The 66180-nt window shown below is 46.7% G+C and overlaps 1 protein-coding gene across 3 annotated transcripts; it reads left to right on the forward strand.

Moving 5' to 3' along the window:
• Positions 1-36535: 36535 nt before the first annotated feature.
• On the forward strand, positions 36536-58977 carry LOC115178305 (centrosomal protein of 170 kDa). 3 transcript variants are annotated; one of them, XM_029739422.1, is made up of 20 exons: positions 37579-37622; positions 38542-38571; positions 38720-38874; positions 39232-39321; positions 39415-39493; positions 39844-39902; positions 40589-40784; positions 43798-43935; positions 44143-44607; positions 44901-45331; positions 45504-45632; positions 46018-46153; positions 46381-47910; positions 48169-48421; positions 48583-48700; positions 51117-51275; positions 52182-52270; positions 52727-52820; positions 54724-54775; positions 55221-58977. In XM_029739422.1, the coding sequence occupies exons 3-20, from the start codon at positions 38770-38772 to the stop codon at positions 55523-55525; spliced, it is 4428 nt and encodes a 1475-aa protein (XP_029595282.1). In that variant the 5' UTR covers positions 37579-37622; positions 38542-38571; positions 38720-38769; the 3' UTR covers positions 55526-58977. The 3 variants fall into 3 exon arrangements, with proteins under 3 accessions (XP_029595281.1, XP_029595283.1, XP_029595282.1); XM_029739421.1 differs by lacking the exons at positions 37579-37622; positions 38542-38571 and adding an exon at positions 36536-36733; XM_029739423.1 differs by lacking the exons at positions 37579-37622; positions 38542-38571 and adding an exon at positions 36537-36733 and having other exon boundaries at positions 44901-45322.
• The last annotated feature ends 7203 nt before the right edge of the window (positions 58978-66180 follow it).

Consider the following 66180-nt stretch of genomic DNA (forward strand, 5'->3'; position numbering starts at 1 on the left):
GTGTGTGTGTGTGTGTGGTGTGTGTGTGTGCCAGGCTCCCCGCCTTCTAAAAAGATTGCGTTTAAAAAAGAATTTCCCATATATCAAAACTCATCTTTAATTCTGCTATTGGAAGCTGTGGATGCTGGATCCATGGGGGAAAGCTTAGCCCCTTTTCTACAAATGCTTAAATTGACCAGCAGGCAGAGAGGGAAATGAGGCTGAGCACACACACACACACACACACACACACACACACACACACACACGCACACACACACAGGCACACACACACACACCAACACACACACCAACACACACGTTCAGACACAAACGTTCAGACACAAAAAGAGACACACACATACACACATAAGGGAATACAACTACACACACACACACAAGGCCGGCGTCGGCTGGGATGGCAGCGTGCCACGCAGGACTCATGCCTAATTTGTGTTTCTTAATGGCTGGCGTGTGCTAATTACTGTCACCGTGTGCCAGGGGGCCTCGCTGGCCAATCACCAAGCAGCGTTACCCTCTGACCGGCCAATCGCCAGCAGTCTAGCCCTCTGAACCAAAGGGGCTTCTGGGAGTGAGGGAATTTTAACAGCAGTTCAACTTGGCTTTGGAACACTCACACACACACACACACACACACACACACTCTGGCTGGCCAAAGAACGACAGAGCGAAAGAACGACAGAGTGGAAAAGAAAACAGGGTCTGTAGAAGGGGGCCAATTAAGTCAACCATACTCTGTGAGCTCAAAGACTGCTGTAATCCAGCGTTGACATGATAATAACCATAGGCTTAGTGTCAATTAGACAGGAACAACATGCTCACTCTACTGAAGGGAAGTGGAGAGGGCCTTTCAAGCACAGCTGACTCAAAAAAGATACAGTGATGATATTATGAGGTCATTTCAATTCAAACATTCAGACTACTGGAAATTAATATTAGGTAAGTGTCTAAGAAAACGCACGTTTTTAGAAAATAATTCACAAGTAAACCTAAATTGCTCTCTCTATATATATATGCAAGGTAATCAAACTACTAACAGACTACTGCAGGGTTTCCCAAACTGGGTCCTGGGGCCTCCCCTGGGTACATGTTTAGTTTATTCCCCCTAGCACTACACAGCTAATTCAAATTACCAACAAATCATCAAGCTTTGATTATTTGAATCAGCTGTGTAGTGCTAGGGCGAAAAACTAAAAGTGCCCGGGGGGGGCAGTTGGTTTTGTGAATTAAGAATTTGTCTTATATATTTATTACAACAAGATTTCTCAAGTAATCCCACGCCTTCCAGTCTGAGTTTTGGATAAACTTTGTGATCATTACCAAAGCTAAGATGATGAGTTTTCATTAGTGTAGTTAGGGGGGGGGGATTGCTAGGACTGAGTTTGGGAAACCCTAGTCCACTGCACTTGTCACGGTTGTCGTCGGTGAAGGAGGACCAAAACGCAGCAGGTACGTGTATGCTCATCTTGATTTTTAATTATTTTCAAAATGAATAACAAAACACGAAAATGAACGAACGAACAACAAACAGTCTGGTAAATCATAAGGCTGAACACAGAACAATCACCCACCAATCACAAACACAAACACACCCCAATATATGGGACTCTCAATCAAAGGCAGATAGACAACACCTGCCTTCAACTGAGAGTCCCAACCCCAATCAACACAACATAGAAACACACTCACCAGACTACACATAGAAATACATAAACAGACTATAAACCACAACCCCGGAAATACTACATCAAACACCCTTTAAACAAACACACCACCCTGAACCACATAAAACAAATACCCTCTGTCACGTCCTGACCAAACTACAATACTAATTAACCCTTATACTGGCCAGGACGTGACAGCACTCTGTTAATAGGCCCACAGCTAAAATCAGAACACGATGCTGCCTGATGACAATGTCTCACTGTTACTTCCTCGGTTGGTGGCCTTGTTACATTTCAGTCTGTCAAGAATGGCCGTGACAATTCCTACGCATACTCACACACTGCACACACATACAGACTTGCACTGTACACACACACACACGTACATTTACACACACACATTACACACCCACACACAATTCCTAACCACGCCGGACCAGGGGAGCCATCATTCACGTATCTGAAAGGCGAGAGATACAAAGGGTAAAAACATCTTTGACATTCTTGGAATAGAACCCTGAAGCCTGAAGAGCTGTGCAGAAATGGCTAGGGATGAATGGTCACCCTGGTGTGTGTGTGTGTGTGTGTGTGTGCGTGTGCGTGTGTGTGTGTGTGTGTGTGTGTGCGTGTGTGCGTGAGTGCGTGAGCGAGTGCATTTGTGTGTGTGCGCGTGCGTGCATTTGTGTGTGTGCACTGTACCAGCCATGTCTTAAGGGCGGTGGGGGAGGTGTGTGTGGACATGTGATTGGGTACATGTTATGTTATGCCATCATAAAAGATAGCAGAGTCCATTTACAGGAATCACACTGCCCCGAAGGTGCACTCAGAATGCACACACACACACACACACACACACACACACACACACACACACACACACACACACACACACACACACACACACACACACACACACACACACACACACACACAGAGAGAGAATAAGCCATTGAAAACGCCCTGTTTTCTATCTAAAACCATGACCGTAGCCAACCCATAAACAGATGTGCACATACTGTACCGTTCCATAAAGAGAGAACACACAGAGACAGAAAATACATATCTTATTTAAATGAATGAACATTATATTCCCTCTTCCATCCATCCCTCCATTCACCCATCTCATTTCTCCTATTTTCCTTCTCTCCTCTCCATGTACCCTCAGTAGCATGCTGTGTCTTTTGAGGGTGCGTTCCAAATGGCACCCTATTCCCAATATAGTGCACTTCTTTTGAACAGAACCCTATCAGAGTAGTGCACTACATAAGGAATAGGGTGCCATTTGAGACGGTGAGTTTCAGAGTCAAGGTATTGTTTGCTTAAATTGGAGGGTCAGCAGGGGGGAGATAGTTAATGCTGGAGAACCACCTCAAAACCACTTTTCATCTTCCCCCTTCCCCCTTCCCCTTTTTCTTTTTATCAGCCTCTCCATCATTTTCTTTCTGCATGCTGCTGGTCCCTGAGAAGGCTCTGTCTTTCATCTAGTGCAGGGGGGATGGAGAGATGAAGGAATGGAGGGAAACAGAGAGATGGCGGGTCGAAGTGATTATGTGTGAGCAGGTCTTAACGACTCGCTTCCCTCCCTCTCCCTCTCTCTCTCCCTTTCTCTCTCTCTCTTCCCCTCTCTCTCTCACTCAGTCTATTATCTGTCTAAAACACACTGTCCTTCTGAAGCAGGACTGAGAATTTAACACGCCAAACAGGTCCTTTTGTGATGTATGGTTCAGAACTGTCAGGATAATTGGAAGCCTTATGAGTGAGTATGAGTGCGTATGATTTGCAAGTGTGGTGGTAAACGGAATATTTGCAGGTACTGTATGTTTGTAATGTATAAGGATACGGTATGCCCTTTTCTCTTTCCGATACGCTCTCAAAATATGACCAGGAAATGATATGTATGTTCTTGCTTTAGAGGACACATGTCAGAACTTTCAGAGTGCTCATAATCTTACTACTGTCATCCTCCAGCTTCAGTGTGTGTAGGGCTTATATTAGACTGTGGCCCTGGAGGGCCACAACACTGCTGGTTTTCATCCTTCTCCTCTAATCAGGGTCTGATTCAGACCTGGGCCACCAGGTGGGTGGAGTGTCTGATTAATCAATGACATTTATCGATAAATGAACTACTGTTTAGAATAGAAAAGTAAACCAGTGTCCAGAATTGAATAATATTGTATTGATGGTGAAAACCTGATGAAAACCTAAAAGACCCCAAAGTGACCATACATAAGTGGTCAGTGTCAATAGACTAAGCCTCTTCTGAAGTTCTAAAAATGAGGTCACTTTTATCTCTCTCCCTTTTCTTCACACTAAAACTCCATGGGCCAAAGTTCAACGCGTGTTCATTCTCTCTCTGGTTCTAGAACTCCTGAAGGCTTTTAAGGAGGTCAACATGGCTGTCTTATTAATAATAGATTGTAATTGATTTAACCTGGGCCAGAAGTGGGCTAAAACGCTGACCCTGTCACTTCCAGGGAGGAGAGGTGCACACAGTGCACACACACACCAACTGGCTCTCACAGTCCCACGTCAGAAATAGACTTTCATCCACGTTTCTTAAGGATCAAATTTCGAAGTTGTTGTCAACGTCAAATTTAGAAGTGTTTAAGGTTCAGTTTAGGCATGAACTCTGAATGTTCCAGGTTAGGGTTAAGTTTAGGCATTAACTCAAAATGGTTAAGGTAAGGGTTAAAACAAAAATCTCAAAAACAACTCTCTATCGCTCAATTTGAACTTGCTTACATCCACCCACCATCCCCGTCCACAACGCCCTAGCAAAACTGAACCCTACAGCGCTCACTGTTGCCCCCTAGTGGTCGCTTTCCACATCATCTCCTGAGTCCCCAGACATGGATGGGCCACGAATACTGTATCACGGGTGACCTGGCTGCACACACACACACACACACACACACACACACACACACACACACACACACACACACACACACACACACACACACACACACACACACACACACACACACACACACACACAGAGAGCATGGTCCAGCACACATCTTTAAGAGCTACTGATGTGGTGTGTGAATAAAATATTTACACCACTGCTATAAATGACCTCTAGCTGGAAACCCTACTTTATGATCTTCAATTGATTTCTGACAAAGAAATGAACTGGGGCGAGACAAAATGCACACTCCAGTTAGACTATGTCCTGCTAGCCTACGCTGACAAGATGCACTCAAAGCTGCTGTCCAGTTAGACTATGTCCTGCTAGCCTACGCTGACAAGATGCACTCAAAGCTGCTGTCCAGTTAGACTATGTCCTGCTAGCCTACGCTGACAAGATGCACTCAAAGCTGCTGTCCAGTTAGACTATGTCCTGCTAGCCTACGCTGACAAGATGCACTCAAAGCTGCTGTCCAGTTAGACTATGTCCTGCTAGCCTACGCTGACAAGATGCACTCAAAGCTGCTGTCCAGTTAGACTATGTCCTGCTAGCCTACGCTGACAAGATGCACTCAAAGCTGCTGTCCAGGCTAGGGTGTGTCTCAAATGGCAAGCTATTCCCAAGATAGTGCACTACTTTTGACCAGAGCCCAGGTTAAAAGTAGTTCTCTATCTAGGGGAATGGTGTGCTATTTTGGATTCACTCATGTCCAGCCTTCATTACTGGCTCAAACGGCTTGAATACTGACCCTTGAAAGCTCTTCACTTTCATTGAAATGTGGTCAGCAACCTTACCTAAATTAATTTCTATCAAAATTAATCATAGATGGACTCTTTGTAAGTTCAAACTCTTGTAGGTCGCATACCGACGATGAGAGCTAATTTTGGATGATATTGGATAAACATGGGTGCGTGGCGTAGAGCGAGGCGGTGGGTATGATAGTATGATCAACTCATCTTTTTAAATAAGATAATAGAGCTTCCTTACTGTAGAAATCTGAATACAGGGTGAAGCTAGAGTTTTCTAATGGAGTCTACTCACTATCATGATAATGTCATTCAAGAGGTCATTTCAACGCTGCATGAAAATCCTGCCGCTTTTTCTATTAGCAGTAGTACTATTATGCGAAGAAGGATGTTCTGGCTAGAGTGCAATTTCGCTTTAATCTACTTTTAGAGGATGCATTAGATTTAAAACATAAAGATTAAAATCATTTTTGTTGGATATACAGTACTGTAGGCATGATACTGCTGTTTTCATGTAATCTCAACGTAACTTCTGGCATATTTGTAAATCAATAAATATGATGTTTTGGTACTCCTAAACTTAGTGTCTAACACCATTCCAATAGGCATAATTTTAATAAGTAATTATGTAGATTTATGCATAACATTAGCATGATGAATTGGGTGGTAAATGAAGTGGCTACCCTCAAATTATTAAGCTGATGAATAATTACGAGGAATGTTTGCTCTTGATGAGACTTGTATCCCTGATAAACAAACGCTCTAATTACCGGAAAACATCTGGGGGTTTTAGTAACCTTCATTAATCTAATGGAATCATACGATTTATCTCTCTCCTGAGGGTTTTCTGGCATTATGGACGATGAACCCAATGACAGTGCATATATGGTTGAGACAACACACTTTTGGCTTCATCTCGTTTCTATAGGGATATGTCTTCAACAAATGCTTTCAGTCTGTATCTTATCTAGCTACTCCTTCACTTCCAGAGTGTTAATTACAGTTTCATAAATCCAGATTACAAGTGAATTAACATGTAATAAATATAGGAATAAAATAGCTGTCACATTCCATAACACTATACAGTCTACGAAATATTGCACCAAATCCCTGTGTAACCAATCAACATTCTGAGAGCATTCAGCCATACAGCGCTCCATATTCCTTTCAGACACAATAACACAGACTCGTATATTTTCCCCCTTTTATCCTCCTGCTCATCCACTATGGGATTCTCATGCAGACTTAGATCCAGCTCTATCAATCCATCTTCCCTAGTGCTGTCTGTGTGTGTGTGTGTGTGTGTGTGTGTGTGTGTGTGTGTGTGTGTGTGTGTGTGTGTGTGTGTGTGTGTGTGTGTGTGTGTGTGTGTGTGTGTGTGTGTGTGTGTGGAACCCGGGACTAGCGGTCTGTGGTTAACCTCTGAGGCTGAGGAGACAGACAGCAGGCTGATGAAAACCTCCAGAGCAGACAGACAGACCAGAGAGAGGGATGACTGTGGATTCAACTGAGAGATAGGGAGTGTGACTGATGGGACGGGAGGACCAGGTGTGCGTGAGGGGTGGGGATGGGTGCAGGAAGGGTGGTGGAGGTGATGTGTCTGTCTGTGTGTTTGCTTTGACAGAGCATTTGTGTGTGTGTGTGTGTGTGTGTGTGTGTGTGTGTGTGTGTGTGTGTGTGTGTGTGTGTGTGTGTGTGTGTGTGTGTGTGTGTGTGTGTGTGTGTGTGTGTGCGTGTGTGTGTGTGTGTGCATCCTATCCCTACACACTGATGTGTGTGTGTCCTGCTCTGTGTCTGACCTGGTGCCTGAGAGAGGGGAAACTCCTGCTGATTAATGTGCCTGTCGACTCTCCCACGGTGGCACACCTCCAAACTAAATTTGGCCACCGAGCGCTCCCAGGGTCAGGTGCAGGCAATGGAGACATTATGGAGGGCCTGAGCACCACTAGATAGGTTAGAGAGGGTCTGAGCACCACTGGCTAGGTTAGAGAGGGCCTGGGCAACGCTAGCCAGGTTAGAGAGGGTCTGAACACCACTACCCAGGTTAGAGAGGGTCTGAGCACCACTAGATAGGTTAGAGAGGGTCTGAGCACCACTAGATAGGTTAGAGAGGGCCTGACCACAACAAGGTTAGAGAGGGTCTAAGCACCTAGCTAGGTTAGAGAGGGTCTGAGCACCACCAGATAGGTTAGAGAGGGTCTGAGCACCACTAGATGGGTTAGAGAGGGTCTGAGCACCACTAACTAGGTTAGAGAGTGTCTGAGCACCACTAGCCAGGTTAGAGAGGGTCTGAGCACCACTACCCAGGTTAGAGAGGGTCTGAGCACCTTTAGATAGGTTAGAGAGGGTCTGAGCACAACTAGATAGGTTGGAGAGGGTCTGAGCACAACTAGATAGGTTAGAGAGGGTCTGAGCACCACTAGATGGGTTAGAGAGGGTCTGAGCACCGCTAGCCAGGTTATTGAGGGTCTGAGCACCGCTAGCCAGGTTAGAGAGGGGCTGAGCACTAGCCAGTTTAGAGAGGGCATGAGCACCGCTACATAGGTAAGAGAGAGTGTCTGAGCACCATTAGATAGGTTAGAGAGGGTCTGAGCACCACTAGGTAGGTTAGAGAGGGTCTGAGCACCACTAGATAGGTTGGAGAGTGTCTGAACACCACTAGATAGGTTAGAGAGGGTCTGAGCACCACTAGATAGGTTAGAGAGCCTCTGAGCACCGCTAACCAGGTTAGAGAGGGTCTGAGCACTAGCCAGGTTAGAGAGGGCCTGAGCACCGCTAGATAGGTTAGAGAGGGCCTGGGCACCGCTAGCCAGGTTAGAGAGGGTCTGAGCACCGCTAGCCAGGTTAGAGAGGGTCTAAGCACCATTAGATAGGTTAGAGAGGGTCTGAGCACCACTACATAGGTTGGAGAGGGTCTGAGCACCACTAGATAGGTTAAAGAGGGTCTGAGCACCACTAGATAGGTTAGAGAGGGTCTGAGCACTGCTAGCCAGGTTAGAGAGGGCCTGATCACCACAAGCCAGGTTAGAGAGGGTCTGAGCACCACGAGGTAGGTTAGAGAGGGTCTGAGCACCACGAGGTAGGTTAGAGAGGGTCTGAGCACCACTAGATAGGTTAGAGAGGGCCTGAGCACCACTAGCTAGGTTAGAGAGGGTCTGAGCACCACTAGATAGGTTAGAGAGGGTCTAAGCACCAATAGCTAGGTTAGGGAGGGCCTGAGCACCACTAGATACTTTAGAGAGGGTCTGAGCACCACTAGATAGGTTAGAGAGGGTCTGAGCACCGCTAGCCAGGTTAGAGAGGGCCTGAGCACTAGCCAGGTTAGAGAGGGCCTGAGCACCGCTAGATAGGTTAGAGAGGGTCTGAGCACCGCTTGCTAGGTTAGAGAGGGTCTGAGCAATAGCCAGGTTAGAGAGGGCCTGAGCACCGCTAGATAGGTTAGAGAGGGCCTGGGCACCACTAGAGAGGTTAGAGAGGGTCTGAGCACCGCTAGCCAGGTTAGAGAGGGTCTGAGCACTGCTACCTACGTTAGAGAGGGTCTGAGCACCATTAGATAGGTTAGAGAGGGTCTGAGCACCACTAGATAGTTTAGAGAGGGTCTAAGCACCTAGCTAGGTTAGAGAGGGCCTGAGCACCACTAGATAGGTTAGAGAGGGTCTGAGCACCGCTAGATAGGTTAGAGAGGGTCTAAGCACCGCTAACTAGGTTAGAGAGGGTCTGAGCACCTAGCTAGGTTGGAGAGTGTCTGAACACCCCTAGGTAGGTTAGAGAGGGTCTGAGCACCACTAGATAGGTTGGAGAGTGTCTGAACACCACTAGATAGGTTAGAGAGGGTCTGAGCACCACTAGATAGGTTAGAGAGCCTCTGAGCACCGCTAACCAGGTTAGAGAGGGTCTGAGCACTAGCCAGGTTAGAGAGGGCCTGAGCACCGCTAGATAGGTTAGAGAGGGCCTGGGCACCGCTAGCCAGGTTAGAGAGGGTCTGAGCGCCGCTAGCCAGGTTAGAGAGGGTCTAAGCACCATTAGATAGGTTAGAGAGGGTCTGAGCACCACTACATAGGTTGGAGAGGGTCTGAGCACCACTAGATAGGTTAAAGAGGGTCTGAGCACCACTAGATAGGTTAGAGAGGGTCTGAGCACTGCTAGCCAGGTTAGAGAGGGCCTGATCACCACAAGCCAGGTTAGAGAGGGTCTGAGCACCACGAGGTAGGTTAGAGAGGGTCTGAGCAACACGAGGTAGGTTAGAGAGGGTCTGAGCACCACTAGATAGGTTAGAGAGGGCCTGAGCACCACTAGCTAGGTTAGAGAGGGTCTGAGCACCACTAGATAGGTTAGAGAGGGTCTGAGCACCACTAGCCAGGTTAGAGAGGGTCTAAGCACCAATAGCTAGGTTAGGGAGGGCCTGAGCACCACTAGATACGTTAGAGAGGGTCTGAGCACCACTAGATAGGTTAGAGAGGGTCTGAGCACCGCTAGCCAGGTTAGAGAGGGCCTGAGCACTAGCCAGGTTAGAGAGGGCCTGAGCACAGCTAGATAGGTTAGAGAGGGCCTGGGCACCACTAGATAGGTTAGAGAGGGTCTGAGCACCGCTAGCCAGGTTAGAGAGGGTCTGAGCAGCGCTACCTACGTTAGAGAGGGTCTGAGCACCATTAGATAGGTTAGAGAGGGTCTGAGCACCACTAGATAGTTTAGAGAGGGTCTGAGCACCACTAGATAGGTTAGAGAGGGTCTAAGCACCGCTAGCTAGGTTAGAGAGGGCCTGAGCACCACTAGATAGGTTAGAGAGGGTCTAAGCACCGCTAACTAGGTTAGAGAGGGTCTGAGCACCTAGCTAGGTTAGAGACAGTTTGAGCACCGCTAGATCGGTTAGAGAGGGTCTAAGCACCACTGGATAGGTTAGAGAGGGTCTGAGCACCGCTAGATAGGTTAGAGAGGGTCTGAGCACCACTAGATAGGTTAGAGAGCGTCTGAGCACCGCTTGCCAGGTTAGAGAGGGTCTGAGCACCGCTAGCTAGGTTAGAGAGGGTCTAGGCACCATTAGATAGGTTAGAGAGGGTCTGAGCACCACTAGATAGGTTAGAGAGGGTCTGAGCACCGCTAGCCAGGTTAGAGAGGGCCTGAGCACTAGCCAGGTTAGAGAGGGCCTGAGCACCGCTAGATAGGTTAGAGAGGGTCTGAGCACCGCTTGCCAGGTTAGAGAGGGTCTGAGCAATAGCCAGGTTAGAGAGGGCCTGAGCACAGCTAGATAGGTTAGAGAGGGTCTGAGCACCGCTAGCCAGGTTAGAGAGGGTCTGAGCACCGCTACCTACGTTAGAGAGGGTCTGAGCACCATTAGATAGGTTAGAGAGGGTCTGAGCACCACTAGATAGTTTAGAGAGGGTCTGAGCACCACTAGATAGGTTAGAGAGGGTCTAAGCACCTAGCTAGGTTAGAGAGGGCCTGAGCACCACTAGATAGGTTAGAGAGGGTCTGAGCACGCTAGATAGGTTAGAGAGGGTCTATGCACCGCTAACTAGGTTAGAGAGGGTCTGAGCACCTAGCTAGGTTAGAGACAGTTTGAGCACCGCTAGATCGGTTAGAGAGGGTCTAAGCACCACTAGATAGGTTAGAGAGGGTCTGAGCACCGCTAGATAGGTTAGAGAGGGTCTGAGCACCACTAGATAGGTTAGAGAGCGTCTGAGCACCGCTTGCCAGGTTAGAGAGGGTCTGAGCACCGCTAGCTAGGTTAGAGAGAGTCGAGGCACCATTAGATAAGTTAGAGAGGGTCTGAGCACCACTAGTCAGTTTAGAGAGGGTCTGAGCACCACTAGATAAGTTAGAGAGGGTCTAGGCACCTAGCTAGGTTAGAGAGGGCCTGAGCACCACTAGATAGGTTAGAGAGGGTTTGAGCACCGCTAGATAGGTTAGAGAGGGTCTAAGCACCGCTAGCTAGGTTAGAGAGGGTCTGAGCACCTAGCTAGGTTAGAGAGGGTTTTTAGCACCGCTAGATCGGTTGGAGAGGGTCTAAGCACCACTAGGTAGGTTAGAGAGGGTCTGAGCACCACTAGATAGGTCAGAGAGGGCCTAAGCACCTAGCTGGTTAGAGCGGGTCTAAGCACCTAGCTACGTTAGAGAAAGTTTGAGCACCGCTAGATCGGTTAGAGAGGGTCTAAGCACCACTAGATAGGTTAGAGAGGGTCTGAGCACCACTAGGTAGGTTAGAGAAGGCCTGATCACCACGAGCCAGGTTAGAGAGGGTCTGAGCACCACGAGGTAGGTTAGAGAGGGTCTGAGCACCACGAGGTAGATTAGAGTGGGTCTGAGCACCACTAGATAGGTTAGAGAGGGTCTGAGCACCACTAGCCAGGTTAGAGAGGGTCTAACTACTACTAGATAGGTTAGAGAGGGTCTGAGCACCACTAGATAGGTTGGAGAGGGTCTGAACACAACTAGATAGGTTAGAGAGGGTCTGAGCACCACTAGATAGGTTAGAGAGGGTCTGAGCACTGCTAGCCAGGTTAGAGAGGGTCTGAGCACAGCTAGCCAGGTTAGAGAGGGTCTGAGCACTAGCCAGGTTAGAGAGGGCCTGAGCACCGCTAGATAGGTGAGAGAGGGTCTGAGCACCACTAGCTAGGTTAGAGAGGGTCTGAGCACCACTAGATAGGTTAGAGAGGGTCTGAGCACCACTAGCCAGGTTAGAGAGGGTCTAAGCACCATTAGCTAGGTTAGAGAGGGCTTGAGCACCACTAGATAGGTTAGAGAGTGTCTGAGTACCACTAGCCAGGATAGAGAGGGTCTAAGCACTACTAGCTAGGTTAGAGAGGGTCTGAGCACCACTAGCCAGCTTAGAGAGGGTCTGAGCACCACTAGATAGGTTAGAGAGGGTCTGAGCACCGCTAGATAGCTTAGAGAAGGTCTGAGCACCACTAGATAGCTTAGAGAGGGTCTGAACACCACTAGATAGGTTAGAGAGCGTCTGAGCACCACTAGATAGGTTAGAGAGGGTCTGAGCACCGCTAGCCAGGTTAGAGAGGGTCTGAGCACCGCTAGCCAGGTTAGAGAGGGTCTGAGCACTAGCCAGGGTAGAGAGGGCCTGAGCACCGCTAGATAGGTTATAGAGGGCCTGGGCACCGCTAGCCATGTTAGAGAGGGTCTGAGCACCGCTAGCCAGGTTAGAGAGGGTCTAGGCACTAGCTAGGTTAGAGAGGGCCTGAGCACCACTAGATAGGTTAGAGAGGGTTTGAGCACCGCTAGATAGGTTAGCGAGGGTCTGAGCACCTAGCTAGGTTAGAGAGGGTTTCAGCACCGCTAGATCGGTTGGAGAGGATCTAAGCACCACTAGGTAGGTTAGAGAGGGCCTAAGCACCTAGCTAGGTTAGAGAGGGTCTAAGCACCTAGCTAGGTTAGAGAGGGTTTGAGCACCGCTAGATCGGTTGGAGAGGGTCTGAGCACCACTAGATAGGTCAGAGAGGGCCTAAGCACCTAGCTAGGTTAGAGAGGGTCTAAGCACCTAGCTACGTTAGAGAGGGTTTGAGCACCACTAGATAGCTTAGAGACGGTCTGAGCACCACTAGGTAGGTTAGAGAAGGCCTGAGCACCACGAGGTAGGTTAGAGAGGGTCTGAGCACCACGAGGTAGGTTAGAGAGGGTCTGAGCACCACTAGCCAGGTTAGAGAGGGTCTGAGCACCGCTAGCCAGGTTAGAGAGGGTCTGAGCACTAGCCAGGTTAGAGAGGGCTTGAGCACCACTAGATAGGTTGGAGAGGGTCTGAACACAACTAGATAGGTTAGAGAGGGTCTGAGCACCACTAGATAGGTTAGAGAGGGTCTGAGCACCGCTAGCCAGGTTAGAGAGGGTCTGAGCACCGCTAGCCAGGTTAGAGAGGGTCTGAGCACTAGCCAGGTTAGAGAGGGCCTGAGCACCACTAGATAGGTTAGAGAGGGTCTGAGCACCACTAGCCAGGTTAGAGAGGGTCTAAGCACCATTAGCTAGGTTAGAGAGGGCTTGAGCACCACTAGATAGGTTAGAGAGTGTCTGAGCACCACTAGCCAGGTTAGAGAGGGTCTAAGCACTACTAGCTAGGTTAGAGAGGGTCTGAGCACCGCTAGCCAGCTTAGAGAGGGTCTGAGCAACACTAGATAGGTTAGAGAGGGTCTGAACACCACTAGATAGGTTAGAGAGGGTCTGAGCACCACTAGATAGGTTAGAGAGGGTCTGAGCACCGCTAGCCAGGTTAGAGAGGGTCTGAGCACCGCTAGCCAGGTTAGAGAGGGTCTGAGCACTAGCCAGGTTAGAGAGGGCCTGAGCACCGCTAGATAGGTTATAGAGGGCCTGGGCACCGCTAGCCATGTTAGAGAGGGTCTGAGCACCGCTAGCCAGGTTAGAGAGGGTCTAGGCACTAGCTAGGTTAGAGAGGGCCTGAGCACCACTAGATAGGTTAGAGAGGGTTTGAGCACCGCTAGATAGGTTAGAGAGGGTCTAAGCACCGTTTGCTAGGTTAGCGAGGGTCTGAGCACCTAGCTAGGTTAGAGAGGGTTTGAGCACCTCTAGATCGGTTGGAGAGGATCTAAGCACCACTAGGTAGGTTAGAGAGGGCCTAAGCACCTAGCTAGGTTAGAGAGGGTCTAAGCACCTAGCTAGGTTAGAGAGGGTTTGAGCACCGCTAGATCGGTTGGAGAGGGTCTGAGCACCACTAGATAGGTCAGAGAGGGCCTAAGCACCTAGCTAGGTTAGAGATGGTCTAAGCACCTAGCTACGTTAGAGAGGGTTTGAGCACCACTAGATAGGTTAGAGAGGGTCTGAGCACCACTAGGTAGGTTAGAGAAGGCCTGATCACCACAAGCCAAGTTAGAGAGGGTCTGAGCACCACGAGGTAGGTTAGAGAGGGTCTGAGCACCACGAGGTAGGTTAGAGAGGGTCTGAGCACCACTAGATAGGTTAGAGAGGGTCTGAGCACCACTAGCCAGGTTAGAGAGGGTCTAAGCACCATTAGCTAGGTTAGAGAGGGCTTGAGAACCACTAGATCGGTTGGAGAGGGTCTGAGCACCACTAGATAGGTCAGAGAGGGCCTAAGCACCTAGCTAGGTTAGAGAGGGTCTAAGCACCTAGCTACGTTAGAGAGGGTTTGAGCACCACTAGATAGCTTAGAGAGGGTCTGAGCACCACTAGGTAGGTTAGAGAAGGCCTGAGCACCACGAGGTAGGTTAGAGAGGGTCTGAGCACCACGAGGTAGGTTAGAGAGGGTCTGAGCACCACTAGCCAGGTTAGAGAGGTTCTAAGCACCATTAGCTAGGTTAGAGAGGGCTTGAGCACCACTAGATAGGTTGGAGAGGGTCTGAACACAACTAGATAGGTTAGAGAGGGTCTGAGCACCACTAGATAGGTTAGAGAGGGTCTGAGCACCGCTAGATAGCTTAGAGAAGGTCTGAGCACCACTAGATAGCTTAGAGAGGGTCTGAACACCACTAGATAGGTTAGAGAGCGTCTGAGCACCACTAGATAGGTTAGAGAGGGTCTGAGCACCGCTAGCCAGGTTAGAGAGGGTCTGAGCACCGCTAGCCAGGTTAGAGAGGGTCTGAGCACTAGCCAGGGTAGAGAGGGCCTGAGCACCGCTAGATAGGTTATAGAGGGCCTGGGCACCGCTAGCCATGTTAGAGAGGGTCTGAGCACCGCTAGCCAGGTTAGAGAGGGTCTAGGCACTAGCTAGGTTAGAGAGGGCCTGAGCACCACTAGATAGGTTAGAGAGGGTTTGAGCACCGCTAGATAGGTTAGCGAGGGTCTGAGCACCTAGCTAGGTTAGAGAGGGTTTCAGCACCGCTAGATCGGTTGGAGAGGATCTAAGCACCACTAGGTAGGTTAGAGAGGGCCTAAGCACCTAGCTAGGTTAGAGAGGGTCTAAGCACCTAGCTAGGTTAGAGAGGGTTTGAGCACCGCTAGATCGGTTGGAGAGGGTCTGAGCACCACTAGATAGGTCAGAGAGGGCCTAAGCACCTAGCTAGGTTAGAGAGGGTCTAAGCACCTAGCTACGTTAGAGAGGGTTTGAGCACCACTAGATAGCTTAGAGACGGTCTGAGCACCACTAGGTAGGTTAGAGAAGGCCTGAGCACCACGAGGTAGGTTAGAGAGGGTCTGAGCACCACGAGGTAGGTTAGAGAGGGTCTGAGCACCACTAGCCAGGTTAGAGAGGGTCTGAGCACCGCTAGCCAGGTTAGAGAGGGTCTGAGCACTAGCCAGGTTAGAGAGGGCTTGAGCACCACTAGATAGGTTGGAGAGGGTCTGAACACAACTAGATAGGTTAGAGAGGGTCTGAGCACCACTAGATAGGTTAGAGAGGGTCTGAGCACCGCTAGCCAGGTTAGAGAGGGTCTGAGCACCGCTAGCCAGGTTAGAGAGGGTCTGAGCACTAGCCAGGTTAGAGAGGGCCTGAGCACCACTAGATAGGTTAGAGAGGGTCTGAGCACCACTAGCCAGGTTAGAGAGGGTCTAAGCACCATTAGCTAGGTTAGAGAGGGCTTGAGCACCACTAGATAGGTTAGAGAGTGTCTGAGCACCACTAGCCAGGTTAGAGAGGGTCTAAGCACTACTAGCTAGGTTAGAGAGGGTCTGAGCACCGCTAGCCAGCTTAGAGAGGGTCTGAGCAACACTAGATAGGTTAGAGAGGGTCTGAACACCACTAGATAGGTTAGAGAGGGTCTGAGCACCACTAGATAGGTTAGAGAGGGTCTGAGCACCGCTAGCCAGGTTAGAGAGGGTCTGAGCACCGCTAGCCAGGTTAGAGAGGGTCTGAGCACTAGCCAGGTTAGAGAGGGCCTGAGCACCGCTAGATAGGTTATAGAGGGCCTGGGCACCGCTAGCCATGTTAGAGAGGGTCTGAGCACCGCTAGCCAGGTTAGAGAGGGTCTAGGCACTAGCTAGGTTAGAGAGGGCCTGAGCACCACTAGATAGGTTAGAGAGGGTTTGAGCACCGCTAGATAGGTTAGAGAGGGTCTAAGCACCGTTTGCTAGGTTAGCGAGGGTCTGAGCACCTAGCTAGGTTAGAGAGGGTTTGAGCACCTCTAGATCGGTTGGAGAGGATCTAAGCACCACTAGGTAGGTTAGAGAGGGCCTAAGCACCTAGCTAGGTTAGAGAGGGTCTAAGCACCTAGCTAGGTTAGAGAGGGTTTGAGCACCGCTAGATCGGTTGGAGAGGGTCTGAGCACCACTAGATAGGTCAGAGAGGGCCTAAGCACCTAGCTAGGTTAGAGATGGTCTAAGCACCTAGCTACGTTAGAGAGGGTTTGAGCACCACTAGATAGGTTAGAGAGGGTCTGAGCACCACTAGGTAGGTTAGAGAAGGCCTGATCACCACAAGCCAAGTTAGAGAGGGTCTGAGCACCACGAGGTAGGTTAGAGAGGGTCTGAGCACCACGAGGTAGGTTAGAGAGGGTCTGAGCACCACTAGATAGGTTAGAGAGGGTCTGAGCACCACTAGCCAGGTTAGAGAGGGTCTAAGCACCATTAGCTAGGTTAGAGAGGGCTTGAGAACCACTAGATCGGTTGGAGAGGGTCTGAGCACCACTAGATAGGTCAGAGAGGGCCTAAGCACCTAGCTAGGTTAGAGAGGGTCTAAGCACCTAGCTACGTTAGAGAGGGTTTGAGCACCACTAGATAGCTTAGAGAGGGTCTGAGCACCACTAGGTAGGTTAGAGAAGGCCTGAGCACCACGAGGTAGGTTAGAGAGGGTCTGAGCACCACGAGGTAGGTTAGAGAGGGTCTGAGCACCACTAGCCAGGTTAGAGAGGTTCTAAGCACCATTAGCTAGGTTAGAGAGGGCTTGAGCACCACTAGATAGGTTGGAGAGGGTCTGAACACAACTAGATAGGTTAGAGAGGGTCTGAGCACCACTAGATAGGTTAGAGAGGGTCTGAGCACCGCTAGCCAGGTTAGAGAGGGTCTGAGCACCGCTAGCCAGGTTAGAGAGGGTCTGAGCACTAGCCAGGTTAGAGAGGGCCTGAGCACCACTAGATAGGTTAGAGAGGGTCTGAGCACCACTAGCCAGGTTAGAGAGGGTCTAAGCACCATTAGCTAGGTTAGAGAGGGCTTGAGCACCACTAGATAGGTTAGAGAGTGTCTGAGCACCACTAGCCAGGTTAGAGAGGGTCTAAGCACTACTAGCTAGGTTAGAGAGGGTCTGAGCACCGCTAGCCAGCTTAGAGAGGGTCTGAGCAACACTAGATAGGTTAGAGAGGGTCTGAACACCACTAGATAGGTTAGAGAGGGTCTGAGCACCACTAGATAGCTTAGAGAGGGTCTGAGCACCGCTAGCCAGGTTAGAGAGGGTCTGAGCACTAGCCAGGTTAGAGAGGGCCTGAGCACCACTAGATAGGTTAGAGAGGGTCTGAGCACCACTAGCCAGGTTAGAGAGGGTCTAAGCACCATTAGCTAGGTTAGAGAGGGCTTGAGCACCACTAGATAGGTTAGAGAGGGTCTGAGCACTAGCCAGGTTAGAGAGGGCCTGAGCACCGCTAGATAGGTTATAGAGGGCCTGGGCACCGCTAGCCATGTTAGAGAGGGTCTGAGCACCGCTAGCCAGGTTAGAGAGGGTCTAGGCACTAGCTAGGTTAGAGAGGGCCTGAGCACCACTAGATAGGTTAGAGAGGGTTTGAGCACCGCTAGATAGGTTAGAGAGGGTCTAAGCACCGTTTGCTAGGTTAGCGAGGGTCTGAGCACCTAGCTAGGTTAGAGAGGGTTTGAGCACCGCTAGATCGGTTGGAGAGGATCTAAGCACCACTAGGTAGGTTAGAGAGGGCCTAAGCACCTAGCTAGGTTAGAGAGGGTCTAAGCACCTAGCTAGGTTAGAGAGGGTTTGAGCACCGCTAGATCGGTTGGAGAGGGTCTGAGCACCACTAGATAGGTCAGAGAGGGCCTAAGCACCTAGCTAGGTTAGAGATGGTCTAAGCACCTAGCTACGTTAGAGAGGGTTTAAGCACCACTAGATAGGTTAGAGAGGGTCTGAGCACCACTAGGTAGGTTAGAGAAGGCCTGATCACCACAAGCCAAGTTAGAGAGGGTCTGAGCACCACGAGGTAGGTTAGAGAGGGTCTGAGCACCACGAGGTAGGTTAGAGAGGGTCTGAGCACCACTAGATAGGTTAGAGAGGGTCTGAGCACCACTAGCCAGGTTAGAGAGGGTCTAAGCACCATTAGCTAGGTTAGAGAGGGCTTGAGAACCACTAGAAAGGTTGGAGAGGGTCTGAACACAACTAGATAGGTTAGAGAGGGTCTGAGCACCACTAGATAGGTTAGAGAGGGTTTGAGCACCGCTAGCCAGGTTAGAGAGGGTCTGAGCACCGCTAGCCAGGTTAGAGAGGGTCTGAGCACTAGCCAGGTTAGAGAGGGCCTGAGCACCGCTAGATAGGTTAGAGAGGGCCTGAGCACCACTAGCTAGGTTAGAGAGGGTCTGAGCACCACTAGATAGGTTAGAGAGGGTCTGAGCACCACTAGCCAGGTTAGAGAGGGTCTAAGCACCATTAGCTAGGTTAGAGAGGGCATGAGCACCACTAGATAGGTTAGAAAGGGTCTGAGCACCACTAGCCAGGTTAGAGAGGGTCTAAGCACTACTAGCTAGGTTAGAGAGGGTCTGAGCACCGCTAGCCAGCTTAGAGAGGGTCTGAGCACCACTAGATAGGTTAGAGAGGGTCTGAGCACCGCTAGATAGCTTAGAGAGGGTCTGAGCACCACTAGATAGCATAGAGAGGGTCTGAGCACCACTAGATAGGTTGGAGAGGGTCTGAACACAACTAGATAGGTTAGAGAGGGTCTGAGCACCACTAGATAGGTTAGAGAGGGTCTGAGCACCGCTAGCCAGGTTAGAGAGGGTCTGAGCACCGCTAGCCAGGTTAGAGAGGGTCTGAGCACTAGCCAGGTTAGAGAGGGTCTGAGCACCGCTAGCCAGGTTAGAGAGGGTCTGAGCACTAGCCAGGTTAGAGAGGGCCTGAGCACCACTAGATAGGTTAGAGAGGGCCTGAGCACCACTAGCTAGGTTAGAGAGGGTCTGAGCACCACTAGATAGGTTAGAGAGGGTCTGAGCACCACTAGGTAGGTTAGAGAAGGCCTGATCACCACTAGCCAGGTTAGAGAGGGTCTAAGCACCATTAGCTAGGTTAGAGAGGGCTTGAGCACCACTAGATATGTTAGAGAGGGTCTGAGCACCACTAGCCAGGTTAGAGAGGGTCTAAGCCAGTGGTTCTTAACCTTGTTGGAGGTACTGACCCCCACCAGTTTCATATGCGCATTCACTGAACCCTTCTTAATTGGAAAAATGGCTCTCTTAACCTTGAATTCAGCGAGCGTTGTGTTCTTGTATTGTCCATCTCCATGCAGCTTAAGGAAGTGTTCTCTTAGTTTTGCCGGTGCTAGACTAGAATTGCTCAACTTGGCATTGCAAATCATGCAGTTAGGACGCTGACTCTCATCACGTTCCGTTATACATGTGAATCCATATTGTACATATTCGTCCGACCACTTTCTTTTTTTGCTCGACATAGTTAGTATGAAGGGATTAAAATATTAAGAAAGAAATCACACGACGTACCATCACGACAGTCACAATTCGACTACTGAGCGCGCCAAATTCCCTGCAGCACAGATAGGCCAAGCGATGTTGCGTGATCACCTGCAGCCAATGATGGCCAAGCGGGGCGTGTCATCACGAATCATATGAGTCGGGTGTGTGTCTTGACCTCCGCCGAACCCCTGAGACTGACTCACCGAACCCCTGGGGTTCGATCGAACCCAGGTTAAGAACCACTGGTCTAAGCACTACTAGCTAGGTTAGAGAGGGTCTGAGCACCGCTAGCCAGCTTAGAAAGGGTCTGAGCACCACTAGATAGGTTAGAGAGGGTCTGAGCACCGCTAGATAGCTTAGAGAGGGTCTGAGCACCACTAGATAGCATAGAGAGGGTCTGAGCACCACTAGATAGCATAGAGAGGGTCTGAGCACCACTAGATAGGTTAGAGAGGGTCTGAGCACCGCTAGCCAGGTTAGAGAGGGTCTGAGCACCGCTAGCCAGGTTAGAGAGGGTCTGAGCACTAGCCAGGTTAGAGAGGGCCTGAGCACCGCTAGATAGGTTAGAGATGGTCTGAGCACCACTAGATAGGTTAGAGAGGGCCTGAGCATAGGTTAGAGAGGGTCTGAGCACTAGCTAGATAGGTTAGAGAGGGTCTGAGCACTAGCTAGATAGGTTAGAGAGGGTCTGAGTACTAGCTAGATAGGTTAGAGAGGGTCTGAGCACTAGCTAGATAGGTTAGAGAGGGTCTGAGCACTAGCTAGATAGGTTAGAATGGGCCTGAACACCACAAGATATGTTAGAGAGGGCCTGAGTACCTTGATGTTGACTCCCTGTGAACCCTTTTCTGGAGATTTTAGTCTTTAGGAAACAAAAGTCCTTAAAGGAAAAGAAACCACAGTAGGAACACAACATGTCAGGATAGATGATGATGATTATTGCACGGATAGGTATGGCTGATATTTTGTTTGTAATGTTTTTATTTGTCTTATCACTGATCGTGTTACATATTACTTTGGTTATAGTCCCCTGCAACAATGAACGCTGCCTCCGGTAATACGGTCTCCAGTTTGTTCAGGGTCCAATGAAGATATTTTTTGTGTTGGCTTGGGGTGAGATGTACACAGCCATGGCAATTATCCCTGAGAACTATCTCGGAAGGTAAAAAGGGTGGCATTTGAGCAAAAAATTGTTCCCAAGAGCCCTCACAGAGCACCATTGAGAGACTACTACAGCTACTCCACCGGTAAGGACAGCATGGCGCTACAGAGGGTGATACACGCAGCCAAACGCACCATTGGGTGCACACAGTCTGCCCTCCAGGACACATACAACACCAGGTGTCGCAGGAAGGCCAAGAAGATCATCAGGGACCCCAGCCTCCCTAACCAAGACTTTTTCTCCCCGCTTCAATCACTCAGACTCAGGCAGTACAGGAGCATCATGGCGAAAACTGGAAGACTGGCCAATAGTTTCTACCCCCAGACCTTCAGGCTGCTACCTACTACCCCCTCCCTCCTGCTACTCCCCCTATGGACCCCCCCCCCCCACACACCCCCTCACCTGACTTTTACTCTGCCCCCATCCCAATGACATTCATCACTGTTGCAGTTGTTAATATGTATATTTTTATTATTATTTCTGTTGTTTTATTTCACTTGGTCCCCACATCCCCTCAGCAGTCTTTATTCAGCTTGCTGCTCCCCCTATGTTCACCCTCCACCCCCTCAACAGTCTTTATTCAGCCTGCTGCTCCCCCTATGTTCATCCTCCACCCCCTCAACAGTCTTTATTCAGCCTGCTGCTCCCCTATGTTCATCCTCCACCCCCTCAACAGTCTTTATTCAGCCTGCTGCTCCCCCTATGTTCACCCTCCACCCCCTCAACAGTCTTTATTCAGCCTGCTGCTCCCCTATGTTCATCCTCCACCCCCTCAACAGTCTTTATTCAGCCTGCTGCTCCCCCTATGTTCATCCTCCACCCCCTCAACAGTCTTTATTCAGCCTGCTGCTCCCCTATGTTCAGCCTCCACCCCCTCAACAGTCTTTATTCAGCCTGCTGCTCCCCCTATGTTCACCCTCCACCCCTCAACAGTCTTTAGTCAGCCTGCTGCTCCCCCTATGTTCACCCTCCACCCCTCAAAAGTCTTTATTCAGCCTGCTGCTCCCCCTATGTTCATCCTCCACCCCCTCAACAGTCTTTAGTCAGCCTGCTGCTCCCCCTATGTTCATCCTCCACCCCCTCAACAGTCTTTTTTCAGCCTGCTGCTCCCTCTATGTTCATCCTCCACCCCTCAACAGTCTGTCAGCCTGCTGCTCCCCCTATGTTCCCCCTCCACCCCCTCAACAGTCTTTATTCAGCCTGCTGCTCCTCCTATGTTCACCCTCCACCCCCTCAACAGTCTTTATTCAGCCTGCTGCTCCCCTATGTTCACCCTCCACCCCCTCAACAGTCTTTATTCAGCTAGCTGCTCCCCCTATGTTCATCCTCGATCCCCTCAACAGTCTTTATTCAGCCTGCTGCTCCCCCTACGTTCATCCTCCACCCCCTCAAAAGTCTTTATTCAGCCTGCTGCTCCCCCTATGTCCACCCTCAACAGTCTTTATTCAGCCTGCTGCTCCCCTATGTTCACCCTCCACCCCCTCAACAGTCTTTATTCAGCCTGCTGCTCCCCCTATGTTCACCCTCCACCCCCTCAACAGTCTTTATTCAGCTTGCTGCTCCCCCTATGTTCATCCTCCACCCCCTCAACAGTCTTTAGTCAGCCTGCTGCTCCCCCTATGTTCAGCCTCCACCCCCTCAACAGTCTTTATTCAGCCTGCTGCTCCCCCTATGTTCATCCTCCACCCCATCAACAGTCTTTATTCAGCTTGCTGCTCCCCCTATGTTCATCCTCCACCCCCTCAACAGTCTTTATTCAGCTTGCTGCTCCCCCTATGTTCACCCTCCACCCCCTCAACAGTCTTTATTCAGCCTGCTGCTCCCCCTATGGTCACCCTCCACCCCCTCAACAGTCTTTATTCAGCCTGCTGCTCCCCCTATGTTCAGCCTCCACCCCTCAACAGTCTTTATTCAGCCTGCTGCTCCCCTATGTTCACCCTCCACCCCCTCAACAGTCTTTATTCAGCCTGCTGCTCCCCCTATGTTCATCCTCCACCCCCTCAACAGTCTTTATTCAGCCTGCTGCTCCCCCTATGTTCATCTTCCACCCCCTCAACAGTCTTTATTCAGCCTGCTGCTCCCCCTATGTTCATCCTCCACCCCCTCAACAGTCTTTATTCAGCCTGCTGCTCCCCCTATGTTCACCCTCCACCCCCTCAACAGTCTTTATTCAGCCTGCTGCTCCCCTATGTTCACCCTCCACCCCCTCAACAGTCTTTATTCAGCCTGCTGCTCCCCCTATGTTCACCCTCCACCCCCTCAACAGTCTTTATTCAGCCTGCTGCTCCCCCTATGTTCATCCTCCACCCCCTCAACAGTCTTTATTCAGCCTGCTGCTCCCCCTATGTTCACCCTCCACCCCCTCAACAGTCTTTAGTCAGCCTGCTGCTCCCCCTATGTTCATCCTATATAGTGGTATGTCTATTTCTATTGCTGTTGTTTTTTGTTACCATTTCCAAAGTGTTATTTCACTTAGTCATGTTGGAGCTCGGAGCCTAAGGTTTTTACTGTACCCTGCAATCACACTTGCAACCCTGTACATGTGATCATTAAACACTTTGAATATCAATATCAATATCAATACACACACATCACAACACCCTGCTACGATGCCAAGCCAAACCTGACCAATAGCAAGCACTCATTTCTATTGTTTTAGAGTCAGCATACAGCATTCAGTCACCATGCTCTCTACCTCACAACCCAACCACCCTAACGACAGCCTGGTTGGGCAGAGTACATAATTACAGCTGAGGAACATTTGGCCCTTTCGCAAATTGTATGAAATGCATAGTGGCTAATTGGGCAGCGGTGGCATTTATGGAGGTTCGCCAGGTCATCTTTTATGCTGCGGCCATTATCACTAAAGCGATAAGAATGAGAGTGGCCCACTCCATGCACTCTGCTTCCCCCAACGAGGGCCTGTGATTGGGTCAAATGGGGTTGACATCTCACGGCATGCACGGATCAGGAACTAGGTCTTTTGTTGGCGAGAGGCTTTTTGTTGGAGGATGTTAAATTCGCCATGTACAGAGTATTTTTGATCTCTCCAGTATCTTTTGTTACAATTATGTGATTTAATGAGATGGACTCTACAGATTACAAATGATGAATAGGGTCCTGAGTTTTTTTTCCATGTCAGGTTACAACTTGGTCATGGAAAACTCAGGGCCCTATTCAAAATGGCTATCTTTCATCTTTAGATTCAAGTAACTAGGGTACAGAGTTTTTCCTAGTCAAGTCATATGGTATTGGAGAAACTCAGTGCCCTAATTATGAGCTGGGTATTCTAGGGATCACGGTAGGAAACATTCGTACAACTGTAACTTATCACCATTTTATATGAATCATATTATTTACAATCCTAATAGTTCTAAATCTCCCCCCTCTCCAACTGTAAGGTTCTGCCAGTCCACAGACACCTCCTAGTTCACCATGGGGAAGGAATGTACTAAATCCTCCCAGAGCAGGGGAGTCAGCAGACATCGCTCCCCGTGCTCCCATCACATAGACAGATAAATCTATTCTGAGGACCAGCACCCCTCTGCATACACACACACACACACACACACACTCTCTCTCCTCCATCTAGTAAAGGTAGCTCCATCTGGTTCCTATTAATTCACAAGCAGACGACTTATCACCCTGATCCTCGATGACCCATGTGTGTCTCCTCTCTCTCTCTCGCTCTCTCGCTCTCTCTCTCTCTCTCTCTCTCTCTCTCTCTCGCTATGTGTGTGCATACGTGGGATCATCAGGGATCGCCACTCCCTCAGTACTGGACCCAATGTATCACTTCATCTCTCTATTGTTTCGATAAAAAAGAGAGGCCTTTGGTGAGGCAGAGTGAAGAGCATGTTGACGTCTCATTTTGCTCTGTGAATGATAAACAATACATACACAATGACATATACAGTTGAAATCGGAGGTTTACGTACACATTAGCAAAATACATTTAAACTCAGTTTTTCACAATTCCTGACATTTAATCAGAGTAAAAATTCCCTGTCTTAGGTCAGTTAGGATCACCACTTTATTTTAAGAATGTGAAATGTCAGAATAATAGTAGAGAGAATTATTTATTTCAGCTTTTATTTATTTCATCACATTCCCAGTGGGTCAGAAGTTACATACACTCAATTAGTATTTGGTAGCATTGCCTTTAAATTGTTTAACTTGGGTCAAACTTTTCGGGTAGCCTTCCACAAGCTTCCCACAATAAGTTGAATTGTGGCCCATTCCTCCTAACAGAACTGGTGTAACTGAGTCAGGTTTGTAGGCCTCCTTGCTCGCACACGCTTTTTCAGTTTTCTATAGGATTGAGGTCAGGGCTTTGTGATGGCCACTCCAATACCTTGACTTTGTTGTCCTTAAGCCATTTTGCCACAACTTTGGAAGCATGCTTGGGGTCATTGTCCATTTGGAAGACCCATTTTCCACCAAGCTTTAACTTCCTAACTGATGTCTTGAGATGTTGCTTCAATATATCCCCATAATTTTCCTACCTCATGATGCCATCTATTTTGTGAAGTGCACCAGTCCCTACTGCAGCAAAGCACCCCCCCATGATGCTGCCACCCTCGTGATTCACAGTTGGGATGGTGTTCTTTGGCTTGCAAGCCTCCCCCTTTTTCCTCTAAACATAACAATGGTCATTATGGCCAAACAGTTCTATTTTTGTTTGATCAGAACAGAGGACATTTCTCCAAAAAAGTACAATCATTGGCCCCATGTGCAGTTGCAAACCGTAGTCTGTCTTTTTTATGGCGGTTTTGGAGCAGTGGCTTCTTCCTTGCTGAGTGGCCTTTCAGGTTATGTCGATATAGGACTTGTTTTACAAAACTATAGTTTTGGCAAGTCGGTTAGGACATCTACTTTGTGCATGACACAAGTCATTTTTCCAACAATTGTTTACAGACAGATTATTTCACTTATAATTCACTGTATCACTATTCCAGTGGGTCAGAAGTTTACATACACTAAGTTGACTGTTCCTTTAAACAGCTTGGAAAAGTCCAGAAAATTATGTCATGGCTTTAGAAGCTTCTGATAGGCTAATTGGCATCATTTGAGTCAACCTGCACCTGTGCCTGTGGATATATTTCAAGGCCTACCTTCAACCTCAGTGCCTCTTTGCTTGACATCATGGGAAAATCAAAAGAAATCAGCCAAGACCTCAGAAAAAAGATTGTAGACCTCCACAAGCCTGGTTGATCCTTGGGAGCAATTTCCAAACTCCTGAAGGTACCATGTTCATCTGTACAAACAATAGTACGCAAGTATAAACACACGCAGCCGTCATACTGCTCAGGAAGGAGACGCATTCTGTCTCCTAGAGATGAATGTACTTTGGTGTGAAAAGTACAAATCAATTCCAGAACAACAGCAAAGGACCTTGTGAAGATGCTGGAGGAAACAGGTACAGTGTCACGACAGTGACGGATGGTGGCGCCCCTCCTCGGCCGGGCGGAGCTCGGCGGTCGTTGTCGCCGGCCTACTAGCTACCATCGATCCCTTTTTGTTTCACTTTCGTTTGGTTAGGTCTAGGTAGGCACGCACCTGTTTTGGGTTAGTCATTAGTAAGGGGGGGTTATTTAGGTTAGCGTAGGATGTATGTGGTTGTACGTGATTGTGTTGCTTGTCCGGGTTTTTTGTGCGAAAAGAACGTGTACTGAGTTTTCCTTCTGCCAGTGGTTTATTTTCTTTGTGTACACCATCGCAGAATATTTAAGGGCTGCGCCCCTATACTTTGGCGACCACATCCAGTTGCTTCAAATAAAGAAGTGTGGTCACGAACTCTCTGTCTCCTGCGCCTGACTCTACCTCTCCTGTTGTTCTTCGAGCCAGCCCGTGACATACAGAAGTATCTATATCCATAGTAAAACGAGTCCTGTATCGACATAACCAGCAAGGAAGAAGCTACTGGTCCAAAACCGCCATAAAAAAAGCCAGACTACGGTTTGCAACTACACATGGGGACAAAGATCATACTTTTTGGAGAAATGTCCTCTGTTCTGATGAAACAAAAATAGAAGTGTTTGGTCATAATGACCATCATTATGTTTAGAGGAAAAAGCGTGAGGCTTGCAAGCCGAAAAACACCATCCCAACCGTGAAATAGATGGCATCATGAGGTAGGAAAATTATGGGGCTATATTGAAGCAACATCTCAAGACATCAGTCAGGAAGTTAAAGCTTGGTCGCAAATGGCTCTTCCAAATGGACAATGACCCCAAGCATACTTCCAAAGTTGTGGCAGAATGGCTTAAGGACAACAATGTCAAGGTATTGGAGTGGCCATCACAAAGCCCTGACCTCCATCCTATAGAAAATTTGTGGACAGAACTGAAAAAGCATGTGCGAGCAAGGAGGAATGGGCCAAAATTCACCCAACTTATTGTGGGAAGCTTGTGGAAGGCTACCCAAAACGTTTGACCCAAGTTAAATAATTTAAAGGAAATAATACCAAACACTAATTGAGTGTATCTAAACTTCTGACCCACTTGGAATGTGATGAAAGAAATTAAGGCTGAAATAAATCATCCTTTCTACTATTATTTTGACATTTCACATTCTTAAAATAAAGTGGCGATCCTAACTGACCTAAGAGAGAGAATTTTTACCTGATTAAATGTCAGGAAATGTGAAAAAAAACGTAATCCTATTAAAAATTCCCTGAAAGCCAGGGTACGACGAGCACCAGGATGACAGGTAAGCCTGGAGTAGTGAGCCCATTTCAGGACCTGAGGCCGGGCTGAATCAGGAACGAACATCCGGTTAGCCGGACCCCCCCCTCCCCCCTCCCTCCGGGTCCGGCTGGGAACGTTGTGCCTTGCGGACCAGAGCCTCAATACCGCAAACAACCGAAGCCACCAAACATGAGGCAGGGAGGATGGTCTCGGATTCTTAGGGAGTGGCAGTGGAACTGTACAGACGGGACAGAGCGTCCGGCTTCACGTTTTTGGACCATGGGCGGTAGGAGATGGTGAAATTGAACCTGGTAAATAACAAGGCCTAACAAGCTTTCCTTGGGTTGAGGCGCTTGGCAGTGTGGAGGTATTCTAAATTCGTATGGTCCGTCCATACCAAAAATGGATGTTCCGCCCCTTCCAGCCAGTGCCTCCACTCCTCCAGAGCCATCTTAACCGCTAGGAGTTCCCGGTTCCCAATGTCATAGTTCCTTTCCACAGGGTTGAGACGATGGGACATGAAGGCACAGGGATGACGTTTTTGGTCCTGGACAGATCGCTGGGAAAGGATGGCCCCTACTCCCACGTCGGAAGCGTCAACCTCAACCACAAACTGACAAGTCGGGTCCTGATGGATGAGGATGGGGGCAATAGTGAATCGCTGCTTTAGATCCCCAAAAGCCTTGTCCACTGCTGGCGACCATGTGGACGGTACCTAGGGAGAGGTGAGTTAGAGAGGGGAGCTGACAGGTTGCTGTAGCCCTGAACAAAACAGCGGTAGAAAATAGCAAACCCCAGAAACCATTGTAGCTGCACCCTGGACGTGGGCTGGGGCCAATCCACCACCGCTCTCAACTTTTCCGGATCCATCTGAACATTCCATTCAGCGATGATGTATCCCAGAAAGGAGATAGTGGAGCAGTGGAATTCACACTTCTCAACTTTTACAAACAACTGATTTTCAAGGAGGCACTGAAGGACCTGTCGAACATGGAGAATGTGTTCCTGGGCAGAAGGAGAGAAAACCAGGATGACATCGAGGTAGACAAATGCCATTCAACATGTCCCGGAGCACATCATTGACCAGGACCTGGAAGACAACGGGCATGTTGATAAGTCCAAACAGCATGACCAGGTACTCATACTCAGTGTCCACTGGCAGTTTTGAAAGCCGTCTTCCACGCATCTCCTTCACGTATCCGCACCAGGTGGTAGGCATTCCGATGGTCCAGTTTAGAAAAGATGGTAGCCTCCTGGAGAGGTCCGAAATCCGAGTAGAGGAGTGGTAGAGGGTAACAATTTTTGATCGTAATGTCATTGAGGCCCCGGTAATCAATACATGGACGCAGGGTCTTGTCCTTCTTCCCCACAAAGAAGAATTCTGCGCCAGCAGGAGAGGCAGAAGGACAAATGCTCCCAACGTCCAGAGAGTCCTCGATGTACTCCTCCATGGCCTTGGTCTCGGGACCAGACAGCGAATATAGCCGTCCTCGAGGCGGTGTGGTGCCCGGGAGGAGGTCAATAGCACAATTGTAAGGATGATGTGGAAGAAGGGAGGTAGCATGAGCCTTGCTGAAAACCTCCAGGAAGTCATGGTACTCTACGGGAACGGCCGTACTCAACCCTGGAGGCAGACGTTCCGAGGAAGAGGCAATGTGAATGGCAGAACGGGCACCAACCCAGGATTGAGCCCATGGTCCAGTCAATATTGGGGTTGTGCTTCTGGAGCCAAGAAAATCCCAAAACAATAGGGATGTGGGGAGACTCAATGAGGTAAAGCTGTATTGACTCACTGTGGTTTCCAGATACCCGCTTATTAATGGAAACTGTGATGTGCGTGACTCTTCCAATGGAGCGGCCGTCCAGTGCCCTGGCATCCATGGGAACGGAGAAGAGTTGAGTAGGGATACTTAGTTCCGATACCAGGGTAGCGTCCATGAAACTCTCATCTGCCCCAGAGTCAATGAGCACCTGGAGAGACTTAGACTGGTCTCCACACAGAAAGATCACATAAAAAGGAGTTTGGGTAATGGGAATTAGAGAGTTCCCAGTCAGGCACACCAGTGTTCTTGTACCTACTAAGGATTCAGGTCTCTTCACTGGGCAGGTGACTATGTAATGCCCTACAGCACCACAATACAGGAAACTATTGGAGCTTAGCCTGCGTGAACGTTCCCTAGGCGATAATCTAGCTCTTCCCAGTTGCATGGGGAGCTCGGGTGGCCTCGGATCCTCTCGGAAAAACAGCCTTCGGGGACTTCCGGATTCCTTCGGAGGTGAGCGAGCCGCAGCGGATTGACGAGTGTGACCTAGTCCAGACCTCTTCTCACTCCTGCATTCCCGTAGACGTCCATCAATCCTAATGGTGAGGGCAATCAGGGAATCGAGGTCCACCTGTAACTCCCGAGCAGCAAGCTCATCTTTTATCACCTCTGTGCATCCGTGAAGGAAAGTATCAAATAGGGACTCCGGATTCCAGGCACTTTCGGCAGCCAACATGCAAAAGTCTACAGTCCACACTACGTGAGTCTTGACGTAGTTCAAGTAATTTCCGGGCCGCCTCTCTCCCAGATACCGGAGAATCTAAAACCTTCCTCACCTCTGCCGTGAAGTCTTCCAGAGCACGACAAATAGCGGATTCTTGCTCCCAAACTTCCGTAGCCCAGGAGAGCGCCCTTCCCGACATTAGCGTAATAATATACGCTATCTTCGACCGATCCGAAGGGAACGAAGATGGCTACAGCTCAAAAATAAGGGAGCACTGAGAAAGAACCCTGTCAGGTTCCAGGATCCCCAGAATATCGCTCCGGAGGAGGTCAGCAGGGTTCTCAGGGAGCCGGAGTAGGCTGTCCAGCAGTAGCTCCTCATGCCTCCCAATGGTGGCTCCCTGCAGGGAGACAGTGTGGCGGAGCTGGTTCAATTCCGCTGAATCTGTCATGGCCAGTTCGTACTATAAGGGCACAGAGGGAGACCCAGATGCAGACACGGGAGGCAGATGGTTCAAGTCTCTGATATTTATTGTAATCCAAGGGGCAGGCAAGAGAATGGTCGTGCCCAGGCAAAATATCATAACAAGGTCAAAAGTGGCAGGCAGACTCGAGGTCTGGACAGGAATTATGGTCAGGCAGGTGGGTTCAGAATCAAGGCAGGCAAGGGTCAAAACTAGCAAAAGATTGATAAGAAAAAGCAGGAGCACGGAAAAACACGCTGGTTGACTTGACAAGACAAGATGAACTGGCAACAGACAAACAGGGAACACCGGAATAAATACCCAGGGACTAATGGGGAAAACGGGTGACACCTGGAGGTGGGTGGAGGCAATCACAAAGACAGGTGAAACAGAACTTGAACTAATTCAATAGATGATATAAAATATGACTGTTGTTTTATAAAGGTATATTCAGATGGATCTTATGTAGGTTTAACCATAAACTACACTCTATCCCAGTACTAGTCTGGCATTTCTCTATGGCTAGTGGAGAGGCAGACAGCCCCAGCTCACCTCCTCCAGGTCGATAAGAAAATGACAAGCAGAGTTTGAGGATTACAAGGGGACAGCGGAGGGGTCAGTAGCTGTGTTCTGGTTCTGATTAGCTCGCCTACCTGATGAAATGACCATGATGGAGGAGAAAAAGGACAAATAAAATTGGATGAACGGAGGGAGGGAGGGAGGGAGGGAGGGAGGGAGGGAGGGAGGGAGGGAGGGAGGGAGGGAGGGAGGGGGAAAGAAGAGAGAGAGGCTATTTGTTTTCTCAGCTGGGTCTGGTTCTAGTGGACCTGGATCTCAAGCAGCCCTCTGGCCTGGGTTCACACATACACACACACAAGCACGCACAGCTTTATGAAAATAGCTTTCGTCGAGGGGGTAGGCCCGAAAGAGTCAAAAGATTGGGTCTGCTCACTCAACCCCTCTACCCCCCTCTCTCACTCCTCCTCTACTCCTCACTCCCCCTCTCCTCCTCTCTCCCTTATTCTCTCTCTCTCCCACCTTCCCTCCTTCCCCTACTTCTCTCTCTCTCTCTCTCTTTCCCTCTCGCCCTCTCTCTCTCTCCCTCCCTCTCCCACTCCTGCAGCCAGAAGGCCCCAGGGCTGGCCTTCTCCTCCCAGTCCTGTCTGGCCCTGTCAGGGTAACCTGATCGCGGCGGCTTCTGACACAATCCAGACCGCCCTTAGCCCCTGCCCAACACTTTCACCGCCAGAGCCAGACAGTTAAACAACCAGATTGCTACCACATGTTCCCAGCCCAGCCACAGACCTCCACCCACAGCCTCTGGCCCAGGCCAAAGACCCCCAGAGCAGAACAGAGCATGCAGAGCAGAGCGGTGCCGGGGCAGGGTTACAGAGCAGAGCTGTGCCGGGACAGGGTTACAGAGCAGAGTGGTGCCGGGGCAGGGTTACAGAGCAGAGCGGTGCCGGGGCAGGGTTACAGAGCAGAGCGGTGCCGGGGCAGGGTTACAGAGCAGAGCGGTGCCGGGGCAGGGTTACAGAGCAGAGCGGTGCCGGGGCAGGGTTACAGAGCAGAGCGGTGCCGGGGCAGGGTTACAGAGCAGAGCGGTGTCGGGACAGGGTTACAGAGCAGAGCGGTGCCGGGACAGGGTTACAGAGCAGAGCGGTGCCGGGGCAGGGTTACAGAGCAGAGCGGTGCCGGGACAGGGTTACAGAGCAGAGCGGTGTCGGGACAGGGTTACAGAGCAGAGCGGTGCCGGGGCAGACTTTGCACTGTTTTCCACTTGATTTCTCTCCCTCTCTCTCTCTCTCTCTCTCTCTCTCTCTCTCTCTCTCTCTCTCTTTCTCTCTTTCCTTCTCTCTCACAGCTGGCAGAGAAGAAAGGGAGCAGGCAGGGTTACAGAGTGAAATGACCCAGACCTCTCTCTCTCTCTTCTTCTTCTCTCTCTCTCCTCAGCTGGAAGAGTGGTTGGGAGTGGGTGACAACACCTTGGCTCATCTGAGTGGGAAAAGGCCAAGGTTAGAGAGATACAGACATATATGGAGCTACATGACCCAGACCGCTCTCTCTCCCTAAGTTTCCCTCTCTCTCTCAGCTGGGAGAGGAGGGAGCAGGGAAAGGAGGAAGGGAAGGAAGGGAGAGGAGGAGGGAGGTTAGGGCAGTGTAGATCAACAGCTGCCATCTAGTGTTTACTTTGGCCACGTTCAGTGGGAAAAATCTGTATTATTTCCAGCACCTGTAATCACTTAACCCATGTTTGATGCTTTATTCTAAGTGTGTTCATTTAGATTTCATGCTGTCTTGGTCATCTTGGTATGATCTTCTGACAATTACCTGTCAGCCTCTGACTCTACACCTGCTGAGTGTCTCCTCCTTCCTCCATGCTTTTACACACACACACACACACATACACACACACACACACACACACACACACACACACACACACACACACACACACACACACACACACATACATACACACACACACACACACACTCATACATACATACATACATACATACATACATACATACATACATACATACATACATACATACATACATACATACATACATACATACATACATACACACTCACACACACACACATACACACCACACACACATACACATACACACACACACATACACACTCACACACACACACATATACACACCACACACATACACACATGGCTCAGTGCATCGGTTTATTCATTACACACACCAACCGAGACAATCCCTGTTGCAATTCCACTACCTAGTGCTCTGTGCTCTAGGATAATGAAACAGCTGGTAACACCACAGCACAGCATTACAACACATTGGGCCATTTACGGACAATAAGATGTGTTCCTATCATATATTAAACATAATAGGAATATAATGGCCCGTAATAAGTCTGGATTGGTGCCTTGTTCCGACAAGGTAATATTACCACATTGTGGGGAGGGAGAGAGAGAGAGACGGGGGGAGATAGAGAGGAGGAGAAAGAGAGAGAGAAAAGGGGAAGAGAGAGAGGGAAAAAAGGGGGAAGAGATGGAGAGCGAGAGAGAGAGAGAGAGAGAGAGAGAGAGAGAGAAATGGGGAAGAGATGGAGAGCGAGAGAGAGAGAGAGAGAGAGAAATGGGGAAGAGAGAGAGAGAGAGAGAGAAGGGGAAGAGAGAGAGGGAGAAAAGGGGGAAGAGATGGAGAGCGAGAGAGAGCGAGAGAGAGCGAGAGAAATGGGGAAGAGAGAGAGAGAGAAATGGGGAAGAGAGAGAGAGAAAGAGAGAGAGAGAGAGAGAGAGAGAGAGAGATGGGGAAGAGAGAGAGAGAGAGTGAGAGAAATGGGAAAGAGAGAGAGCGAGAGAGAGCGAGAGAAATGGAGAAGAGAGAGAGAGAGAAATGGGGAAGAGAGAGAGAGAAAGAGAGAGAGAGAGAGAGAGAGAGAGAGTGAGAGAAATGGGGAAGAGAGAGAGAGAGAGAGAGAGAGAGAGGGAACCCACTGACCAGGCTTTGGATTATGGTCCTCTAATAGGACTAAAGCCTGGGGATAAATTGAAATGTAAAACCAGGAATAAAACCCCTAATTCACCCCTTATCTGTGTGACGGCTAGCTGCCCCTGTGTGCTGAGATTGGGGGCGTGGAGTTTACTGAACTATAATTTGCTTTGTTCCAGAGGCATGCCCAGACGAGCTCACAATGAGGACTATGGCGACTCGTGTTTAGAATATGATGCATGAGAATGAACTCAAAGCTCTTCAGACCAACGCTCAATGTATGAGGAAGAAAGGTCTCTCTGAATTGCTTTGAATTCGTGTTTAGAATGTGATGAATGACAATGAATCCAAAGCTTTCTCTGAATGATCGTGCAAATTCCATTAGGGACCCTATTTCTAAATCTAAGTCAGTGTCCAATATATGGCATAAAAATATTGAAAACCACAACAGAAATATATGAAAATGTTCCGATCTACTGGCTTGTTAGTCAGTTCCTTCCATGTCCACCTGCTGAGGTTAGACATATTGTAGTGATAGGGACTTTGATGACCACATGTTCTACGGTTGCCACCAACACCGCAATCTTATGTTATGGCTCATGTTATGTGGTCACTAGCACCAGATGCCAGTCCAACACACACACACACACACACACACACATCCACCTGCTCTTATCACGGTTTCCCTGGTGATCACTCCTCTTCCTCCCACTCTCTTCCCGTCTCCTCCTCCTTCTTTATCCTGCTCTCCTCCTATCGTCCACCTCTCCTCCCTGGCCCTGCCTGACTGTTCGTTATCCTAGTCAAGTCCTGCAGCTGAACAAGCTAGCTGTTCTCCAGTGGGCCTTTGCTGTGCTCTCCTGCCTCATTTGCATATGCGCCAGTTAATTAGTGTGGGGGCGCAGGTGCGTGGTGATAATTATTATTAAACATGACAGTCACCTGTGACCGTGCTGCCCCCCTCTCTCTTTCCCTCCATTTTTACAGCCAAGATACACTAACGCCATGTGATGTCATATCCTGGCCATTATAAGGATCTTTGAAGCTATCATTGACACTGTTGTTTTCTTCTGACAGTTGTATTTATTTGACGGTATATTATTTTTAACAAGTCTACCACAGAGAGTAACGCCTGGTTGATTAATGCCAAGAGCAGACATCTTAGTCCAGCCTAAAAGGAAGACAGCGGATTAGGGTGAAGTCGCCCCTCTACACTGATCTTGGGTCAGTTTTGTATTGTATATAATTTGGGGAGAGCAAACTGATCCTAGCTCTATACCTAGGAGCAACTTCAGGTTACAGTAACTGTATGTCTGTCTACCTATCAGGACTGTCAGACGGTCATAATAAGCAGCTTGGTATTGGTATTTATTCAGATCCCCATTAGCTGTTGGGAAAGCAGCAGCTACTCCTCCTGGGGTCCACACAGAACATGAAACATGACATAATACAGAACAAGTACATCACAAGGACAGCGCTATACACATTTAAAAATGGCACATGTAGCCTACACGGTCCAGCTGCTCTTGGCTTCACTATCAGATTCCGATCCGCAGGGTGGACCAGAAGCATCTTTCAGCACTGACAACTCCATTAACGAAGTAGAAGAGAGGAGGGGGTGAGAGTCTGCTGCAATGTTAGCCCTGACTACTGGTACCTGGCAGTCACCCACCACAGCAGTGAACCATGGTCCATTGGTTCACTGCCAAACATAGAGTTGGGCTGCCCTCTGCTGGTTATAACCTCAAATTAACACATGTCATTTATCAAGGACTCTTGGAAACACAGAACTAAAATCTGTCCATGAGGGATTATTGAAATGGTAGCCTATTATCAAATAAAAGTGAAGTCCTACAGTCTATAAAGGTTCGTTTCATAGGATACTAAGTAAGGCAATGAAATCTAACAAACAATTACTATTTTCCACATGCTCAACATTTTAGGACTAATTCCAGTAGCCTACTTAAAACATTGTCACTACACCCATAACAGACCACATGATGTGACAGTGATCCTTCGGTCCAACACATGCAGTAGCCTCCAGCATAAAGAAATAAAGAACACTTGTGTTTACTGCAACCATCGCGAATTAGCAGCATCTGGCTAAATGAACAACAACTGGATCATATTCATGGGACAGCATTGACCAACCCTAAAGAACTCAGTAGCCTACAACAGGTGTTCTCAACCAGGGGTACAGGACCCCTGGCGGAACGTGAGAAGACTCATGAGACCATAGGCTTCGTGGTCAAATGCACATGAGGGGGTACCTGAGGGGTATTCTGGGGCAGAACTAAATTACATTGGTGGTACAGTAACAGAAAAAGGTTGGGAATAATTGGACTACAGTTTACATCTCAACGTCATACGCAAGACGATGCGCTGATTGCGCCGTTGTTGTCATTGCGTAGCATCATGGATGGACTGCCTTTGCCTTCTTGGCTTGTTGTGTTGCACATCAGCGCAGCGCCACCTCGAGGCGAAGGAAGAGAAGCGCTCGAGGACCAGGGCTGGGCAGGCAGCAGGCTCCCTCACTGTATGTCACCGTGCATCAAAAGATTTACAGGATACAAATCGGATGCTGAATACTCCGTACCTGACAAAGGGTGAGTGAGATGCATGTTTTATTACTCCGCCGTATCTGACCACACCCAGACAATGCATTTGCCCGCGACCTGCCTTACAGAAAAAAAGGCCCGCAAAATGAAAATTCTAGGCTATTTGTGTCCGAGGGTACCAGGCTATGTCGTCCATAACGGTACAGCCCAGAGAGCACATCAAATTGGCGACCTAAACAACACGTGACGGGTTATTATTGTAAACCTTTCAAATGAACCTGTATGTGTAATTCGGTGTTACGCGTTGCCCTAAATGGCACTCGTAATACCACATATGTAAGCTATCGATTATGATAAAGATGTCATATAAGCTTTCAACCGCAAAAGGTTACCGACCAGACTGAAAAACAGCAGCATCAGTTGCCATACATCAATATGGTGTCGAGTACACCCAAAACAGCCTATGTTAATAAAACAAATAATGATTATTGGACACATGGTAAATGTAATAATAAGGAAGTGAACGGTCGCTAACGCAGGGCTGGTTGTTTTTTGTGCTCAGGCAGGGCCATCTACAGTTGCTTCCAGGGAGAAATGATGAGCTGTCATTTACGATATAGCTCTGTAATTGAGAGGAGAACGAGAGAGAGAGACGGCAACGAAACCAATGCAAAAACGTCGGGCACAATTGCGAGACCGAGGCCGCATAGAAGGTTAACCAATCCAATTCCACAATGGAGAATCAGGACTGTCTGATCGCATTCACATATGAACCATCAACACTCAATCGGGGCCTAGATATGACAAGGTGCCTGATTAGATTAAATCTCGCTAAATCACTTTTCCACTGATGGGGCATCGTGAGTCAGCATGGCCTACCAGTAGCATACCCCTTCAAGCATTGCCTATGGAGGCCTGTGTCACTGCAAACTGAATGGTAGGCTAGTTAGGCCATATAGTCTTAGTGTGTTTTTATGTAGGCTACTGTAGGCCTATATATATATAGGAATTATGGCCAAAAAATGAGCACCAGATGGTATGTTTCTTCTGAGCGGAAACGAGATGACTCTTTGTCAGTGTGTGGGTGTGTCCATCTCTCCCTCTCTGTCTACCTGCTGTGATCTCTGAGCCTGTCCTGAGTCATACTCATGTTATACAGTATCTTCATGTCTTTCAGGTTGTCTGTCTGGTCTATCTAAGCCATCTGGTCAACTATCCAACAGTTATCGTCGTTGTTTAGATCCTGTATGTTAGCCTGTATTACAACCTGCTGTAACACAATATATCCATCATCACTGAATGGCCACTCTCAGTTCAGTGACATTGGTTCAGTGAGACTTTGGTTTGGTGACCCGGCAACACTCAGTAATTAAATTTGGCCGTTATGCAGGATGTCAAACAGTCTGACGTATTATCTCATTTCTTCTGGAATGGTTGCAATGTAGTCTGTTCTAAGGCCGTATTGTTAGCAACAAGGTCCAGTCATACCAGCAGGTCAGTGTTCTGGGCATTTAGTTTAAAGAAACCTCTTTGCTGAGTTTAGGTGTGACAAAGTTGTTAACTTTATCCCTGTTTGTTTTTAGGTTTTTATCCATTCTCTTCATTTGACTTTGTCGAAAATAGTTAGAATGTCGTGACAATAATACATTATAATAATAGGCCTACACTTCATTGGTAGAGAGCTTTTTATTTACAGACAAAAATCACAAAGCTCTTTACATTGTGAGCAACCATATAAAATGTTTTAATAAAAAGGGTAATGATTGTGTTCCCTCCATTTACAGTTGGCTGTTATGACTGGTTGTTCTAACTAACTGATACTGACCGTGGGCTCAATTCAATCTGTATTGCTGAAGTGTTACAGATTGCGTGATAGAAATTTAACGGTAATTTCCCATTGAGCCGAGATATGTAGCGGTTACCGTGAATGCAGTCTCCGCTAACGCGGGAACATTGCCTTTAAACATTCATTCACGCTGTACCGTTGAACTTCCGCCATACTGATTGAATGGAGCCCCTTGTCTTCTTACACAGGGTGTCATAGGGGTTAAAGGTGAGCAGGTGTGGCAGTGGGCGTGGCAGAGATGAGTGTCTCTTCCTGGTTCCTGGTGAGTGGCGGGGGCATGAGGCACCGCCTCCCCTGGGAGATGATCTTTGTTGGTCGAGACGACTGTGAACTCATGTTACAGGTAAATCATATTTAGTATTGTAGCGAGTCTAGAACGGAACTCCAACCCGGGTACTGGAGAATGTCAGTCCAACACTGTAGCTGTTATGCCTAAACTGTACTACCACTGCTAATGTTATGGAGGTGGGTCGATGAACCACTCCGGCATGATGAGTAACCTGAAGACGTGTGGTAGCTCCCAGAGCTGATCTCTAGGCTTTAGCTCGGCGGGCTCACACAGTCTTGTCAAGAGACCTGGGTTCGAATCTAGTGGGTCGCACTGCTGCAGGTGACTGTTGGACCAAATGTAATCTATGTAATCTGGATTATAAAGAGATTAGCAGGATTATATTGATTGACTGGATTATTGTGTCTTTAGTCCCGCAGTGTGGACAAACAGCATGCCGTTATCAACTATGAGCCAACCACGGACGAACATAAAGTCAAGGACCTGGGAAGCCTGAATGGGGTAAGTAAGATTTTAATAAATATGATTATGAAATGATTCATGTGCTTCATAAACTGTTCTAAACTGCTAATAATGATATTCATTTCCTTCCAGACATTTGTGAATGATGTCAGAATACAGGAGCAGGTGTATATCACTTTGAAAATTGACGACAAGTTGAGGTTTGGATATGATATCCTGTCATGGTGAAATTTTTTCTTTGAAGCTTAGCCTACAGTAGTTAATTGAAATTTCATCAATACATAATGAATGAGAGCGACAAAAAAAGGACTTCAAGACCAGAGTACGGGTATATAAAACTGTAAAATAATAACTCTTAATATACTGCCTGAAAAATCATCTAACCTTTCAAACTTACTGCTGTGACTAAGGCATAATAGATTAGCATATCTGTTTCTTGACTGTACGTCGCTCTGAATAAGAATGTAGGCCGTTAAATGACTAAAATGTTAAATATCTGTGCTATCTCCTGTAAAGAGCTAAGCCTGTGCTGTACAATCACCTTTCCTTAACCTGTCTCACATACCAACCTGTTCACTGTGGTGCGAGGAGAGCTCCATGTCCCCGAGGAAGCACTAAAGGTTGGTTGGACAGTAGGCTAAAGAAATAGCTAGTTCTCTTTCTGTGTTTCTTATCATCCTATCTCCTCGCCTTTTTCTCAACCATATTGGAGGAGAGGTTCCAAGGTCCCTCCCCTCTGACTTTCTTCTGTAATCCATTTTGAGGAGGAGGCGAGGAGAGAGGATGCGAGGACTCGAGGAAATATGAATTGAGAAAGAGCCCCAGTAAAATATGCTTACAAAGTATTATGAAAGAAAAGCACTGAGAAGTGCTTTTTTTCTACTACGTTGGTTGATGCATGTTTAATGGAGATTATGTTCAGTCAAGAATGGCGGCGGTTTCTGCTGCATGTAGCAAAACCTCACTGCTTTGTTCGAATGACAAAAACATACTTTATGAGGAACTTGGAGACACATTGTTCAGTTAGGTCTGTTTGAATCCTAACTTGAGTTCTACATGCATAAATGACTCAGATTTTGCGTGAATTGTGAACTGGTGCCAATTGAGATTTGCACAACAACAAAAAATTCTATGCTTATAACCAAGACCGTGACTACTGTGTAATTTCACTGATGCAAGGATAGATTGTCCCATGTATGTTGGTGCAAACATAGAAGAGCTCCTTATTAAACTGACCCATATAATCATACCTCTAACTGTGTGAGCTCATCTCCTCTCTGTGTTGTCCTGTGTCTTCGTCTATCAGCACGAGAAGTTTAATAGTCAGCTCCTGCTGCAGACGGTAAAGCCTCCAGAAGCTGTTCCGGTACCATCCAGACCTGCAGTAGAGGTCAAGGCTGCAGCCCAGGGTGGTTCCGAGGGTGGCTCCGACGGGGCGGTGGCAGTGGGTAGTAAACCCCCTGAGACCAGCAGAGAGGGGGCCGGGGATGACAAGCTGACAGGTGAGAGGGCCTGCACTCCGCATGGACCTTGGAGGGTGACACAGGTGACAGGATTAGGTTAACAGAGATGACAGGACTAGATAACAGAGGTGACAGGATTTTGGCGATGCCATACACCCACACAGTCTGTGCTGTGACAACTGTGTGTCCTGTATTTTTAGTTTCCTACGCTAGGCTTTCACCTAAATGTGATTCTAAAGTGCTCTGACTTGGAGACAACTTTGGAGGTCAAACTGTTCTGCCGCAATGTCTTTTGGGGACTTGTGTGGGTACAAAGTGCTAGTTCGAGTTTGCAGAGGTCGTTGTTTGTTTCTCAGGGGACATTGCGGTAGACCAGTGGTTCTCAAACTTTTTATAGTCCCGTACCCCTTCAAACATTCAACCTCCAGCTGCGTACCCCCTCTAGCACCAGGGTCAGCGCACTCTCAAATGTTGTTCTTTGCCATCATTGTAAGCCTGCCACACACACACACACTATACGATACATTTATTAAACATAAGAATGAGTGTGAGTTTTTGTCACAAGTTGGAAATGACAAAGAGCTGTTATAGGACCAGGGCCCAAATAATAATATAATAATAATCAATCATTTTGCTCTTTATTTAACCATCTTACATATAAAACCTTATTTGTTCATAGATAATTGTGAATAACTCACCACAGGTTAATGAGAAGGGTGTGCTTGAAAGGATGCACATAACTCTGCAATGTTGGGTTGTATTGGAGAGAGTCTCAGTCTTAAATCATTTTCCGCACAATCCAGAAATCTGTCAGTGGCTTCTGATTAAATTTAATTTTCACTTGTTGCAATTTCGATGAGGCTCTCTTGTTTAGATATCAGTAAGTGGACTGGAGGCAGGGTAAGAAAGGGATAACAAATCCAGTTGTTTGTGTCATCCTATTCAGGAAAGTACCTGCGTAAATGCGCACCCAACTCACTCAGGTGCTTCGCTATATCACATTTGACATTGTCCGTAAATTTGAGTTAATTTGCACCAAAAAAATCATACAATGATGGAAAGACCTGTCTTTTGTCCTTGTTAATGCAGACAGAGAAGAGCTCCAACTTCTTAATCATAGCCTCACTTTTGTCCCGCACATTGAATATAGCTGAGGAGAGTCCCTGTAATCCTAGATTCAGATCATTCAGGTGAGAAAAAACATCACCCAGATAGGCCAGTCGTGTGAGAAACTCGTCATCGTGCAAGCGGTCAGACAAGTGAAAATTATGTTCAGTAAAGAAAACTTTAAGCTCATCTTTCAATTCAAAAATACATGTAAATACTTTGCCCCTTGATAACCAGCGCACTTCTGTATGTTGTAGAAGCGTTACATGGTCGCTGCTCATATCATTGCATAGTGCAGAAAATACACGAGAGTTCAGGGGCCTTGCTTTAACAAAGTTAACCATTTTCACTGTAGTGTCCAAAATGTATTTCAAACTGTCAGGCATTCCCTTGGCAGCAAGAGCCTCTCGGTGGATGCTGCAGAGTAATGAAGTGGCGTCGAGAGCAACTGCTTGCAAGCTTCGTTACCACTCCACTATGTCTCCCTGTCATGGCTTTTGCGCCGTCATTACAGATACCAAAACATCTTGACCACCAAAGTCCATTTGATGTCACAAAGCTGTCCAGTACTTTAAAAATATCCTCTCCTGTTGTCCTGTTGTCCTGGTTTCCAGAAGAGGATGTCTTCCTTAATTGACCCCCCATAAACGTAACGGACATATACCAGGAGCTGTGCCTGGCCCGCCACGACTGTTGACGCATCCAGCTGTAACGCATAGAATTCACTGGCTTGTATGTGAAGCAGTAATTGTTTCAAAACATCTCTTGCCATGTCAGTGATGCATCGTGAAATAGTGTTGTTTGATGAAGGCACTGTCTCTATAGTTTTTTTGGCCTTTTCCCCCAGCAATGTCCCTGCCATATCTGCGGCAGCAGGAAGAATTAAGTCCTCCACAATAGTATGGGGCTTGCCTGTCCTAGTCACTCGGTAGCTCACCATATAAGATGCTTCTAGCCCCTTATTATTAATGGTATCTGTGGCTTTTATACACGTCTTACTACTCGAATGTCGTTTTAATTCTCGCTCAAAAAACTCCTGTGGCTTATTTTTCAAATTGGCATGTTTTGTTTCTAAATGTCTGCGCAAGAGTGAAAGTTTCATCAAGTTGTGAGATACTATTTTTGCACATATAACACACTGTGGCTGAGGAAAGGCACTACTCCCAATATAAATGAACCCCAAATCAATGTAGTTCTCATCATATTTGCGCCTCTTCGATGGTCCAACGTCCTTGTCTGTTGTTCGGTGCTTTCCCGGGTAAGGGGGCAGTAGCTCTTCGGCTACATCAGATTCACAACTGTCAGTGTCCATGCTAGCTGGGATAACAACAAATGTATATTGGATGTGCTCGTGGAAGCAGAACAACTTGTGTCGTCGACAGGTGCAGGTGTAGTACTACTGGTAGTAGCAGTACAACCAGTAGAGCTGGTATGTGTCTCTATGGACGCGGGCCTAACCTTTTTAAACCATTTATCAATTTTCGAGCAAACGGAATGAGCAGCAGTTACGTTTGGCTACATACGGACCGTTAGTGGAATTCCCACGAGAGAGTAACGGTTAATGTGATTGGATGTTAATTATTTGACGAACCTGTATTTGACATTGTGTTGTTATTTCACTGAATGCTATTTTTGGCAGTGAAACAAGGCTACTCAGGTGAGAAGAAAACCTCACCCAAATATGTAGCCCTGTTGGAAAATATAAATGTACTGTTTGAAAATGTGAAGAATATTTTTTTTTAAATAAAAAATATATATCTAAAAAAATGTTTGGCGTACTCCCGAATGCAATGCGCGTGGGAATACCTGCGGTAGACAAACTAGGAGGTTAAACTTGTTCTGTCACAATAGCCATTTGGAGAACTGTGAGGAAACACAATTTCAGTTCAAAACAAAATCTGTGTCTTTCTCACTGACCTTGTGGATGGTGTCGTTTCTTTCCCAGGGGACATTGCAGTACTAAAAAGGGGCACCCCTCTGTACGGCCAGCCTTCCTGGTGGGGGGACGGGGACGCAGATGATGAGAACTCTGGGAAGCAGGATGGGACGACAACTGACAGGAAGCAGGAGAGATCTGAGTCAGGTAGATGCTGTCTAGCCTGGAATACAGACTGAAGTTAGCTGTGTTTCACTTTGTCTGTCTGCCTGTCTGTCTGTCTGCCTGTTTATACATCAAAAACCCTACCAGATAACATTAGACTTTTGCCTTTCTAGTAGCATATGACAGCAATTGAATCTCAAAGTCTAAGTCCTTGTATTACGCCATCTTGATATCTGCTTGAAACGACAGATGGTAAAGACCCCAAGGAGACAACAGCCGAGGCCCAGGAGAATGGCCTGTACACCTCAAACCAGGAGCCCAGTTACTTCGAGATCCCCTCCTATACCAACGAACCCCCCTCCCAAGACACGGAAGGTGCCACCGCCGCTAACCCCGTCTCCGGCCCTGAAGCCATCCCCCAGGGCCACGCCTCCTTCACCATCAAGTTTGACCTGCAGGCGTCCAATAAGGTGACGGTTAAGGACCGGGTGGCGAAGGTGGCACCGGAGGTGAGGCCACGGCCCCCAAAGAAGGGCGCGGGAGAGGAGCTGAGCGCCCTGCAAACGGCCATGGTGGCGGCGGAGGTGAAAGTAGCTGATTGGCTGGCCCAGAACGAGATCCCATTGGCCCGTACGGAGTCTGTTGACAGAGTGGTGGAGGACGACGGGGAGAGCGTGAAGAGCGATGTGCCGGTTCAGCTGAAGAGTCTTAAAGGTAAGACCAACCAACCAATCGCCATAAGAATAGAATTTAGATTTTTTTCCGTCAGCAAGTCCTCTTGCCATTACATTACATAGCACTACACAGTTATTACACTATGAGACAGTTTCCCAAACACAGATTAAGATTAGTCCTTGATTTGAAAGCATGCTCAATGGATAATCTCCATTGAAAGCGCTTCATAGTTTAGGACTATGCTTAATCGGTGTCTGGGAAACCAACCGAATAGGTTCATAGGATTATAACTGCACACACCAAACGTCCAACCCCCTTCTCTCTCGTTTCAGGTAGTAAACACGAGGACGGTACCCAGAGCGACTCGGAGAACGCAGCCGCGCTGGGAGAGCAACGCCGGGCCGCCCTCGAGGACCACTCCAGGGGGCTGTGGGGCGGCCGACTAGAGGGGTCAGGGGTCAAGATACGAGAGGGGCGCGCCAACGTCCCAGAGGGACTCTTTGCCGAGGAAGATAGCCCAGCCCGACGACACAGATCCTCAGCTTCCAAAATGGCACCCATCGGAGGAGAGTTAAGAGAGAGAGAGAGGACCAAGGATTCAGTTCCTTACCACCGCGACCAACACCAACCGATAGGACTTGGGGAGGGGTTTCAGAATCGCCATGGAGACGACTATAGCGACCGGGGGACATATACCATAGAGATAGAGAATGAAGATAACCAAGAGGAGGAGGCCAGGAGAATGATTGACAAGGTGGGGATGGTAAATAACTATTTTATACAGTCATGAGTCCCATAATTGGTGTATTATTGTCAAGGGAATAGCCTCGTATTTACTGCAAGTGGTACTGTGCAAGTGCACTATGCCCACATTATGTTGACCGCTTGATTGAATGTTTGGTTGAATGTTTATCGAAGTCCATGTTCTGGCCCAGGTATTTGGTGTGGAGGACTACCAGTCTCTGTCCAGGGTGGGGGGCTATCCTGACATCCAGAGAGAGAGACTGACCACTCAGAGACCAGGCTCAGGAGACAGAGGCAAGCCTGGACGTATCGAACCAGAGGTAACAGCATTTTTGTCTGTCTACACAGAGACTCTCCATTGCAGAGGAGTGAAGGAGTTCAACTCTAAGCCAGACACTACTGTAGATTTGCTATATTTATACTCCAAGATCAAGACAGACTTCACACGTAAAGAAAGCTTTCAGTTTGATGTCATTCCTTGTGGAAAGAATACGATTTTTTATAAAGAAAAGATATGCTCTCAAAAATGCGGTTTTGTTTGAAGTAGTCCTAAGCATTTTACCTGTAAATAATAGATGTGTACATGCCACTGTGACACGCTGACTAGTAGAATGTGTCCTTGGCTTCCCTGCGCTCTAGTCTCTCCCCTTTATGTTGGGGACTGGGTGTTGTTCAATTTCAGTTTCTCCCCTGTTTGTCCTCCAGTCTCTCCCAGAGGAGCTGGTTGTGGGTGGTCCCAGGTGGGTCTCCCAATGGGCTACTCTGGCTGCCAGCCACATCAGGACTGACCCTGAGGGCTCTGGAGCTGAGTCCCATGTCCACTACCACACTGAGGACAGAGGTACTACTGCTGGTTTTAGACCTGTTCTGAAATTGAAGTGATTTGCTCTTTTTCAGTTGTTTTAAATTTATTAGTCATACCACTTATTTCAGTATAAAGTCAAAAATAACTAGAATAAAGAAAAGAGTGTTGGGTATTTATATCGCCAATATATGGGAGTTAGTTAGACACAGTAGATATTATTGTGTAGAAATGATTATGATTTTTTTTATACCCTGTCTCTATAGCTGAGATCAGTGAGTCCAGTCACTCTGCCTCCATGGCCTCCTCCAGCTATACAGAGCGCAAGAGGAGAACCCTGCCCCAGCTCCCCTCCACAAAGGAGGCAACCCCAGGGGGGAGGAGATCCCCTGGTCCAGCTCACCGCCCCTCTGATGTGGGGGAGAAACAGGACACTGAGCTCCAGGAGAAGGAGAACCAGGAGATGGGGAGAGTAGGGAGGACCAAGCCTGGTGGTGGAGGTGGTGGGGGTAGCCAGGCTGGTAGTGTGGGTGGAAGCACCAGAGGAAGTCCGAAAAAAGGCTCTCCAGCGAAGAACCAAGATGCGGGAAGCCGGAAAGAAACTGTGTTGGCGAAACTGCCTCCTCGGCCAGTGAGTAGTCGGGGGAAGAGACTGGAGGAGGCACGGAGGAGGAAGAAGGAGATGGAGGAGAAGGCTAAAGAAAGGGAGAGTGCTGGGAAGCCGCTTCTTAGACAAGAGAGCTTTACGGTGGAGAGACCCAGCACCAACGTCCCCCAGGAGCTCATCCCACGGATTGACACGCAAACTGGGGCACGGATACTGACAAAGGAGGGCAGGGTGGATAGTACCACCCGGCAGAAGGACTCAGAGGCGGTGGGTGCGTTTCTGGAGACAACGGTATCAGACCTGGGTGAACCAATTAGCCAGTCCATCGAGGGGTCTTTGTCGCCCGAGTCGGATGTGGACACCACCAGCACCGTTAGCCAGGCAGCGGGCGTCGGAGGGCGGAAGGTGGTCCACCAGAAGAGACGTACCCTAGCGGCCCAGCAGAAAGAGAGGGAGAAGACGGTGCTGTGTTCCTCCACCAAGGGGCCTACCAGAGCCAGAGATACCCAGGATAGGAAACCCAAATCCAGACCGTCTGGAGGACAAGGGACCCGCCAAGCTGGTCGTGCCTGGACCTCCCTGGACCTAACAGATGACGACGTCAACTCCAACTCCCTCCTCTCCGACTCCCAACCCTCCATACATGAGGTTAGCTCCCACAGTTCCCACGCCAGAACCCAAGCCGGAAGCACCAGAGGGGAGGCTAGCACCAAGGCTAGCCGGGCTAAAAACACCCAGGCGTCCAGCACCACCACGAACACCCTCAGTAAACCTACCACCACCTTGCCCAAGGTGCGGCCCACCCGGGCCTCGATACTCAGACGTGCCCGTTTGGGGGACTCCTCCGATACCGAACCAGCCGACATGGACCGGATGTCCGTAGCCTCCGAGGCTAGCACTGCTAGCTCCAGGTCCGCAGCTCCCGGACCAGGGATCCGGAGAGGCCTGTCCCGCATTGAGGCCCTGGCCCAGCCCAGGAAGCCCAGGATGGGATCTCCGTCTGCCCAGAGTGACTCAGAGGCCACGGGGGGCCGTAGCCGGGGGATAGGGGCTCGTAGCATTGCTACCAACTACACCGTCCGACAGGGACTCAGAGGAGTCAGCAACATGGGAGGGATAATACCCAGGGCCAGGGCTAACAGCGCCTCCAAACTACCTGACAAGTCTAAGGGCTACATCACCCCCACAGGTAACATACTGTACTGTCTGATACAGGAGTAGTGTTTCTGAGTGACTGTTCTCTAGTAACTTATCCACCGCAATGTTTGATTTTGTATCATGTTTGTGCTATAGTCTTTTTGTAGGTTCTGTCATAATTGAGCATCTTTATGTACATTTATATGTATGAGTAAAATCTCTTCTCTATGGACAGTTATGTGTATCTAGTAGTGGTAAAGCTCTCAATCACTACTACTGCTACTGACAAAACATCTTCTCTTGACTCCAGCTGGTGGCCGGTGGCGCCGGATGCCCATGGACTACGCCTCCACCTCTGAGGACGAGTTCGGCTCCAACCGCCACCCGTCCAAGCACGGCGGTCCCGCCCGGCATTTTGCGTCGCCGCGGCTGACCCAGCTGGGTGGCTCCGCCCCTGCCACGCCCAGTCCGGGGGGCATAGCGGCTCTGAGGCAGCAGTCAGCAGGCAGAGAACAGGAGGAGTACATGAAGGACTGGACCACTCACAGTGAAGAGATCGCCAGGTATGGAGGAGCAGTCTGTACTGTACATATACAGAGATACTGTAGGGTCAATTCCATAGTGGAGCAATCTCACTAGGCCTATACAATATAATACGCACAATAATACACAATAGAAGTAAAATCAAGGGTATTTAACTGATTCATTTCCTGTATGTTGACAGGATCAGTCAGGACCTAGCCAAAGACCTGGCCATGCTGGCCAGGGAGATCCATGACGTGGCCGGAGAGATCGACTCAGTCAGCCCAGCCGCTAGTGCTGCCACTGACCCAGGAGCCATGGTACTACACATCCCACGATGCAATAAATCCCACTTTATGTAGCTGTTGCCATCAGTCATGATTTCCCCAAAAGTCTGAGCTACCTGTACATATCAGGGCCCATATTCATAAAGCGTCTCAGAGTAGGAGTGCTGATCTAGGAATATGATCAAAATTCTAAAAACTGAGCCTAGATCACTACTCTTATCAGAAGCTACATAAATACGGGCCCTGAAGCCTGCTCCTTGTGAATATTGTGGATTTACATTACCAGTCAAAAGTTTGGACACACCTACTCATTCCAGGGTTTTTCTTTATTTGTACTATTTTCTACGTTGTAGAATAATAGTGAAGACATCAAAACTATAAAATAACATATGGAATCATATAGTAATCAAAAAAGTGTTAAACAAATCAAAATATATTTTAGATTTTAGATTCTTCAAAGTAGCCACCCTTTGCCTTGATGATAGCTTTGCACACTCTTGGCATTCTCTCAACCAGCTTCACCTGGAATGCTTTTCCAACAGTCTTGAAGGAGTTCTGCCATATGCTGAGCACTTGTTGGCTGCTTTTCCTTCACTCTGTGGTCCAACTCATCACTAACCATCTCAATTGGGTTGACGTCAGGTGATTGTGGAGGCCAGGTCATCTGATGCAGCACTCCATCACTCTCCTTCTTGGTCAAATAGCACTTTCCCAGCCTGGAGGTGTGTTGGGTCATTGTCCTGTTGAAAAACAAATGATAATCCCACTAAGCGCAAACCAGATGGGATGGCGTGTATTAGTCATGCTGGTTAAGTGTGCCTTGAATTCTAAATAAATAACAGACAGTGTCACCAGCAAAGCACCCCCACACCTCCTCCTCCATGCTTCATGGTGGGAACTACACACGTGGAGATCATCCGTTCACCTACTCTGCGTCTCACAAAGACACTGTGGTTGGAACCAAAAATCTCAAATTTGGACTCATCAGACCAAAGGACAGATTTCCACCGGTCTAATGTCCATTGCTCATGTTTCTTGGCCCAAGGAAGTCTCTTATTATTGGTGTCCTTTAGTAGTGGTTTCTTTGCAGCAATTCAACCATGAAGACCTGATTCACACAATCTCCTCTGAACAGTTCATGTTGAGATGTGTCTGTTACTTGAACTCTGTGAAACATTTATTTGGGCTGCAATCTGAGGCTGGTAACTTTAATGAACTTATCCTCTGCAGCAGAGGTAACTCTGGGTCTTCCTTTCCTGTGGCGGTCCTCATGAGAGCCAGTTTCATCATTGCGCTTGATGGTTTTTGCAACTGCACTTGAAGAAACTTCCAAAGTTCTTGAAATGTTCCGCATTGACTGACCTTCATGTCTTAAAATAATGATGGACTGTCGTTTCTCTTTGCTTATTTGAGCTGTTCTTGCCATAATATGGACTTGGTCTTTTACCAAATAGAGCTATCTTCTGTATACCACCCCTACCTTGTCACAACACAACTGATTGGCTCAAACACATTTAGAAGGAAAGAAATTCCACAAATTAACTTTTAACAAGGCACACCTGTTAACTGAAATGTATTCCAGGTTAATACCTCATGAAGCTGGTTGAGAGAATGCCAAGCGTGTGTAATGAACACTTTGGGAGACAGAGAGCTGGTTTCAAGCGCAGGGCGCAGCAGGTGTTTAATGTAAAGGACCACAGGAGGAGGCAGGTAGCTGGGTCCAGGGGCAGGCAGAAGGTCATACACAGGGGGTCCAAAAAGGCAACAGTACAGGCAGGGAAAAGGCTAGTAACGTCGTCTGGGAGATCAGATAATAGGTTGATAACAGGAAATCCGATAGGCTAAAGTACAGGCAGGGAATAGGCAAAAGGCGTCGTTAGTGAGCCAGGCAACAACTATCATACACAGGATGCTTAAATTACAGGCAAACCAGAGCTCCAACTAGAAGTGTGTCACAAAACAAACAATACCTCACAATGATGGGGTGCAAAGAACTGAACTAAATAGTGTGTGATAATGACATACAGGTGTGTGAACAGGTGATCAGAATTCAGGTGATTGGGATCTGGAGAGGGAGCTGCATTCAGGGGATCTATGTTTGAGAGTGTGAGCCGGAAAGTGGTCTGGAAAGTAAGCTGTGTTCAGGGGATCTACGTGTTTGAGTGTGTGAGTTGGAAGCAGACGTTAGAGAGTGTGCAAAGCTGTCGTCAAGGCAAAGGGTGGCTACTTTGAAGAATCTCAAATATATTTGGATTTGTTTTACACTTTTTTGGTTACTACATGATTCCATATGTGTTGTTTCATAGTTTTGATGTCTTCACTATTATTCTACAATGTAGAAAATAGTAAAAATAACGAAAAACCTTGGAATGAGTAGATGTGTCCAAACTTTTGACTGGTACTGTATATATCAGAAAACAAATTACTTTGTCTTGGGTGCTTTGCCCAGTTGGAGGAGCGAGTTTTTGACGATGGCTTGGATCTGGGGAGCGGCCCATCTACAGAGAGCATTCTGGGTAATAACGTCCGCCCCGTGGAGCTCCGGCCACGCAACTCTAACAGACAGGGTCCCCGTGCCATTCGCCGCCAGACCTGGAACAGAGAGGACGTGAGTTGTTGCCGCTTGGAATCCAAACTAAAAATATAAATAATTGAAAGTATTTGATTGTACTCTGGTTTAGCCTGGTTTCTAGTCTGGTTCAGCTTGTCTTTATCCAATGTGTGTTTATAATGACAATGGCAACATTACCAGTTTGAGATAAAGAAGTTTGAAAAACAGTCGTTAGAGAGAGACAAAACACAGCCAATAAACCAAAAGGACTTGGATGTCAGGGTGAATTGACCCTATCCCATCAGAAACATACTGTATTATTGATGAAACAGTGTGTAACTTGAAAAGTTATTAATAAACCAATTAGGCACATTTGAGCAGTCTTGATATAACATTTTGAACAGAAATACAATGGTTCATTGAATCAGTCTAAAACGTTGCACATACACTGATACCATCTAGTGGCCAAAATGTTAATTGCGCCTGGGCTGGAATACATTTTTTATGGCCTTTCTCTTGAATTTCAAAGATGATGTAATAAAAAAAGGTTCGTTTTTTCTTTGTATTTTCTTTTACCAGATCTAATGTGTTATATTCTCCTACATTCATTTCACATTTCCACTAACTTCAAAGTGTTTCCTTTCAAATGGTACCAAGAATATGCATATCCTTGCTTCAGGGCCTGAGCTACAGGCAGTTAGATTTGGGTATGTCATTTTAGGTGAAAATTGAAAAAAGGGGTCTGGTCCTTAATATCACATTTATTGCTATATTAATGATGGATGATGCTGGTTTCTGGGAGATTTGGGCAAAAAGAAGCTATTGTATATCTAATATCCTCATGGTTTTGTGACTGCATATAGCCTTGGTATCCCTGCCTGTCCTAGTTATTATGCTATTTTAGGTGTTTACTGAAGCACCTCTTACATAAGACCTCCTCTTTTCCTTGTTGTTTCCCCTCAGGCGGTGTTGGACAGTTTACTATTAGCATCTGTGACCCAGCTCTCTGCACGGATACGCCATTCTGTGGACAAAACAGCAGGCAAAATCAGGTAGGCATCACCTTTCATCACGACTCATTCAAAGAAAAGGAATGTGAAATAATGAATTCCCTGATTTTGATGATGAAGTGCTTTATGAGTTGCAAGAAAGCACAAGCAGTGTGAAATAATAGGCTAGCGTTTGACTTTGAAGTCATTTTATTCTGAATACATGCAGCTACATGCTGTGCTTTGAACTGGATCAAGTCCGGATAACGACAAGGAAGAATCAGTAGTGTTGTATAAGATATGATGGATTGTATCCTAGAAAACACGATATCCTAATTTGCATATTATGAATGGCACTTCATAAAGGTTAAGATGACAACTCGAATCATCCATCCTCACTTTTGAAACATCAGAAACCACTTCCATGTCCCCCCTCAACCCATTTCACACGAATTAAATCACTCAACGTGATCATAGAACAGATATTTATTTTCAATTTATTTTTGAAAAATTCTCCAGGATATTATTCAAAGATAAGGACCGGAAATGGGACGAGATTGAGAATAAACTCCAAGCCGAGCATGACTCTCTGCTCCTCCAGACTTCCAGCACGGTAAGGTGCCAGACCCCTACTGTCCTGACCTCACACCCTGCCTCTTGCTGTACCACCCAGCAGCTGGGATAAATGACTGCAGAGGGCAGGTGGACCTAGTTTCAAGTTCAGGTTTCAAGTTGTATTAGTCGTAGGTACGGGATACACATAGTATACACCGTCCAACCAAATGTGTACTGGCAGGTTCCTTCTGGACGGTGCAATCACAATAAAACTTAATAAAAAATAATAATAGGAACATAAAGTTAATGGTTCAGTAGAATAGAATAAACATTTTAGCATAAGTATAATAAAGGAAGGCACAATTTATAGTCCAATATTTACACGTGTTTTGGGGGAATGGGGGTTGGGGGGCAAGTGTTTACATTGTGCAGTATTTAGACCTCATGCTCCAATAACGTCTGCCCAACGGTAAGGGAGTAAACAGCTCGTGGCTGGGGTTTGTGGAGTCCTTGATGATGCTGCGGGCCTTCCTCAGTCACCGTTTCGAGTAGATGTCCTGGATGGGTGGGAGCATGGTCCCAGTGATGTACTGGGCCATCTTCACCACCCGCTGGAGGGCCTTGCGGTCATAGACGGAGCAATTTCCGTACCAGGCCGTGATGCAACCGGTCAGGACGCTCTCGATGGTGCAAGAGAAGTGCCTGGTAAAAATCTAAACACAAACCAGAGAGTTCTTATTTGGGGTGATGATGCAACAAAACTTTGGGACGGTAAATAATTGATGACTTCTACCACCATCTGGGTAGCTCGGAGTAGTTTTAAAGGCCATCATTGGCTGATGGTGCTGTTGCATTAATCATGTCTGTTAAGCCTGACAAACACCCAGATGTAGTAGGACGACCTAAACAGAAGGTGGTAAGGCGGTGAGATAAGGACGTGTTTCTCAAACCTGCCCCCCGGTCTGCACAGTCACATTTGTTTAATTGAGATGTGAGTTGGCATCACTTTCTGAATCAAGATAATAAGTCACTTCCTCTCAATTTTGAAAGTATAAGTTATGATGTTTCTTGATTGTAATAAAGTATTTTAATATCCACTTTAATTGATGAGGTTTGACTCCCCCCTCTCTCTTTCTCTCTTTTCTCTCCCCCTCTCTCTCCCCCTCTCTCTCTCTCTCCCTCCCTCCCTCCCTCTGTCTCTCTCCCTCCCTCCCTCTGTCTCCCTCCCTCCCTCTGTCTCTCTCTCTCCCTCCCTCCCTCTCTTGCCTCTCTCTCACTCCCTATCTTTCTCTCTCTCTGAGAGTATAACATAACATTCGACAACAGTATCAAACATCACATCAGAATCAAGTGTCACTCTCGGGTGAACGCCGATAATATGTCCGTCCTAGGATTTGAACCGACAACCTTTCAGTCCCACCTCCCTATATCAGCGATCCCTCCTCACTGTCCTCCCGTATTAAAAAGTGTCTCAGAGTAGGAGAGCTGATCTAGGATCAGGTCTCTCATGTTCATATAATTTTATTAATTATGATCTAAAAGGCTAAACTGATCCTATATCAGACCTTCCATTCAAGCTGGAGGAGAGGAGCAGTTTGATTAGTCAAAGGACTTGACTTATAGTCAGTTGTCGTGGGTGGTCCAAAAAATACTGCCTTGCTCAGGAACAAGGTTGTAAATTCAGACTGAACACAGTGGCTGGCCTTAGGCTACCTCTCAGTGATGTGTCTGTTCACTAGAGTCCAAATGGAGGGATGATTATGCCACATTTTAATTGCTTCAACTTTTCCCAGTAGAAAGGAGGAAGGTAACAAGGGTCAATCTGATGTTGTTGTTGTATAAGGAAGATAACAGGTGAGGACATCAGTGTCTTATCGTGAACGGTATCCCTTCTTCAATTCCCTAAACAATTGTTGTGTTTTTTTGTTGACCTTTTTGTTTGTTGTGTGGTTGTTTACCAGGAGATCACCACTGTCCTCCAGGATCTGAAGAGAGTGGAGAGACAGTTACTAGGTATGAGTCCTGAGACAGTCATACATGATTTGATTTCAGCTGTATATAGTACAGGTCAAAGAGATATACAGTTAGCATCTGCATAGAGCATCTATATTCATACGTATTTCATCATATCAATCATCACATTTTATATCAATAAATCTTCCATTCTATGATTGATTGTTTGCTTGCTTGATTGACTGATTGACAGAGCTCCTTTTTGACTGACTGATTGACAGACCTTCTCTTTGACTGACGGACCTCCTCTCTGACTGACTGATTAACAGACCTTCTCCTCTTTGATTGACTGATTGACAGACCTTCTCCTCTTTGACTGACTGATTGACAGACCTTTCTCCTCTTTGACTGACTGATTTACAGACCTTCTCCTCTTTGACTGACTGATAGACAGACCACCTCTTTCATTGACTTAGACCTTCTCCTTCTCCTCTTTGCTCCACAGTGATTGATGTGATGGTGGATCCGGACGGCACCTTGGATGCCCTGACCAGCCTGGGACTGACCAGTCCTCTGACCGACCTGCAGAGGGTCAGTCCTGGGGCAGCGGGACCCTCCACTGCCGGTCACCCCCCTGGAGGTAGTAGTGGAGAAGGCCCTTCTAGCAGCACCCTGTCGGCCCCCAGCGGTGGACCCTCCTCGGGGGCCTCAGGCACCTCTACCCAGGTGGCAGAGAGAGACCTGGGACTCCATGTGAATAATAATCTGCCCTCTAGTGGTGGAGAACAGAACTGTGTGGTTCATAAATGAGGAGGATACTGGATCTAGAACACACAACTAAAGTACAACTACCTAAACACTTGCTTGGAGGGGCCCTGATTGAGGCTCACTACTAGGGAGGATGGTAAAAGACTTGGAGAGATGGGATTCCCACTTGGCACAGATGTCAATTCAATATCTATTCCACATTGTTTCAACGTAATTTCATTGAAAAGACGTGGAAACGATGTTGACTCAACTAGTGTACGCCCAGTGGGTTGACATTTCCTTCAACGTCTGGACAAACCTCCTGGACATCAGACCTGACCAAAAGAGAAGTGAAGAAACACTGTTCATCTTTGTCTATGACATACCAATCCGTTTGTTCATATGAATTGGAGCCAACAGTGAGCTTGTTCTGTAGCTATAACATGTGTATAGAAAGGTTGTACTGTCAATACAATCTATGTACCAGTACATGTCCTACAGTCCGTCATCAACACTACTCTATCAATATTCTTGAACACGTTTGAAAAGTATCAAGAGTTATTTTGCGTTATGGTCTGCTAACGGCACCTGTTGCTGGTTGATTGATGACTTTTCAGAAGACTTTTGATATGATTCTGTTTGTGTTCGACAGTGTTGCCGATTGTGTAACACCGTGTAACTTTACACACTAAAAACAAATGGTTCTATATAGTGGCAAATAAGGGTTCTTTGGCTTTGGTTCTTTAACCATACTCATAAGGTTCTAAATGGAACCTGTATGGTGCTATAAAGAACCATGTCCATTAAAAAAGGTTATATATAGAGCCAAAAAGGGTTCCGCTGTGGTTCCAACCCTTTTGGGGGCTATATAGAACCCTTTTTTTAATGGAGAATGGTTCTGTAAAGAACCATCTCAATCTCAAAAGGTTTTTTGTAAATCCATAGAGGGGTTTTAATTCAGGTTTAATAGACATATTATACTGTTAAATTTCCATAGGTTTTATTATTGTTGAATCAGGTGTGCTTGCTCTGGAACAGCGTTCCAGAAGTACTTAATCAACCGTTCTCAATTGACACAAGGCCATACGTGCGTTTGTCACTGGCTATAGTCACATATTGTATCACGTGTAACAGTATAACCCAACAGATTAGATCAACTGAAATTACACTCTCACTCACGGTTGGACAAAAAGAGCTGATAGCAAACCACGCCCCAAAATATTCAAATGAGCCGCCGTCCCTACATTTGAATTATCGCTAAAAGCAAAGAACCATTGAAGGGCTCAAAGGGTTATTTGGGTCAGTATGGTTCCACATAGAATCATCACCCTTCCCAAAGAACCCTTGAGGAACCCTATTTTCTTAGTGTACAGGCTACTATTTACAAGCGATGAAGTCACTGCTTTGATGAGCTTGCATTTGACTGATGAGCTTGCATTTGACTGTTGCCTGATCGACTGTCTGCTTTGTGGTTACAACCCTTTTGGGGTCTATATAGAACCCAAATTACAACAAAAACTAAATGGACACCATGGTTCAGCATTGGAGAATAGAATTCAGTGTCTTTCTGAAAATATTTTTCAGAATATCCCGCCATTATGCATAGCATAGCATAGCTCAGCAAATATTGTGAATATGAACATATAGCATACTGTATCTGTTAGCTGACTTGTAGCACTTGCAGCTTGGTGCGCTTGTTCTAATATTACGATTTTTCCACTAAAGAGAGACCAATATTATTCTTTATTTATTCAGATAAAAAGACATAGGGTATGTACAGTGTTATGTATCCATTTAAATGTGTATAATAGTTCTAATTCTCCCATCCATGCCTTCCCTTGTGGAGTGATACAGTATCTCTTAAGAATGATGCATCAAAGATAGCTGTACTGTATGTTACTAATAACTAACTACTGTAGGCTAGGTGGTAAAGTAGCTTCCTGAAAAATGTGTTCCCGAAAGTAGTCCCCATATCCAAGTGTATTACGTCACAAAGTGCCCATTGTCAAAACCAACGTTGATGAAACTATAAGATGGAAATAGCCTGGGTGCCTCATGTCTGGCATGACAATTGTGTAAGGAGTTGGAAAGAGTGCAGAAGCAGACTGGCACGCAGGCTAGGAGATGTAGCTAAGCTAACATTTGTTGATTTGCACATGTTAAAGCTGAGGTGATTCACCACAGAGTGGTGGTGTTAGTAAGGATATCTGTCGATAGTAAGGATACGTAACATCTGTTGACCAAAACAGGTCTGGGTGTACTCCTTGCGGGTGCTGGGTTTCATTGGAACTGGTTTTGATTGAGAACTGGTTTTGATTATCCATTATGATTGAGTCCACCGTAGGCTGGTGAGGGGAGGACGGCTCATAATAATGACTGGAATGAAGTGAAGTGAATGGAATGGTATCAAACACCATTCCATTACAGCCATTACTATGAGCCCCTCCTCCCCAATTAAGGCGCCACCAGCCATCTGTGATTGAGTCATGGAACACACACTAGTGTTCTGGTTAACGTACTTGAAGAACGCTTATGAAGCGAAGAGATCTGAGTAAAAGCCAGCATAGAAAGGGATAATAGTCGGAGACCAGGATCATGTTCAGTCGGGAGAAAACGTTTTGAAATGGAGTTAAGCGGGTAGGTAACCAATCATTTTTATTATCCGTTGCAAAACATTTTGCTCCAGTGTACCCTACTGAACATTACCATGTGCTGAGAGAAACCCTGAAATGGACCGGGAAATTAAATGGACCCAGGAAGTAAATTGGACCAGGAAGTAGCTCTATATACCCCATAGAGCTAGATAGAGGACACAACATTGTATCTGTCCGTTTATGGCGTCTGTGAGAGCATACAGCACCATTGAGGCCATCTCCATTTTGAAGTGGTTACTTTTCTTATTCTACTACTATGAGTTGGTAAACAAACTGAAAGGGTGCACACTGCAACCTGGAGTGTGTTATTTGAACAGGTATAAATCCAAGGTTTATGATTTACCGCCATCTGCAGTTATGGAATGTTTGTTCACAAGTGTAATTCATTGGCTGATCCCTCCTGATGTGCTGGTTTGAATTATGTGATCCTTTCTTAACCCATAAAAAGTCCCATCCAGTTCTACTTAAAAATTGTGAAATTCCTTAATGGTGCTGCCCATGCTGAAATGGCTTTTAGGCACTAGAGTCCTCTATCTACCTCTATGATATACCCATACTGTGTCTGGATGTCCTGCCTCATACCAATGTTTACACATGAATGTAACCTGATCGTAACTGTTGATGTTTCTCAGCCAAAACAGCTTGATTATTAATAAAGAAAATAGCGTTTTGTGGCTTATTAGTAAGGTCTTTATTGTCTTTATGTCATTTCAAACCTTTTACATGTTTCTGCTTGTATATTTTGTACGGATAGGTTTTCTAATTGTCATGATTTATTTGTTATCTTTGTAAGATAATGGTTACATGATTTTTGTTTGTCTACTTTCCACTGATTTTAATAAAATGCATGATTATCATTGACAGTTTTTTTCATGTGAATTTCATATCCAGATATCCATGCTGTATATATTTCTAAACACATGTTGGGACAATAACTAAATTCTATGAAATATTTTAGTCAGTCAGCTGCTACTGTAAAAATTCCCTGGCTGCAGTATGTTAGCCCTCCCTGCTTTTCTCCCTCAGCGCCACACTCAACTCTACCCCATTGTCCGACCTCTTTCAGTCACTATTAAACGGAACATACAGGACACACAGAACATAGAAATAGAATTATTAGAATGGACCGTCCCATGGCTCAGAAGGGCCGTCTGCGGTGCTCTGTTACAGTTTTTTACAATCGCTAGGACCCATTTCTCAATACTTAGGTCACTTTTTCAAAAGTCTTCACACAGTGAACACAACAGCAGTCTATGTGGGCTAAACTGTGGATCATTTTGCATTGCTTTGGCACAAAATGCATTCAATGACTACATCTTTCAAATTTCGTTAATTCTTTTCTCACTCAGACACAACCATGTACCTACAGGCCAATTTGCACATGTTTACATACTCTTTTCAAAACTGTTAAACTTAAGTTCAAATTCTAACATAACACGCATGAGAGTCATGGAGATTGAAGCCAGGCGCAAACACCCCACATATTCATCTTTGCGGCGAGGAAGAAATGTGATTGGGAAAAGAACCACAGTGGATGTCCCGGGCCAGAGGGGTGCCAACATCACAATGTGTGCAGAAATATCCTCTGATGGATTGCTGTTACACAAACCGATAATTGGGCCTCATTTCATTCCTGGATGACCTCTATGGAAGGGTTGTGCCAGGTGAGGAAAGGGTTGAGGTGAGGTGAAATCGGCCAACGTTTGTAATTGTATGGGACAATGTAGCGTTTCACCACTCCCGTGCAGTCACAGAAGGGTTTGCAGCCCATCCCAGGATGGTGTCGCTTTTCCTCCCACCTTACTCTCCATTCCTCAACCCCCATAGAGGAATTATTTTCCTCATGGAGGTGGAAGGCTGATGACCACCATCCACATGATCAAATGTGTATTGCCCAAGATGACATAAGATGTGACGTGGATGAGAACATGTGGCCAAATGTAGAAGACAGGGCTGACTAGCATTGCTACTGTATCTGTATCGGTAGATGGTGTATACACAAATTCTTGTATTTTTGGAACCATTCAATGCCAAAAAATGACATAAAACATATTGAAGCATATTGCATCATGTCTGATTCATTCCTGTAACATATACTGCAGTGAATTCTAAACAGTTGAGAGGTGTCATTCTTGTTTTGTAAAGACATTTTACAAAAGAAAACATTAAACACTAACAACAGCTAATGCTACCTGTTGTTAGTGTTTTTTAGGTGGTTGTTTTATGAGTGACAACGTGTGCTTGTTGGGTGACAACCTTTGCTAGTGTTATGGAAGAATGAGTTGATTTGAGACATGTATGAAGTATTTTGGTAGTTTTAGTGCATTTTGGATGTGAAATGAACTGCTGTGCCAAGCTGAAAGTTGGTTAAGAGAACTGTGTGAAAAGTTTTGAAAAAGTGACCTAAGTATTGAGAAATGGGTCCTAGCAATTGTAAAAAAAAAAAAATACTGTAATTACTGTGTCTTAAGATATTCTGCTCCACTTGTTTAATCCCCCTGCAGTGTAAAAAGCCGTTCCCCTTTGTCATATTGGGCTACTGATGCTGCTGCTGCACAGCATGTGCTTTTGGAGCTCTAATTCTACTGGGAGAATCTTGGGTTTTCAGAATTAAGTTGAGGCTTGTTACTGAACTGTGGTTTTGAATGTCTTGGGGTTTTACATGGAAATGAAAGATTAAGAGTGTGCTGGCCTCGTTGTCCTTTTGTCTGGGTAGGATATTATTCTGTACAGTTTCAAGTTTCCAGTTTTAATGTCACGTGCACAAGTGCAGTGAAATGCCTTTCTTGCAAGCTACAAATACAACAATGCAGTAATCGATATCAATGTAGCACTAAAAATAACATAAGGTAGAACAAAAACATACAGAAATATAAATAAGAAGAACACAAGAAAGGAAGAAGCTTTATACAGGGTCAGTTCCAGTACCATATTACAATGTGCAAGTATACTGGAGTGATAGAGGTAGGTATGTATAGGGGTAAGGTGACTAGGCATATATATATATATATATATATATATATAATAAACAGAGTAGCAGCAGCATAAATATGTGTGTATGTTATGAGTGTGTAGCGTCAGTATAAATGTGTGTGTATGTTATGAGTGTGTAGAGTCAGTATAAATGTGTGTGTATGTTATGAGAGTGTAGAGTCAGTGTAAATGTGTGTGTATGTTATGAGTGTGTAGAGTCAGTATAAATGTGTGTGTATGTTATGAGTGTGTAGAGTCAGTATAAATGTGTGTGTATGTTATGAGAGTGTAGAGTCAGTGTAAATGTGTGTGTATGTTATGAGTGTGTAGAGTCAGTATAAATGTGTGTGTATATTATGAGAGTGTAGAGTCAGTATAAATGTGTGTGTATGTTATGAGTGTGTAGAGTCAGTATAAATGTGTGTGTATATTATGAGAGTGTAGAGTCAGTATAAATGTGTGTGTATGTTATGAGTGTGTTGGAGTGTCAGTGTGCATAGAGAGACTGGACTAGTTTTTGATTCATTTTGACAAATGTGATGACTTGGGGACCTAGGCAGTACCTCAATTCTTCTACATATCTGACGGATATTGGTTTATATAAAGTATAACGTTCAAATTGGTTTTCTATGATATTACTGGACCTTTATGCTGCATTCTGTTTGTTCTGATACACACTTCTCACAGTAGAATACTGTATCAAAGTCTTTGGTTCATCTTACATAACATGGATATTAAAAAGTTCAGCTGTCAGTGATGATGACGTGGCACTTTGTCTCCTCACATTGACTAGGCTAAGACGTACGACACCAAACAAGCTTGTGTGTGCAATAGGGCGTTTATATTTACATAGTCTATACTTTCCATCAATTAACTACTACTGCTTGTGGTCGACTGATGAAGGTTTGAGGAGGACAAAAAAAAGAAACAAAAGTACTGTGTCAGCAAATCTGCCTATGCAGACCTGGCTGTAGGGGAGAAGGAGGAATTAGTATGCTGTTCACTATAAACACTGGAGGAAAAAAAGGAAGGGCATAAATATTGCAATTTCCATCCTGGAGTGGAGAGATGGAGGCTTGTGAGTAAGTACATTTTCACAGGCTATATAGGAACTACTGCCATAGGAGAATTCACCTATTAAGAATCAGGTTAGCTGTGCAGTATTGATGCAATGATGGCTGCATAATTTAGGTCATGAAACTAGAACAATCACTGCAAAATCCATTCTGGTGTCAGAAAGGTTCTCTAGCCGTGACATAAATCGTTCAAGGGCCACTGAACACTTTCTCTTTGCTTCAGTATTTACACAACCTCCATTCATTCAAGACTTACAGTGTATGGCTATATCGGCACTGTGAAACTACATAATGACCTAAAAGGCGTACTGTATATACCAATGAAATGCTGTTGGAGGCAGAGGCAATATCACAGCAGTCTATATGTAGTCGAGGCAGTGTCAAATCAATACTTTATTAGCTAACCCACTAGTGTCCCACTCTGGTGCTGTACAATACAGTGATATACTCTGACATGTGCAGTAGGTTAGGCTACAGACACCACTGGACTAACAGAGATAAACATACTATAGCTTTATCATGTGATAAATAGATTTCCTCACTGACGTAAGAATATTAATTTGAATGTAGTGCACACACACACACACACGCTCACCCTCACTCACTCAGTGCCTTTAAGTGGGTCTGGCACTCTCCCACTTCATTCTGCTGCAGCACTCCCTGTTGAGCCCTACCTCCCACGAGGAACCAGCCCACCCACTGCCCATACGCACGCCAGACAGTTAGACAGCCAGTGAGAGAAGAGAACCTCGGTGGGTTTGAAGAGCTATAGACAGTCACCCACTTACAGATCCACGGTGGTTTAGAAGGGCTTGGCTCACTCATTGACTAGCTATAGACTGACAGTGATAGAGTCTAGAGGAGGGAAGAGTCTAGAAGAGTAACTTTTAAGTGATTGTTTGTTTGTGTGTGTGTGTGTGTGTGTGTGTGTGTGTGTGTGTGTGTGTGTGTGTGTGTGTGTGTGTGTGTGTGTGTGTGTGTGTGTGTGTGTGTGTGTGTGTGTGTGTGTGTGTGTGTGCATCATGGCATCAGGAGGCCATGGGATGAGGGGTAGAGGGGAACCCCTCCACGCACCCCACCTCTCTGACATCTACGCCAACAGTGCTATCCAGCAACAGGACTATTCTGCAACCATCTGGCTCCGCAGCAAAGAGAAGTTGGAACATGTGAGTACCCTGAACGCACACTTAAGCACACCTTACACACACTGGGGGAAGTTGTTGGGGAGATTCCAGAGGAATGTCATACAGTAGTATTAGTAGGGGATAGAGGCTGAAGACAGGTTTGCCTGGGGTACTGGCTGAGAATGATTTGAGGGACAGTTTACTTCGATCTCTTGTCTAACCCAAGGATTCAATCAACTCAACTTGGATGAAATGTAATTGATTTGGGACAGGATATCCACAGGGAATACATTCAGATAAATGTAAGCTGATTGAAATATTCATGCAGGAACCAGTTTGCCAAGTACCGTGACTATCAAAGAAATGGGGCCCAGGTTAGCTGTCCTCAAGTCAAAATGTGACACTATACAAAATCCTTTCTTTTTAAATGACATGCAATGGAGCGTTATAACAGCCTTCCCTCTACAACCTAAACTCAAGTGTTCCACTACAGCATATACTGTATCGTGTGTTGGAGGATGGCAGGATCGAATAGGACATCCACCATCAATATTCAATATATTAGCATTTCGCTACACTCGCATTAACATCTGCTAACCATGTGTATGTGACCAATACGATTTGATTTGAGGATAAGGAGGAAGCTACTGTAAAAAAGAAAATAAGATTCATACAGTTGTTGGTGAGAACTACTTGAGAGGTGATAGGACCCGAACAGGAAGGGATTAGAATATGAAATGGTATAACGGAGAGAAAGACTGTAAGCTACCATCGTCCATTCTCAGCCCATTCATTTGACATGCCAGGAGCTAGCCACCGGAGGATTGCTGCCGAGGAAATGTGCTTCGCCCCTCCAATGAGAATTGATTACTTCCACTGTCCGCCTCACACACACTCAATGCCTACTTTAAATAGTGCCGATCAAGCTCCAAACTTTGTTTTAACTTCTTCTCTCTTTTAATTTTAAATGCCCGCTGCCAAAACTCTAACTTAAGTGTTGGGTTTCTGCTTGGGTTTCTATTTTCTACATTAGTGTTTAAGTTAAGGGAGTCATGTGTTTTCACCTTACGTTAGGGTTACACAGACTCAGGCTAAACTCCTCCGCCATAGGCCAGAGACCCTCTCTCCCTCTAAGTGTGCCCTCTCGGAGGCTGTGAGTTTTTTAGCTGAAATTGAGTGTAAATATTTCATGGTTGGGGGTGGTACGGGACTGGGAGATCGGCCTGCTTTAAGTATACTGAGTATAGCAGACACCTGCCTTGACATCTCATGTCTGAAGGGAAGCGAGAGATGTGCCACAATAGTAACTGTTATGTACTTGACCTGGGTTCAAATAATGTACATATATTTTATTTATCATTTCCGTGTTTGCTTGAGCCTGCCTGCAGTGCCAGATGGGAAGGGTTTACATTTTTAGGACTATTGTATTAGTTCAATTTAAGCTAGGCAAGCTCAATTAGACACAGGTCAAGTATTTGAAATGATTTCAAATAGTATTTGAACCCAGTTCTGGTGAGTAGAGACCTGCCCTGAAATGTCATGTCGGAAAAGGGAGACATGCTACTCTAGTACTGTTATGTACAGTCTGTCCTCAGAAGCCCTGAGGTCTGTCTGTTACACTACACACTCTACTGTTCCTTTATGCAGCCCAGACGCAACTCAACCCCACACACTAATCCATTGGGCTGGTGTATGGATCATGCAGTGCTGCATTACAATAAATGGATTATTGGGAAAGCCGAGCAGCTACAAAGTAAGATAGAGTCTCCAGCTATAGACAGAGACTTTGTGGACCGGCGGCTTCTACAGACGTAGGATCTACATTTGAGCCAGTTTGCTACAGCAGGAAAAGAATCCTCCAGCAACAGGAAATGTGAATTATTATGGAGATTGTAATTAATGTAAACGTTTTGTAGGGGTTGATACATTTTTCTTTAGGGGAAGTCTGACATTTTAAAGTGTAAATGACAAACTTTAGAAGCCTTTTTAAACCTTGAATACATTACAAGCCTTTTTTGCTGCTCGGGAAAATTCTCAACAACAAAAGAGTGATCAAATTAAGATCCTGCATCTGTAATTCATCTATATTTTCAAGCAACTTTAACTTCCTGCCAGTATTAAAACTTTGGTCATTCTTCACCGTCAGCTCACTCCAGCTCCACTGTCTGCTCTCTCACTCTCTCTCACTCTCTCACTCTCTCTCTCTCTTTCTCTCTCTCTCTCTCTTTCTCTCTCTCTCTTTCTCTCTCTCTCTCTCTCTCTCTCTCTCTCTCTCTCTCTCTCTCTCTCTCTCTCTCTCTCATTCTCACTCTCTCACTCTCTCTCTCTTTCTCTCTCTCTTTCTCTCTCTTTCTCTCTCTCTCGTGGGCACGGCGCCAGTCTCCCATGGCACTGGTGCCCGACGGCCCACTCAGCACATCACAGACATTGACCCTCACCATGAAACCATGCTGACATGCGGACACACAAACACCTATTTCCTGTTCCTGTTCCTGTTTTGGAACGTGTGAATGAGTCATGGTATTATGTGTGAAGGTGAAAAACTGTGTACCTGTGTCACCTCTATCACGAGTACCTGGATCCCCTTCACAACAGTGCCTGTACAAGTGAGTAAAGAGAATATATTATAGCATTCTTATGACACATGAGGGGCAGAATAGAGATGTAGGAAATTCTGTTGTATTCCTTGTTGTCAAAAATGCACATTTCATCAATGACTTGTGATCTTTCCATCCTCATTCAAAACTGACCATATAGTACAAGACCCCTACAGATCTAGGATCTTCATTTGATCACTCTTTTGTGGCTGAGAATTTTCTAGGACTATTGTATAAGTTCCATTTAGTTAGGCAAGCTCAATCAGACACAGGTCAAGTATTTGAAATACTTAA

Source organism: Salmo trutta, chromosome 38 (genome assembly GCF_901001165.1).
Source record: "Salmo trutta chromosome 38, fSalTru1.1, whole genome shotgun sequence".
Lineage (NCBI taxonomy): Eukaryota > Metazoa > Chordata > Actinopteri > Salmoniformes > Salmonidae > Salmo > Salmo trutta.

Coding starts and splice junctions, on each gene's coding strand:
- LOC115178305 (XM_029739421.1), top strand. CDS start 38,770: ATGAGTGTCTCTTCCTGGTTCCTGGTGAGTGGCGGGGGCATGAGGCAC. Junction 39,322..39,414: donor ACCTGGGAAGCCTGAATGGG/GTAAGTAAGATT, acceptor ATTTCCTTCCAG/ACATTTGTGAATGATGTCAG. Junction 43,936..44,142: donor GCAGGAGAGATCTGAGTCAG/GTAGATGCTGTC, acceptor TTGAAACGACAG/ATGGTAAAGACCCCAAGGAG.